We start from the raw sequence: 72089 nt of genomic DNA, 5'->3' as shown, positions 1-72089 counted from the left end.
CTAATTAAGAATTTAATTGTTGTTTTAGTGCAGCAGTTAACAATTTATATTTTTTTATGAGTGTGTAAATATTGCAATGGTAACAAACGAATCCATAATACAGTATTAAAAATGTCATGAGGATCAGTGATTGCTCGTTAATTGTCTTTCATATCCTGTATTTGTTATTTCAGTTCCCTTTTTAAAAACAACCAACATTTTGTTGTTGTTTTAACAGTATTGGTAATTGTCTAGTTAATTGAAGGGTACCCCTTGATTACACATGGGTTGTTTTCTTAAAAAGAAGGCCATATGACATTCCACAAGCTAAGTCATAGTATGGCTTCATCTTTTTCTTATAAATAAACCACCACTCAATTGCTTGATCATAATTATCCTGAATTCAAGATGTCAGTTGGTAAGTAGCAATTTTATTTTTTGGGTGTTTTAGTTTTGTCAAAATTTAGTCAATAACATCACTTAAGCCATAACGCTTCGATAAAATGATTAAACAGATATATATTATGTTAGTATGCAAGTGGAAAGATATTATATGGGATCAGTTACATAGAGACCACACTCCATCCAAGAGAAAAACAGGGAATTTCAAAAAATAGTGGTCTCCACAAGTCATCCAACAAGTCCTTGTGTGAAAAAAACAGCTAAAAGATGCTGTAATATGGTTATGGGTTAACACTGCTTGTAATTTTCCTGCATGAGAGCTTTTGATAATCATAGTCACATGTTGTTGTTTTTTTTTGTAATGGAATCCTAAAGGAATCCTTTGAATGAAAATAGAACCTTGATCAAAATTGCTTTTATACAGTGAGTTTCATGACCTTTAATAGTTGCCAACAATGTTGAAGAAACTTATTCAAATATTATTGACTTTGAAGTTTCTGACAATCCCTTTAATGAAATAAAATAAATTTAAATAGAAAATTCATATTCGTATTAAAAAAAATAAAAACATTTATGCAAAGACAGTGTTTTAACACCCTCGACTACCATCATATGGTATCAGACTCAATTTATAAATGAATTAGTGAAGAATAAACATGATCAATGATAGTTCCATAAAACTTAAGTCAGGAGTAAAGGTAGGAGAAAATTTTTGAGAAGTTTAAGACCCGGGAAATAGCTTAATTTCATATAAATGATCACACATTGGAAGGTATAAGAATATTCCAGGGGGGGGGGACCAATTCAGGAAATTTTGCACATTTTGATAAATTGATGTTAAAATCAAGTTAATACTTGATAGCAAACAAAACTTGAATTTAGGACTAAATCATTTTTTGGAAACGACAATATTGCATCCTTACTTGAGTCAATTTAAAGGTTTCTACAACTCAAATGTATTTTATCTCCAGGATCTCAACTTTTGACAGCAATGTTTTATTTGATTTTTATAGCAATTTATGTTAGAACTGTGATAGGTCCATGCAAGTCCAAAATTTTACAAATATCACAATATTGTAAAATATGTCTTTTATGCTGTACAAGCTGTATGTATTTGTGTACTTCCTTGACCTGTATGGATGTTACTTTGCACTTTTATCTATTAAAGAAAAAACTGGGGAAGGGGGGGGGGGGAGGGAATAGTTAGATGTTCATGTAAAATTTCTGCCTTGCATATTCTCTCAACGTTTTCAGTGAATATTCCTATTTTAAAAACAACTAAGTTTATACAAGAGAAAATATACCTGTGTTGATTTTTGCATTTTGCTTTGAATTTGCCCCTCCATGAAAAATAATTTTGGTATAGGCCTAAAATAAAATTAAGTTTGTTTGCCCTCCTCCGACCTACCCACCAAAATTGCCCCCCTACTCATAAAATTTTATTGCAAAGTTCTTACACAAATTTTATTTCTTTGATTTTTTTCATGTTTTAAACAGTTTTCTTTCAAATTAAAATTAAAAATTGAGACTTTAAAAAAAATATAATAATAAACCTACCTACCTACTCAACTAAAACCTGGTGAGTAGGGGAAGGACAAACAAGGATATTTTTAAGACTGGCCATATATATGTGCCTTTTTTGACAATAATTAGTAAAGATATAGAAAAATACTGCAAAGCTTTAGATACTGTACTAAATGTAAAAAATAATCTTGTTGAATCAGTGATGATGAAAACCATTTCATTTTATATTGCAAAAATAATGACACTGAAGAAAACATTTATCAATTACTATTTTACAGAAAACATGATAATAAAGAGGATTTTCAAATATTAGAAATGATACTGAATCCTTTTTTTTTAACTAATACTGAATCTTAACACAAATCTGCAAATAGGCCTAAAAAAAAATTAGCTGTGTTTAGGGTAACCCGACCCTACCTAGCTTTTCCAGCCCCACCTAACTTTTTTATTGGCTTTTTTGGACAAGCACTGTTAAAGTCAACATCTCTGCTCCATTATGTCTATGTAAAAAAAAAATTAAAAATAAAAAAAATTACCTACCTACCCTACCTAATTTTTTTCAAGGCGTTACCCGAAACACACAATTTTTTTTCTTTGGCCTGAAATTACTTGGCTCCTTCATTAACAGTCTATAGAACTGAGGTCAGGGACCTCTTGATTGCACATATATCTATGCATAGGATTTATTATTTTATATTTGACAATGATCATTTTTGTACATTTTGATCCAGATATGCATGTAATTATGATTGATAAAGTACAGTATTTCATACTGGCAAAATCTGAATTTGATAATTTGGCTAAGAATAGTTTAGCATAAGCACTAGTATAAGGCAAGCCACCAGCTTTGTAACCTGGTAAAACAGGAGCTGGTGAATTTTTTTTACAGAACTGTGCTGCACTCTCAAAATGCTTCGTTGACATAAACTAAAAGCCTTCTGGTATGCTATTTCAGGAATTATAATTTTTCTAGCATTATACTGTTATTCGGTAATTCCAATGCATGTAGTTGTTACGTCATTTGCATGTCCTTTGAATTACAAGTGCCTTTTTTATACGACAGTCTTTAAATGTCCATCCATCCGTTGCAAAGTTATACTCTAATTGAAAAATTCAGCAATTTTCATGAAATTACAGGAATATTTTTTTCAGGGACATAAACTTTTTAATATTGAAATTGAATGTTGACATTCCAATTTATGAAAAAGGGATATTTTCATCCTCTTTGCTGAAAAATGCTTTCAGTATTTTATCAAATTTTTAAGAAGCTTATTGTTTCCCTTGACATAAGACCAAACCAAATTGATTTGTAGTTCCTTGGATTCTCCAGCTCCCATTTTCACAAAGATTTTTGATTCCTTTAGGCAGCTTCTGTTATATTTGTTCCCCCAACATTTTCTTGTCAAATTTAACTTTCAAAATATAAAAAAAATAACCGCACCAAGCATCAATTCAAATGCCTCTACAAAAAGTCTATAAAACAGCCCCAAATGTGACAAAAATAAACTTATCCATAAAGGGTACAGGTTCGACATTGTAGTCAAGACTTTAAAACTGGTTTTTGTGGCTACGGATATTGATACACTTATCGCCACCTTACACAGATATTAATTTGGCATTGGAGCCATCTTGTTTTTTCCTCACGATTAGTGACAACACAGTATTAAATCTTAGGACGTATTGTGTTTGATATATCGCGTGTTGATGCACAAAATATTATGTCTTTAAGGATTGTAATAAATTAAACCCTCAAAAGTATTAAAATAGGAAATATAGAATGTTGCTTACTGTTTTTAATGTTTTTCAGAACACGACCACGATGATGACTTCCAGCCACCAGCACCAAGATTTGATGATATTCTCACTGCTGCCATTGCAGATGTTGGTACATTACATTTAACAGCAGTTCTTTTCATATGACTTTAAGTGTTGTAGATCTATGTGCATTGTATCTGGATCGATTGAGATTTAATTAAGGAAAATCTTCATTTTTATCAATACTTTGTTTAATTTGCAGAGATTCCTAGGTATGACCCAAATGACCCCTTTACTTCACAAGTTATCATTGCATTGTATACAGAGTATGCAATAACATTTTAAGCTCTGGAGATAACAAAGAGAATTTTCAATTTATCAGAAATACAGATATTTTGCAATGGAGATATGAATTAAACCTTAAATCTGTGTTTGAATTTACCTGAATTAGGGTGGTCTCTGTTGTATTCTGCAACAATAGAATGCAAGTCGTCGTCACTAATATCTGTGTATGATGATCTGATCTGCATGTTGTTGGATCTTAATCTGCTATATAGTGTGTTGGGATGAAGGACACCACCTAGTAAACCTTTCTCTGCTATCTCTTTCACTGTATATCCCATATCAATTAGCTGTTGTAGTTTGCTGATGTCAATGTCACATAGATCTCTGCCACGTCCGTGAGGGTTTGGTACTGTGTCCTCTACAAGAGAGAAAAGTTTAAAATAATATTATACAAATAGGCATGTAATTTTAAAGTTTACATATGTAGCTTTTGTAAACTACAGACTCATGCAGTCAGAGGGTTGAGTCACGAGAGGGAAGCAGGAAACACGTCATAAATTGCAACTGAATCAATTTCATGATTTGCAACAGTGTGATTTTTCTTGTGATTCAATAGGAACAATCAACATTAATCAGTCTTAAATACACATAGAAATGTCAAAAACACAAACAAAGATGCTTTCTATCTTTTAGGTATGATGGTATAAAAAGCTGCACTATACATGTTTTTTGAACATGCAGAAAATGAAATTACTCTGACGCACATAAAGTTAGTTCAGTCTGCTCTGTAACTTTACCATGAACTATAGTACTACATGTATGTATTTATTTCCATGTTATCTGATGGTTTGGTTTCGTAAACAAATGAAATTATAGGTACTTTAATGCTATAATAAAACCAGAGGCTCCCCGGAGCATGTAATCACCCACCAGAATTTACTTACAAAATATATCTAAATGCATATGGCTGACAACAGATCTATTAGGCAAAAATTTCCCACAGGATCATAGGATTTTAACAAAGTTTCAAAGTCAAACAAATGCTGGCTGATTTTCCAATCACAAATTTTTTTTTTTAAACTTCTGAAAAGGACCATCAAATGATCATTCACACACACACATAAATTCAATTGGCCTTCAAGTATCTAACAAGATGAATTTTATTTCCCATAGGATTTAATGTTAAACTATGTCCAGCTATGGCAGCCATCTTGTTTTACCGATCATCATCAACACAAAAAACATGGCTTCTGTAGAGGTCCATCCGATGATCATTCATGCATTAAATCAATTCAATTGACCTTGTAGTTTCTGACAAGAAGAATGTTATAAAATTTCCCATAGTGTTCAATGTAAAACTATGTCCAACTGCAGAGGCAATTCTATTTTTCCAATCGCCAAAAAAAAACCATAACTTTTGGGGGTTTTTATGTAGTGCAATAGACACTTTACCAAATCATTTTTACTCGTCCTAATATATGATTATTATTATCCATCTACATTTGTAGTATGGTTTGGTTTCATTAACTAATTTTGGTAGGAATAAAAGAAGAAATTTGGGATGCCGATAACTCCCACTGTCATAAGCATATCTTAATGCATTGATTTTCTGTCATTGTGGCCTAAGCAACTATATTGTCCAAAAAACAGAAAAAAGTAATTTTTTATGTGTCTTTTATTGCACGAATCATAGTTGTATATGATCAGATGATATCATATAAAAAAAATCTGTAATTGATTTTAACATGCCGATAACTACTAATGTTGTTCTATTTAGCTTTTAAAACTTAAGTAATATAAACTTCCAGTGAGTCTAAACTGTGGCTGCAAACGATGAAAAACTTAGAGAAGAATGTGTCCATGGAACACAGATGCCCCCGCTAAATGTTAAATACCCCAAGTCCATCTGTAAACAGGAAGTGGTGACCCGATAAATCTGAAAATGCCATACACATTACAACTTGTCACGATAAAGCTGCATATTAAATTTCAAATGATTTCCTATTGTCACTGCAGAAATATGCTTGACGGAAATATAAGTGTTGTTATTGCTAAAAACAACTTAAGTCCATCGGTCAACAGGAAGTGGTAATCCGATAAATCTGAAAATGCCTTACACCGTCCAACTCATCATGATGAAGCTGGATACTATATTTCAAATGATTCTCTTTAGCCATTGCAGAGTTATGCATGACGGAAATAGTTAGAGACGTACGGACGGACAGACATCAGTGAAACTTAATGCCCCCGTCGTTTTGACGACGGGGGCATAAAAATCCGTAATTTACCAGCGAGTTGAAAAAAAATAGCAAAATGATACAGGTTTATTTGGTCCACATTGAGAAAGCTATTCTGGCTCTATTCTGTTTTACAATTTTTAACAATAAGGCCAAAAAAAAAAATATGTGTGTTTCCGGTTTCATGCCTGAAAAAATAGGGTAGGTAGGTCGGAAAAGTTTTTTTTTTTGTTTTTTTTGAAAATCGGTAAAATCCGGAAATTTTTCGGGGTTTCTCCGAGTCCGGTCCGGTATTACATACTCTCCAAACCGGAAGTTGTGAAATTTTCATGTTGGTTTGCAAAACGTGGTTTTAACTCAAGTTTACCGCGATTCAGACAGATTTTTATCGTGAAACATGCTTAGTAAAAGACAAATCTCGATGTTTGACAACTTTTGGCGCTAAAATAAGGTAGGGTCGGACATGAACACAATTTTTTTTTTGACAAGCTGAAAAAAATGTTAGGGTCGGGGCCAAAAAATAGGGTCGGTCGGGAAACCGGAAACACACATATTTTTTTTTTTTGGCCTAAGAATAATCTGCCAATATTTATCCAATGATGTTTTATCAGTGACAAACAATATCAGAACAAAGAGCCTGTCAGAGGGGTACTATTTGTATGGTAATCTAGACTATTTTATAGAAACATTTTTTTTACAATAAAAAAAATAGTTAAATGATACATTTGGCACTTAATTTGTTTTCAATAAACAAACAGAAGTGGTAAATGAAATAAGAAATGATACCTTTGGCCAACTCTCTAATTTGAAAACAAATTTCCATTTGACATTTTGTTTAACAAACAAACTCCTGATTAGTCAATCATATTTCAATTGACAAAGAAAATTTATTAACATCAAAAGATTATACAATTAAGGAATGAATCCCAATTGTTTTTAAACAATAATCAACACCTTGAATGGAACTCTTTATAAATTTGTTAATTGTCACTGATTAAACATTTGATACTCTTTGCTTGTTGTTGTGAAAACAAAACTTACATGATCATAATTATATTGAGATGTGATTGTTGTGTTAAACATTAACAGAAAATAAAATTCATGTCAATTTTTTTTACATAAATGATAATATAGTAGATATTTTATTAGGCCAAAAAAAATGATTGTTGGTTTCCCCTAACCCGGACGGGTCAATTTTTAGGTGCCTGGTCATAACTTTTTTTTTGCTATTTGAAAAAAAAAAAAAAAAAGTTTACCTGCCTGGTCTTTTCTACACATTGAGGTTGTAATTTATGTTGTTTTCATAAACAAAATTGTGTCATATTAGTTTTAAACTAAGCTTTAAGGGCAAACTGACACTTCAATTCAATATCTTTCACATGTTTAATTTGCATCTTTAGAAAAAAATAAAGCATTACACATTCCATTTAAGAATTAAAAAAAAAAAAAAAAAATTCCTGCCTGCCGGGTCTGATTTTTTTGTCCATGTTAGGCGAAACCAACAATCATTTTTCTTTGGCCTTAGATAAGACAGGAAATGGGGAGGTATAATATTGTGAAATATAGTGGTGCCAGAATAACATTTCAAGTCAGGCTTCATCCGTGACGGGCCACACGTGAATGGGAGTGGATCAACCTGTTTGTACTGATTAAAATACGGGGTTTCTGAGAAACACCTGGTTAAAAATTGTTTTTTTCCAGCTTTAATATATAATACAAGAGGACCCCATGTATTCCTACCTGGACAGCCTTTGAAAACAGACTATACATGAACATGCACGAAAATATCATAAACAGTATATCCATGGCGAGGGGAAGGCTTTTCATGGGGACTCAAGGATGAAGCAATTTTAACTCCGGGATATTGGGAATGTCGTTAAATTTCTTAAGGAATTAAGGAAAAATGTTATCAAGAATCTGGATTCCTATCCAGAATTTGGAAATTTTTTCAAATTTTACATCAGAATTATAAAATAAACACACAAGTTTCTTGTGAGAATTTAAAAACAGAAAATTTGATGTGAATAAAAACTTAAGATCAGTCCCAGCCAAACTCAATTTATTTTTACTGGACAGGAGGTCCTGTAATATCAAAACTTTTACAGGACCTTAAAAATTTTTACTGGACGGTCCTTTATTTATGTTTTGCATCAGAAAATATTATACTGGTCAGGAGGTCCTGTAAGTGTGGTCACCTTACTGGACCTCCAATTTTTTTACCAGTCATGTCCTGAGGTCCTGTGAGTTTGGCTGGGACTGTAAGATATGCATTGCGGTTTAGATCTATTTAAAACAATTTGCCTAACATTTTTTTATACCTTTATCTGGAATTTGGGAATGAATTTAATTTAATCCAGGAAATCGGGAAAGGACTCAAAGGAGCAAAATAATAGGTACAGGATTTCGGGATGGGACTCCCTCCTTACCCCCTTTATGCATGACAGGCCAAAAAGTTTGTTATATTTAGCATTCTACTCACCATAACGATCAACTGAATGACTGCTGTGTTGAGCATGTTGAGTCAAATCAGGGAGACTATCTCTGACTAACACTACTGACTGGATGGTGCTCTTCAGTAAATCATCTGGGACGGTGTGGTCATTCTCAAGTCTCTGCAAGTTTGTAAGAAGACTGGCGATCTGGGTGCGAGCTGCAGAAACGTCAAGGTTGCCGTTCTGTTTGCCTCTCTGTACATCTCTGAGTGTTATTGAAACTCTTTCAAGAACACTGTCAGCTGTAGGTAAATGCGTGCGTTGTAACCGATCCATTGCAAAATTGTAAATGGCGGTAGAAGAAAATCCTTTCCTGTTTACGTTTGTTACGACGTTTCTGATTGGCTTAGGTCTTCCGGATCATTAACTGACCAATCAAAACAATTCGACTTTACAACTTAAGTAAAATTCCTTACTAAAGTTGAATTCGTGTAACTAAAAACATATTTTAAGTAGAAAAACCTATTTTAACGCAACTTAATTGAAAATAGTACAATTGATAGAGAAAATCCTTGTTAAGTTGAATTAATTCAACTTAAGTAAGAAAATTACCATTAAGCACCGTTAATGCATTTTCGGTGTTTTAATTAGCGTTAACGCCGCGGGAACCACAAAAGTAGAGAAAAACCTAGTTTAAGTAACTTAAACTTAGTTTTTCTCATTTTTGTGGTTCAGGCGTGCCATACCGGACTGCAAGACGTGTTTCTGATTTGCGGTTATATAGTCTTTTGGATAAAGCCAATGACCCAACCAGATTAATAATAATAATAACTTTATTTCATTAAGAATTCACATTTAGAAATAATTTCTTTTTTACAATGTGGTCTTCAGTAACAAAACACAAGTATTCATATTGAAACATGCATACGAACATACAAGGGGAAAAAGAAAATTAACTATACAGTTAAATGTTATAATAACTTCCTTATCAATTCCGACGACGTCGATGAAGATGACGACAACGATGATAAAGATGACGATGATGGTTATAATAATACAAAATATGCAAAATCTGATACAAAAATCAATCTTTCAAAAATCATTCTTTCAAAATAAATCACATCAGACACATCACAACAAAGTATTTACATAGAAAAATTTAAAAAATGAGCATATATATATGTGACCGAAATGAAACGCTCGTTTTCCATAATTTGTTTTAAACGGAATAGATGATTTATCAGTGTGTGTGATGGATCTAAGAGCGTACACATTGTTATTTGAGATATGAATAACATTATTGAAATAAGAGGGCATTGCGCCTATAACAAACTTATGAACAATAGACCCAATTAGGAAAGTACATCTGTTATTGAATGTCAACCAACCAAGTTCTTTGAATAAGGGAGTTGAATATGGTTTATTCAGTATTATTTTAGCAGCTCGTTTTTGAATCGAATGTATTTTACGTAAGTGTTACTGTGTTGCTGAACACCATAATGCGCAACAATAATCCATAGTCGTTAATATATATGAGTTGTAAAATAGTTTTTTTGTTTCATAGTTAAAAAAATAGTTTATTCGTTTTAATAAGGCCAGTTTAAAGTTAAGTTTACGACTTACACTGTTTATGTGAGATTGCCATGTAAGATGCCCATCAATCGTAACTCCTAGTAAATTAAATTCTTTGGTTTGTTCAAGGATAATGCCATTAATATTAAGTCTAAGATTGTCAGTAGAACTACAAGCTTTTGATAAAAGAATAAATTTAGTTTTGTTTGGATGAATTGACATGTTATTAAAGGAACACCATGTTGCTATACTGTCCAAATCGTTTTGCAAATGTAATTGTATATTATGAATGTTATAATCCGATACATGTAATGTTGAATCGTCTGCGTAAAGATCAATTGTTGAGTTTTTAACGAAGGATGGGATGTCATTAATGTACATGTAAATAAGAAATAAAATTGCCCCAAGTATAGAGCCTTGTGGTACACCGGTTTTGATATATTGAAACAACGATTTTCTGGAACCTATTTTAATACACTGTCTTTTATTAGAAAGATAAGATTTCATCAAAGCAAGAGCTTTGTCAGAAAAATGGTACATGCTGAGTTTTTTCAAGTAAAATGTAATGATGCTTTCACTTGTGTCTTGAACCTTGACAAATGCATGCAGTTGTGTGTGTGTGTGTGTGTGTGTGTGTGTGTGTGTGTGTGTGTGTGTGTGTGTGTGTGTGTGTGTGTGTGTGTGTGTGTGTGTGTGTGTGTGTGTGTGTGTGTGTGTGTGTGTGTGTGTGTGTGTGTGTGCGTGCGTGCGTGCGTGCGTGCGTGCGTGCGTGCGTGCGTGCGTGCGTGCGTGCGTGCGTGCGTGCGTGCGTGCGTGCGTGTGTGTGTGTTTATCACTTTCTTCGTCTAAATAAATAAATTGTATAATATAGAAGGAACAAATGACTAGTTCTGACATATTTCTGATACTAATCAAATAAAATGGCGGTTCAGTGAACATAAATGCTTGACTGCAATCAGCAAATGCTCGCACTTTTAATCATCATCAACTGCATCATCATCACCATCACTCGTATAGATTAGATAACCTGTATCTTTCTATATTTTTAAAAAAGGCTGACCTTGTAAACATGTTATATTACGATTATTTTATGTTATATTACGATTATTTTAGTATCAAAATGATGTGTCATTTTATGGTGAACAATGTTTTATAATGAATTTGATTAAAAAAACACTATTTATCCTTAATAATAACAGGAAGCTCATCGTATATCAGTGTTATTTATTTCTTCCAACATGTTGACGTTTTACACATATAAAGCTATTTTTATATTGGTAATATTTGGATATTCCAAAGAATTTTGCCCCATATAAAAAGTAACTCTAAATTCTTTGCGCGTCTTATAAATTAGCCAAATATTCATTTTGATCGAGGACGTTGTTGACACATAAATGATGAAATCATTGCTTCATTCATGTACGCGTACCACAATGCGCAAAAACACAATTTACCCATATTTATTTATTTGTCCATTAAAGGATAAAATAATGTTTTATATTAATATAAAGAATTATCTGTACATGTATTTTACTCTTCCATTTACCACCTACATTTGTGTATTCCAAATATATACTGAACTACATGTTTACTTGAACTAATGCGGTTGATTCATTAAAATAATTCTAATGACTGCTCCAATATAAATTCACATAGTTTATAACATTTGGTTTTCAATAAAATAGTTTATTTCTATCACAAAACATTTGACATACTATTGATTTCGCATTATGTCTTCCAAATTGAAGACCAATTCCGATTTCAGGGTTTCGATCATTTACGCTAATTATTACCAAAAAAAAACACAATCTATTCCAATGCCGATGTTGGTGTGGTGTGATATAATAACTATAAAAGTTCTTAATTCATTTATTGTTTTAGTATTCATTTTAGAAGTTCTGACTATTTTTTTTATGAAAACGTGACTAATTGCAAATATTTTCCGTATCAGTAACCAGCGCTTTTGCCAGCCATTGACTGCACATGCGCGAAAAATACTGATTGTAAACAATAACAATCAACTTGTCTCTAAATTACTGGTATCTTTTCTTAATGAAAGCAGCACATCTTCGGTGAAACACAATTGTGTCGGAATATGTTTTTGTGGAATTAAAAAAAAACATTCAGTACAACCAATCCTTTCAGAAATTTAATAAACGAAAACAACTGACACAAGTAAATATTTCAACTTACATATAAATCCGTCATCATCAATCAATTAAAAATTAATTATTTTAAATGATTCAACAAGACACAGTTAGTAACAGTAACAGTTACACTTATAACTAACGCGTTTGAATTAAGATGATCATGACGATCGTCCCACAATTCGCGAAAATAGGTTGCCCTTTTTAAAACAATATTTTTGTTTGTGTTAGAATTATCAATGACTAACATTAATTAATTCTCATGTCATTATAGACTATAATAGTGTTCTTACATACTATATAAACGAACATTACGGCTGTCATTGAATAAAATAAAATAAAAAAACACGACACTTTTGATTTTTCTCTCAATCTGCCACTCTGGATCAGCAGACGATTTATTGCGATGAGTCCGGAGATAGCCTATGTAGCACGATTGAAATCTGCACGCGCTCTGTTTAGGTGTTCTTAAAATATTTCATTTGTGAAATACTGTTTCAATCGACACTTAATTACGACACATTTCTTCGTAATCAAACACGGGAATTAAGTCGGACAATAAAATTGTGAGCGTGTTTCACGTCGATCCCCTCATCTATTATTGAATTATGTTTATCCCACAAACAGTATCCGACAGATATTTGTTTTCAGTATTTTTGTTAGGATTTGCAATAAGAGATGATATTTCTTAAATAACATATATTTTAGTTGCATACACAATAAAATGAAAAAAAAAACGTTCAAACTGAAAATGGATAACACGCGAATAAGCAAGGATCTATAATTTAATATTTTAGGACACACCTACCTCTGTTAGGCTCCGCCCATTCAGCGCTTTTCAGCGGTTCGGACAAATGCGCTTGCGTAGCGATAAATCACGTAAAATCACTTTTAAAAAGTGGTTGTGCAATTCAACGGATGAAAACGCTTCAAACCGATGACATCCGTTTAAAACGCTTAATAACCGTTGAACATTTATTAAGCGGTTAAATCGGTTAAAAACGCTTATTTGTTAGCGATTTTTTTACCGATTAAACGCGGAACACAATCGGTAACGCGACTGTATGTTGCATATCAAGCATTTTCCGTACGATTGTGTCTGTTTTAAAATAAAAGCGGACAATTTTGATCATACTGCTATGTTTTATAATAAATATATAAAAAGATTATTTAAAGGGATTAGAAAACGAAATTTCTCACGCAAAATCCACTGAACAGGTTATTAAGTTAAAACAACTACATGTACTTAAGCGATGCCAATTTCTATCCCATTACTATTTCGGAGGCTTTAGATGTCGAATTCTACACTCACACTGAAAAAAAGAGCGCAAAGCGAGCGTACATTTTCACAACTACGTTGCTAAATAAAGAATAAGGCGGTGCTCAATGACGTCACAGCTCTTAAAATTTAAAATAACGTTCATTTTAAGTACACGTGATTTTGTCGTTTTGAATTTATTGGTCGATATATTTGTACAGGACGTTTTCTGACACATGTCGCAAGTGTTCATAACTTGAAATGTAGACATAAATATACACGAGTGGGCCAAAACACAGGTGGCTAGCGTGTGGCTATGCTATTAATTAGTGAAAACATCATTTTGAATGATAAATAATCATATTATAACGAAAAATTAACTTTTCTGAAAAAAATATTTCACTATCAAATATATATATAACAAGGTATGCAACTCAAAATCAGCCCAAAACGGGGTGCATCGCTTTGAACAGCCATATCTTCATCAATTTTGCAGCGATTTTCACGATCTCGGTCTTATTCAACGCAGAAATGTCTTGCAATATTTTTACAAATGCTGGGTCAACTTTTGAGAAATAACACGATACACAACACGCATGACCCAGTTGACAGTGATCATGCTGTCTTTAAGACTGAAATCTTCACGGAGTAAAGGGCAACTTCCCTATAAAGTTTATGTAGTTCGATACCATAATTCAATAAAACGTATGAAAAAACATTATTACCGTTCTTGTCGTTACATTCTGCATCAAGACTAACTGTCCAGCGCCGTTTGAAACCTTTGTTTACATACATTTCAACTTACTGACATTTTAAACATACGAGTGATTTCATTGGTCCAATGCGGAGGTGTGTCTTTACAACTGGAGTTTCATTCATAAAGAATACATGATCACTGTCAACTGGGTCATGCGTGTTATGTATCGTGTTATTTCTTAAAAGTTGACCCAGCATTTGTAAAAATATTGCAAGACATATACATTTCCAGAAAGGAAATTCATTTCTGCGTTGAATAAGACCGAGATCGTGAAAATCGCTGCAAAATTGATGAAGATATGGCTGTTCAAAGCGATGCACCCCGTTTTGGGCTGATTTTGAGTTGCATACCTTGTTATATATATATTTGATAGTGAAATATTTTTTTTCAGAAAAGTTAATTTTTCGTTATAATATGATTATTTATCATTCAAAATGATGTTTTCACTAATTAATATCATAGCCACACGCTAACCACCTGTGGGCCAAAACATGGAAAAAAAAATCAAAATATTTTGTTTTGATTTTATTTAGATCTATATACATTTTCTAGTAATGATTTATACGTCATATTGAAAACATTTATAACTTCAACGATATACCCGTTTGACGGAGATGAAACCGAAATTGAAAATAGATTAATACGCTAGATTAAAAAATACTTGTATGACCCTTACAACGATAGAATTTCAGCTTTAAAGGGATCTTTCCACGGTTTGGTAAATTGACAAAATTGAAAAAAGTTGTTTCAGATTCGGAAATTTTCGTTTTAGCTATGTTATTTGTGAGGAAACAGTATTACTAAACATTTACCATAGTCTAATATAGCCATTATATGTATCTTTTGACGATTTGAAAACCTAAAAATTATGAAGCGTTGCAACGCGAAACGATTGAATAATTTGGAGAGTTCTGTTGTTGTCGTTTAAATTTACGAAACTACGAAGATTGCTTATATAACGTATAAAATACTTACACCGTGCATACTTGGCGGAATAGCCGAGAGGGCTAATACGTTTTTACTTCAGACTAATTCCAGGACTCCGAGGGTCACTGGTTCGAGCCCTGGTACCGGCTACTTTTTTTTCCTTTTTTTTATTTTATTATTGATTTTTTACTGGAGCGTTTAAGATCCAATGTTTACATTTATCAATATAAAGCATTTAATGATAAACTTCAATATATGCCAAAATCTGTGAAAAGGCCCCTTTAAGATCATTTTGTGTTGTAATTATAAGAATTGAATAGCATTTTTCTGCATTTCATCGGTGTATAAACTGTCGGGGGAAAATACAAAATTAAATTCTTAAATAACTGAAATAATTAAACCAATTTCTTTATGTTTGGGTGGGACAATTCCAATGTTTACCAATTAATACACAGGTGGTAAGCGTGTGGCTATGATATTAATTAGTGAAATCATCAATTTGAATGATAAATAATCATATTCAAACGAAAAATTAACTTTTCTGGAAAAAAAATTCACTATCAAATATATATATAACAAGGTATGCAACTCAAAATCACCCCAAAACGGGGTGCATCGCTTTGAAAAGCCATATCTTCATCAATTGTGCAGCGATTTTCACGATCTTGGTCTTATTCAACGCAGAAATGAATTTCCTTTCTGGAAATGTATATGTCTTGCAATATTTTTACAAATGCTGGGTCAACTTTTAAGAAATAACACGATACACAACTCGCAAGACCCAGTTGACAATGATCATGCAGCCTTTATGAATGAAATCTCCAGTTGTAAAGACACACCTCCGCATTGGACCAATGAAATCACTCGTGTGTTTAAAATGTCAGTTAGTTGAAATGTATGTAAAAAAAGGTTTCAAACGGCGCTGGACAGTTAGTCTTGATGCATAATGTAACGACAAGAACGGTAATAATGTTTTTTCATACGTTTTATTGAATTATGGTATCGAGGTACATGAACTTTGTAGGTAAGATGCCCTTTACTCCGTGAAGATTTCAGTCTTAAAGACTGCATGATCACTGTCAACTGGGTCATGCGAGTTGTGTATCGTGTTATTTCTTAAAAGTTTTTCAAGTTGTCTTTGCATCAGAACCTTCGCGAAACACGAAATGTTCCCATACTTTTGATTTTAATTTTGACGGAGCGTCTTTCAGCGAGGTTGAAGACGCCATTTTACCGGCTGATGTTATAATCAGCATGTTATTCATTCATTCATTGGATGCCATATTTGTTATTGACCAATCACAAGACGTATTACAAATGACAAGAAAGTTTAGACGACGGATTTGGAAAGTAAGGTTAAAAATGCGGATCAATCGGGATAGCAGTGAATCGATCGAAATTATCCGTATTTGTATCGAAATCGAATCGGCGGCGTTGAACCTGTTTTTGTATGCATCGAACCGATTCGTTACAGCTCTATTGATTAAAGGAAATATCTTGTTTTGTTAGACTGAAACTTTATTTTCAATCAAATTATGTACAAGCAAAGTATCAAATAAAAATATACAGAGCGTACAAATATAATACGAATATTGCTCTTAATTAAAAACATATTTAGTGTGTATGCATCCGCATACAGTATAAAAAAAGATGTACAAAGACAAAAAGGAGTAATTAGTTACATAAAATATTTATATTTCGTGCAATGAGAATAAAACATAACTCTTAGTCATTATTTAGACGCTTCTCGGCACACAAATGAACTAGACGAGGTCTTAGCTCTCTGCATGTGTTATGCATAAATTAATGAAGACGACGACTTTTGTTTGTAGCTAGTTAATGATATGCCTTCAATTGAATTTTAACAATTATACACATAACTTGTAAGCGGAGCTTCAATTTCAGAAACAACTTGAAATTATAAGAAGTATCTATATACATCTTTGGTTTTTCAAGGCGATGATTAGAGTATAAAGCATCATAGTTTCATTTGTTTTTATAATTAAAGCGGGTATATACGATTTAGTCAAATATTTATGAATTTATATAAACTGTGTAAAAAACTTATTATATATATATTTCAATATAAATTAAAATAAAAGTTAAGAAGAACATGTGTCGAAAAATGCGAGATAAGCCAGATATTTAATTCTGAAATTGAAAACGGCTGTACAGCCGAATTCGCCAGCATATATACCATACATGTGCGATGTGCATCTAAACTTAGTTTAACGGTTTATTTGAAATTCTGCAACGATATCTATTCATACGACACACGAACACTATCTCCGATCCTAATACAAAGACGAATGCTTCGGTTATTGTAGGAAAATATGTACGTCACTATCGGCTCGGGGCGCTAATTTGTCTTTGCTGCATTTTATGAAATTCGGCTTTAATATATAATTTGTCTTGCCTATTATGTGTTATTGTAACATATTTTATCAATATATTACAATTAAACACATATAAAAAATCGTATATACCCGCTTTAACTAATAGATTTTAACCAAGTCTCTAAAGGTTTTGTTAAAATGTTTACATGCTAGAGACCAACTTTTTGCTTTAATATCTCCGAGAGTTTAAAGCAAGAATTAATTTAACATTACAAATCTAAGCTATACGTGAGGCCGTAAGAACATGGCGCAATGTTATTTCTTCTGCAAATTAAGATATATTTCTTATTAATCTCGACATTGAAGGCAGCCCTTAAGTTGTCTTTGATGAACCACCTTATATAAAATTATGTCGTATTAAATTAAGTTCTAGTATATGTTCCAGAAAAGATGCACGACAGTTTCTTCGATTTGTTGGCAAAAGCTACATAGATAAGTATTTTCATTTTGTACAATACGGAATTTGTGCGTAGTTTAGTGTAGACAAATTGAAATCGTTGTAAGTAACTATATCTTGTTATATTAAATAGCTTTTAAAAAATACATTTCCAGTCTTCGTCAAAAAGAGTAAATACATACCATTTTGTTTTATATATAGGTGTTTTATTTTTTTATTACAACAACTATTAATCAATCTATCTCAACTTTCGTAACAGATAAAAAAAATGCATAACATGATAGAGATGGAACAAAGGTAAGAAGTATTTTTTTTTGCTTCAATGTCGATTCATTTTATTTATAAAGTTTTCACTGATTTTTAAGACCTTCGTAATGCATAAAATTTATGCATGTTTCCGTGATGGTTTTAATCTGTCTTTTTGTTAAAAAAGTGTTTGAATCAACAATTTTACCTATTTATGTTTAGAATATCGCCATTTTAGTTATTATTTACTGTTTAAGTGTATCAATACTGTGTATTATAAGAGAAAATGATATTTGTACATCCAATTTCTCGAACGTCCCGTAAGTAGACAACAGATGTGTTGACGGTTTTCCTTCAATAACTTTTTTCCCGACGTCTACGATCTTGAAACAAAAAAAACAAGGGAGGCATAAAAACCGTAGAGTCGAAAGGGCATATTCATATCAAATAAATATAAATACAAAGTGGCTTACCGGATGAAAATATCCACTAATCCTTCACTAATAACACAAAAACGACGCCATCTTGGAAGTAACTTCCAGCTAACCTCACTTAAAGCCGGTAAGCTCCGTATACGCATGCCCCCCCCCCCCCCCCTGTTTAGGTATTCAAATTAAACCATACAAGCAGTAGCTTATTTTGTTGTTTTTCTTCTGTTATTATGCCTCTTACTCAATTTTTTTTTTATACCAACAATGTATCCGTATTTTATAACGCATATTAGGGGTATAGCGCTTTTTGCGATCTATATTTGCCTCGTAAAGTTCACAACAGTATTCTAAAATAGTTATCTCCCTTTCCTTTATTTAACTTCCTAGTTCTTTGGTAAACAACTTACAAATTTAAATGGATAGTGGCTTTCAGGAATTAGAATTTGTAGGACGAAAGGAAGAGATCAAAACTTTTAGGGATCATTTGCCACATTATAAACTTCTTGGATTATTTGGATTAAGAGCTGTCGGAAAATCAAGTTTCATCCACGAAGTATTAAAACCGAAAGTGAAATATCATCAAATTATAAACCTGAAAACAGTACACCATGTTGAAGATATTTACAGCGTCATTTGTGCTTCATTACATTCTCAACCACTTCCACTCTCTAGTTAAAGATCCCGGATAGTGCATCTCATCGATTTAATAAATAACCTGTCAGAGTGTGTGCTAGTGTTTGATAATGCGAGGATGTGATAGAGGGTCGTCATTGTGACACGTTTCTGCATCTTTGCTCCGAATTAACTCAAAAATGTGACCACACCAAAGTTGTTTTAACATCGACCACGCGGGTTAATTTTCCATCTTTACGCACGTCGTATTTCGCCTATGAGTTAAAGCCACTTTCTCGAGATGATTCAAAAACACTCTTCAAAGCTGTTGCTCCAACCGTTTCATTGGAAATGTTCGAAAATGCCATTCTAGACCTAAGTGAAGGCCTTCCATTACTTATTATCGTCATAGCAGGGGCTCTTGAACAAGAGAAAGATCTTATAACTGTGGAAGATATGGTTGAACTCTTGCTAGAGAGTCGACTTGAGACTTTTTGTAATGAATCTGATACAGGCAGTCTACAAGTAGGTATGTTGACACTCTGCGTACTTAATGTGTAACCGGCAGTCTACAAGTAGGCATATCTGTTTAGTGAATTCTGTACAAGCAGTCTAAACGTAGGTATGTCTGTATACTGAATCCTGTACAGGCAGTCTACAACTAGGCATATTGGGACTCTGTGTACTGAATCTGGTACAGGCAATGTACACGTACATTGTAGGTATGTTGAGACTCTGTGTACTGAATCTGGTACAGGCAATGTGCACGTAGGTATGTTGAAGCTCTGTATACTGAATCTTATACATGCAGTCTACAAGTTGGTATGGTTATACTGTTTGTACTGAATCTGGTGCAGGCCGTCTTCAAGTTGGTGTGTTGAGATTATGTGTGCTGAATCTAGTACAGCAGTTTAGCATTAGATATGTTTAGTCTCTGTGTACTGAATCTGGTACAGGAAGTCAACAAGTTGGTAGCTGTTTGATTGTCCAGTGTATGTTAATGAACTACCCGTCCAAGCGCTTCAAAACGGTAAAGAAGTCGATTTTGTTACAAGAGTTCCATACGTAAAACTACTAATTGAAGATTGTTGTAATATTCAGATCGGATCTACAAGCACTTCGTTCTCCGCTTGAATGAAAAGCTCCGACAGAACCTCGCTGCATTAAACTACATCCCTGGAACGTTCACTGGAGACCAGGCAGCACAGATGTTAGGTAGGGCTGTGTTCTTAATAGAATAAACCTCATTTGCTAGATTTTGTACGTCGCGAAGCAGCTATGAATGTTAACTGCTTGTTATTTTAATATTATTTAACAAAATCAAGATGTTTCAACAGTTTCAGACTATGGTTCCTGTGCAATGGCAAAGTGGAAAGCAATAAGGCCAATCAGAATCAGACATATGCTCAACTTCGATGCAGACCGCAAACGATTTGACATCCAAGGCATTATACGGGAGATTGTGAAAGCGGAAATAATAATCAATGACCTGCCCGGTACAACAAATGCATATAATTATCATGCGATGACGTCCCAATTTATACTCATAAATTAATTGTTATTATAACCGGGTATATCTAAATTCCTACTTTATTTTATTTGTAAAAGTTCTTGATTGCTTATATATTTTTTAAACTACATATTAAACTCCATCTTTGTTTGTAATAACTCTCGTTAACAATATAAATCATCCTAGGCTTTCCGTATTATTTTTAGCTTTAAACACTTTTTTTCTGAGATTTTAATGGTGGATTTATTCGCAAAACGCGTGTATTTGTGGACATTCAATTTGATTATTCAATTATTATTTTTCTCACAAAATGCAGGTGTTCGGACACGATACTGCAAAATTTATTCAGCTGTGATGAAGGAAATATCGAGGAACATGGGAGGCGCCGATTTCGTCAAAGCTTTGGAAGCGTTCTCAGTAGAACAGGTTAACTTGAGCAAGTTGCTACACGAAGTTCACAATACCCAGGAGGACACCTATCATTTCTTTATAGAGATGGCGGAGTCGTGTACTGAACTCATACAGATCTATTTGGCGAGTAAGGTGTTTGTCAAATAGACATATCATGGTGGTTGGGCGCGAATTCGTATTTTATTAAATGCTAAATGATAAATTATTGATTTCTCATTTAATTAATTATGCTGATTGTTTCACTAGCTATCATAGCAGATCACCATCAAGAAGTAAAGATAAATAAGTGTAAATGCTAATAAAACAGTTGCAAGTCAAAATTACTTATTAGCACTCAATTATGAATTCGAAAACATTAAAATCAGTTATTGCCTTTCCTGTTAATTATCACTTATTTTTGGTTTCCTCAGTCGTCGTGGACCATGTTGACTATACTAAATAAATGCCTGGATGGTATTGATAAAGCCCGCCAAAGATTGCAGCTGGTAAAGTTGATAAAACGCAGTTTTTTTTTAATACTAAAAAATTGTAATCCGGTTCTGCGATCAGATCAGCGTTAAATTATCCGACATTGTGTTTCCAGACACCATTTCAAATCAATTACGTTGACATTGCGAAATAAAAAGAGAAGACTAATAAAAATAGAAGACTGTAAGTTACATCACCCTCTCTACGAAAACACATATTAAATTTATACATTTTTACTCGGATAAGCGATTTTCAAGATATTTATTTTGTTAACCTTTTCTTAGGAAATAAGTTCTCGTTAATACCCTGAAAACAAACACATGTCCTCTATACAGTACGCATGATACTGTATAGGATATAGGCTAATTATATTGAGTAAACAGTTTTTACATTTTTTATAAATGTTGAACTCGTTTTTTTCACTACCATTTACAGAAATCTTTTCAAGCCATTATGATAATACTTTTTCAATGCTTCAAATGGATGCGCGATGAAAAAGGCAAGAGGTGTTTGAAATGCAACATTGAGTGTAGTTTATATTGTATTTAGCGCAAATTCATGTTTATTTTTATCCAAAAACGAAAAAAACAATAACGTATGCTATTTCTGTCCTAATTTCTAAGGATTTATTTTCATAAGAATGTGGGGAATTACCGCTTCAGCAATTTCCTTTCCAATCAGTTCGTTATTGTATTGTTTTGTTAGTGGTTTTTTTTTGTTTAATTAAACGCAGTGATAGAAATTTTAATTTGTGTTTTGCATTTTGTGATCAGCATTCGTGTGAAGTTAAGTTGTAAATCAAATACAAATACACTTATGTAGCGCAACAATTGTTTGACAATATCAATTGCGTTGTACACAGTTCTATAACTAAAAAAAGCTCTTTTGTCACAGAACACGCAAAACAAATGCGTTTTAAGTTTAGTTTTAAACTGAAATTCGCTCTGTGTGCATTTCAAGTAATTTGGAAGAGCATTCCACCACTTGGGTCCAATGTTTGCTATTGATCTATCAGCCATTTTTGTTCAAGTTATTGGGATGTTGAAGCTATTATCATCAATTGATCTAAGTCTTAATCGACCTTCACCAGTTGTGAACAGCTCTATGGTGTGCGGTTACACATTTAGTTCTAAAAATGAGCACGAGTTTCTCAAAACATAACACTCTTAAATTAACCCAATCCTTTGTTATGGTTAACAAGGCGTTCAACTTTCCCATTAGGACAAGTATCGGAAACTTCTCAGTATAAAGAAGTGAATGATACTTATTTTTCAATGTTGCAAATGGATGGGCAATGACAAAAAGCAAAAGTCGTTTGAAATGCCACATTGAGTGTAGTTTATATTGCATTTTGTGAAAGATCATGTTTATTTTTATCCAAAAGCGAGACAAAACAACGTAAGTTATTCTTTTCCTAATTTCTATAGATTTATTTTCATAACAATGGTAGGAATTACCACTTAAACAGTTTTTTTTTCCAAGCATTTCTTTATTGTATTGTTTTGTTAGGTTTTTTCTTAAATGAACGCAGTGCTTAAAATTTAAAAAAAAATGCATTTTATGATCACCATTCTTTTGAAGTAAAGTAGTAAATCAACCCAATCCTCTGTGATGGTTAACACGACGTTCAACTATCCCATTTGGACAAGTATGGGAAACTTTTTATTTCAGAGGACAGTCAGCTTTTCTACGACGCATGTTTGAAACTCGCAGATTTGTACAAACGGGACATAGACAAAGCAAGTGTAAATCTTGCGATAGGCAGCATGGAAACGGAGTCAAAGGTGCGTGGATAAATGTGGCTAATTTTTGTGCATGAGTGCATATTAACATCCATTTATTGTTTGTGTTTTGTTTTGTTTTGTTGTTTTTAAACGAAAGAATAACCATTCGAAAATTAAAATAGCGGTTTCTAAACAAATGTTAAGAGTATGGATGTTGTTTTGAAAAGCTTACAGACACTATCTTAAAAATTGATTAAAAAAACTGCCTTTGCGCCTGGAAATGTGTTTACAAGTTATGATGATGTTATCAGGGTGAATTTCAAAAAGGTATGGAGAAGTATGAAGCAGCACTCAGCGTTCTGCAAAAGGAGGGACCGAGCTTAAAACTTGCAACGCTGTATCATAAAATAGGCCGGAACGTGTACAAGCAAGGAAACATTGTGGACAGCATCACGCAAGTTTTGTGTCATATTTAGTAAAACCGTCTTCAAATATGGAGTGCTTAGTTTACATAATGTATTTGTATAATTTGTTGCATCGTAAACTGCATTACTGGTTATTGGTCTCGTTCAATATAAATCGTAGTTGAACATAGTATATATTTTCAGGTATTACAAAAAGTCCCTAGCCATTTCAGCAACACGTGGCAAGAACTATGCCAGTGTGATGCTTTACACATTAAGTCTAACTGGAGCATCATATGTATTTTTGGGTATGTATTGAATAAATAAGAACGCTAACAAAATGTCACATATAGTTTAAACATGCAGCACCATTGCATGTACGTGGAGTACAAAAGAAATGTGATACAATGACACAATTATGTGTAACCACTAAAATCCAGACTTTGCACAAAAATACACAAAGCATTTTTGTTGTTTTCAATTTCGTGTTCCAGTTACTTTATTTCTGGGTTTTTTCTCTAGGACAATTTGACATGGGAGAAAAATACCACAACAGATGCTACAAGCGCATCGAACAACTGCACGGAAAAATCCACCCTACTGTTGGCCACGAACTCGACAAGATAGGTCTACTGCATGACCAGCGAGGCGATACATTGACCGGGCTTGAATACTTCCTAAGAGGTCTCGACGTCAAGAGGCGCTCAAACGCGGCTCATTTTTCGATCGTGTATTCTCTAAGCAACGTAGCGAACAGCTATAACACTCTAAGAAGATTTGATGAGGCTCACGATAACGTGGATGAAGCCTTTGAAATACTTGAGAAACATCCCGTCCCACACATGGATGCATTGTCATTGATGTACAACACGAGAGGAAAGATATACTCAAATCAAGAAAAATGGCAAGATGCCGAAGTGGCGTTCCGGAAATGTGTCGAAATAACGAGGACAGTGGACGATAAAAGTTTCTTCTACATGAAAAGACTAGTGAATCTCGCAGAGGTACAAGAAAAACGCAATCGCTTACAAGCTTGCCTACGAACGGCCAGTCAGGCGCATGCTTTGTCCGAGCGTACCATTAAGACGGCCCCACATGTTTTTATAATAATGGAGTGTTTACAGTGTATGTGTAGGGTGTACAGAATGTTGGACAAAAATGATAAATTCATTGAAACTTTGAAGGAAATGGAAGTGGAATGTATCAGACTAAGGAACGTATACGCCGAACTTGAAAACCAAACTAAACAGAAGCTGATTGTTAAATTAATTGAAGATGTCAAGCAAATGTGGACGGAAGTAAAATATGAAAAATTGGAGTGACAATCTGTATTACAAATTACACATAGTTGTTCTCTGTCCATTTGACAGATCCTTGATCGAAATATTTCAGTTAATGGTATCAATTTAGTTTTGATTACCGTTATGTGTGTGTTTGAAACATTAATTTCCAAACAAAGCTGATGTGAAATATGCAAACGCTTAAGTTTCCAAAGTCAGTGTTTTGAATGATCGAGATTTTAACAAATGGTGTTCATCTGAAGATTTTTTGGTAAATGTTAAAGCGCCAGTTTATGCGTCTGAGAGACGAATTAAACCCTTACGTCTTCCTCTTGGTATTCATATTATCAAGACATAATGGCTAATCGCGAATGTTTCTGACATTTTGTTATAGAAAAACATGCAAAATAGTGTATATCGTTAACGACTTTATCTTTATCTTAAACAGTCATTGTTTAGTGAAAAAAGTGATATGCCAGTCGTATAGAAGGATTGAACACCTGTATCAAAATCAAGTGCTAAATCCTTCACTTAATGCTCAAGACCAAAGGGCAATGCAACACAGTTCCTTGGTAATATATATTCTTGTATATCGATGGGTAAAATGAATGTGGTATTGCTACTTACAATGTCAATATTAGGTACAACATTTCCTTGCTGAACTTTCGATATACATTCATAACATTTTCATGTATTTGCTATCCTAAATATCTATACACCTTAAGCCAACAGTTGATATGTGAAATGTGTTAGTTAACATATCAAGTCCTAAATAGTAGAGAGTGATGGACACGGTGATGACAAATATTAAAAATACTCGAACTCATTTATGTGTACTGTGTTACTTTATTGTTGTTATTTTTCTTGGCATTTTCACATTTTGGTCAATAACACATTCTTAGCAATGAAACCAAACAAAAACTAAAATGCTTGATATGTGCTGCTTTAATTCAGTACTGAATGTACTTCAAACTTGCACAATAAGATAGATGCAAATGCTTATATGACTATAGCAATAATAATAAAAATAAGGGCGTCGGGGTTTCCGTTCCGGTTCCCCTTGTGGCGTGTTTTACCGCCCATTATGTTATTTAAGGAAAAACATGCTTTATGGCATTTTGCAATAAATGCCCCTTTTCACTCAGTAATCTTGAGTTTGTTCTTTCCTATATGACATACGAATCCGTACGGTCTAATACCTTTTCATTACTGATAAGGACAATATATAAATAACTTTTTATGCACACATAAAAAGTTTTATGACATTGTACGCTTTTAATTACTGGGGTGTAACCCAAGCGTAAATAGTTACTATTTTTAATTGTCCAATCATATCCAGATATAAAATCGCGTGAGCTCTTGTACTCTAATGAAAATCTATCCTGGCCATACTGGTTTTGGAATTCCTCCTTCACAGTTGCGTATCAACACTAAATTTTAACACCCACCACCACCCCTTCTCCGCCATATGTTTTTTTTATAGTTCCGTTATATTTTAATACGATTGTGTTACTCTATGACTTTGACTTTTCATCTTATATCAATATTACAACTGTCAAGGCTTTTTGTTATTAAATGTTGTTGTATACATGTTTTATGGCGTGTTTTACCGCCCATTATGTTTGGCGTGTTTTACCGCCCATTGTGTCATTTTAGGGCGTGTTTTACCGCCCATTATGTCATTTTAGGAAAAACATGTAATATTTTCAATAACTTGCTTTATGGCATTTTGCAATAAATGCCCTATTTCACTCAGTCATCTAGTGTGTGTTCTTTCCTATATGACATACGAGTCCGTCCGGTCTAATACCTTTTCATTACTAATTAGGACAATACATAATAATAATTATAATAATCATGATAATAATACTTGTGATTGTTTTCCATAATATAAAACATTGTCTCCGGGACTCTTTATGTATAATATGTACACGAGTATACCGCTATGCGCATGCGCATTGACGATAATGGACTTTTATTTAGTGTAAAGAATAACCATTGAAGCTTGCTTATCATTCATGTATCGTGAACAAATCCTCTTTGAATACAACAAACTTGCTTTATATTGCACAGTGGTCTCTATCAAAGGTGCTTAAGCTTTCCACTAGTGTTCAATGCTATTAATAACAAGGAACCAATGGTCGAACTGTGAGACGCACCTGATGCGCGATAAAATAAAACAACTACGAGTACTATCTGTTTCTCGTTTTGTATGTACAAACACTTCAAGTCGAAAGGATTTTTGTTAAAGGTCCAATGCCGATTTTATAACGAAAATTGCTATTTTAAAACTATGAATACATTGTATTCTAAAACGAGTGGGATCATCAAGAGCAATGGCAAAACATATTATGATACTAACAAATGATGATCTTGATTTCCGTAAACCGCTCGGGTATTTCCGCCACCTATTTTGGTTGTGACGTCACTTTTACACAATGCGCATGACACGGGAACTCGTCAATTGTAATTACGGATCGAAGCGTGAACACTTCGCGCTTTACGCCAACTTTAACACTCAATAGTGTGTTATGTTAGTATAATTCTTTTTATACAAATTTTATTAAAACGTGTGCTTTTTCTGTGTGTTTTGTGCATGACAATTGTTAGTAGTCATGGTTCAGTGTGTTGCTTTCGGGTGCAAAGAACATGCGGAAAAGGGAAACAAGGGACTGTTCGGTTTTGCCAAGGATGATGTTACTCGTCAGAAATGGATATTATGCGCATGTATGTTTTAATGGCTTAGTAAGGCCAGAATTTTTTAATAAAATGATTTTCGGACCCGCCGACTCCAATTTTTGACGAAACCAACAACAAATCTCGATATTTTTCGGATGCCAAGAGGTGGCTTTTTAACACGAAACGCTTGCCGGGTTTTAGAAAAAAGTTCAAATGAGTTATAAATCATCATAATAAACCCAGTTTTAATTACCCGCATTAATACGTGAACATCATGCATCATGTACATGTGCTGGAATTTACCAAAAGCTACGGGGCCATTATTGTTTATTCAAGAACGCTATGTACAACGCTTTCATCAGCAAAGTCTGCTAATTTCCCAATAATTATGCAACCGTAAATTGAAATCCTGAATGGAATCTATTTGTTAGTAAATAGTTTATTATTTCTTTACAAATTTATAAAATTGATAGTATTAAAATGACTAAAAATCATTATGAAAGCAATAAGAAAAGAACTATCAACTTTAAACATTCCATATTTTAAGCACAAATACGGTCATATTTTCGAGAATAAAATTCTATGTGTTGTTTAATGCAGTTGTAGTGAAGAATTTGTGCATATAATATGTGTTTTTCGTTATTTTCAATGGGTACGAAACTTCGGTTTTGTTCCGAACTGGTTCGTACCAAAAGTTCAAAACTCGCAAAATCAATTTTTTTTAAAAACGATTTCAAACCATGAATGTCCACATAAAATAGTCAAGTTTATCGGGGTTATTATCGGATTAACGGCTCATTTATGACATTTAACTATCAATTATGTTATCCTGTGATAAACTGTCACGAAGATATCAATTATTATAACGATTATTAGGGATGCTATTTCTTTAATCAATACCATGACAAAAACACATGTTAACTTGATTCAACAGGCATTTGTGAGCATTTTTGTTTAACAGTTCCATTATTTTAATGTTTTGGGAACGATATATTTTAATTAAGATACCATCTATTTCTGAAATCAAAAGTAGGTCTTTCACTCAATGTACTATATTTCGGATATGTTAAAATTCGGACATATAAAGATAGTGATATTTATGTGTTGATTTGTTGTATATAGTTTGTAAAAATATTTTTTGTGTTATTTCAGACAACAAGAATGGATGGTGGCAATTATCCTGGGCCTTTCTGTCAAGAAATAGATGTGAAAAATATTCATTTAATTGAACCTGGAAATCAACCACAACAGCTAATTAACAGAACACCTTTTTACTATAGGTGTTGTTTTAGAATTTGTGAAATTTGATGATAAACAGAAGTTGATGTATATCATGTCCAAATGGCAAAATGCAACTGTTTAACAATTTGAATTGAGATGCTTTATTTTCTGATGTTCGATTTATTTTCCCTTTCAGATGATGTTTATTTGTGTGATTCTAGGTTTTAATAAATAATTCTGAAACATTTATGCAGCATACTGTTACATTATTGTTAACATTATTATATTATGTTGGTTATCTGGTTTATCGAGTGGAAAAAATGTTATTTATTTAAAAAAATGATTATTAAGACTTATGAAGGTACTTATTGTTATTTTTGTATTAACATACTTCTCAAAGTAATAAAAATATAGTCAATGCCATTATTCATTAATGTAGTAAGGTTCCTTAAATGATTGTCCTTATTCATAAAGTTGGAATTACCGGCGGTTTTGACACCGCGATAAAGTGGCGACAACTTTTTTGGGCCAGTAAAACCCCTGAAAAGCGTTTTATTATGTTATTTATATTTGTCTGCGGTATTGATTTCTACTGGACAATAAACTATTAAATGTTTCTTTTAAACCTCAATAGCTTATTTGTTGTTTGTCGAGATAAAGTATTTTTAATGCAAAATATGGATTTTTTGTGAAAAAAAAACATTGGGATGGCAAGTTTCAACCAAATGAGACAATTCAAACAAAAAAATAAATTCAAATGATAGCAAAATGAAAAAAAAAATTTGTTCCACGCACGAAGTCCGCAAAACGCAAAGGTACTATGACCAAAATGCTCAGCAAAAAAAATACCAAAAACTTTATTATGGATAAGTGAAAAAAATGCATAAATTTTGAACCAGTTAAGATATTTTTAAAATTCAAACTAATTTAAAAACGGCACATCAAGATCTACAGTCTGATTATGATCATTTTGCACATCCACATGTTTAAAAAAAAATCACTGTGGTTGCTTAGTAAAAAGAACTTCATATCATAACATTTTTAAAATGAGTGCATATTTGGTCACCCATCTTTTTTTCCCCCTCCTCCTACCCTTGACTCTAAGAGAAAAAAAAGAAAATCATTTTATTAAAAAAATCTGGCCTAACAAACAATAAATTACAACCCAGGCCTTTTCTTTTTCTCGTTATAAAAAAGGGACAAATACATTCCATTTGATAAACAAATAAGGCTACAGCTAACTAACCAAAAATGTTGAAATTATCAAAAATACCATTTTGGCTTGTTTCAATAATATTCCATAACTTAAGAAAGTATGGGAGAATCAGAGTGTTGGTGAAAAAATAATTATGTAAACTTTCTTATGCTGATAGATCTATTTTAGTCAAATAAATTACTGCCTTTTACACAGATTATTAAAAGACATTTAAAAATGGATTTGAATAGTATTAGTAAAAATATTATTTACTAACACCATTCAGTATGTTGTATTGAAATATTCAGATAAAACTGTAAATTGAGGAGAGTTTTGTGCATTGATTGTAATTATTAGTAAAATTGATTGATTTCATAAAAAATGAACAGCTCGGCATTTCTCTGAAATGGGTATCCGGACAATTGCTCGGGACCACGGACAATCGCTCTTACGCTTATGTTGACAAGGCGGACGTTCGCTTCTACATAATTTGTACAACCAGCACAATCGCCCCTTTATTATTTTTACAAACCAGGTCAGTCGCTCCTACATGATTTTGACAACCCGGAAGGTCGCTCCTACATAATTTTGACACAACGGCATTTGGTTCATACAATAAGATGCGAAACCTTAAAACATAGTATTAGCCGATCAAAAGTTAATACCTATACTTAGCCGAACAATAAATTTACTTTGTGCGTAATATCATAAAAAACATTGTGTCACACCGGTCTTACTGACAATAACGTAGTGACGTCACCATCTATGTATAGAATGCATAAAAAAAGGTCAATAACTACCAATATTTCAACTTCTCAAGCGGTTTTTATGTATAAAGCACCGTAACGTTCTCGAAGATGAGTTCCATTTCTTACTCGAATGTCCAGTTTTTAATAGCCTTAGAAAACAATATATACATAGATATTATGATTGATTTCTTAGTTTCTTATGTTTCAAGAATCTCCATGACTACCAGTCAAATTGACACCAGTTACCAATGTTGTGTATTAGTCCATACAGAGCTGCCATTAGCGTCATGGAGTTTATGGCTATTTAATTATCTGTGGATATATCACAAGTCGATAATTGAAGACACAGTATGGTTTCAGATAAGAGATTAGCCCTAGTCCAATTACATGTATATCAACAATCATATAATATATTACTATCAGGCCAGTGCTACAGCTTAGCTTACCAAGGGGTGCAGTTCCATGCCCAACCTATGTCCAACTCTGCCCACTTGGACCTACACCATGCTATTGTTTTGAATTTATTATGTGCTTATATCGTAAGTTCCATTTATTAATAAATTATTATAAATGTTCACACTTAAACTATTTCATTATTAATAGAAACAGTGTTTTAAATTAAAATTCGTGTAATTAGAAATATTTACATTCCTTCCTAATCAGAATTGGTGCAAGTATCCGTTCTATTTTCATTATTGGCCTGTGGCGTAGCCCCAAGGCCAAAGTAATGATACAAAGTTCTGAGCCTATCCGGATTGGCTGGATGCCAAAAACCAAATTCCAACGAGAGCGCCGATGGCGCTGAAAGCATAGTTGCAAGATACAGGGAGGTTGCTGCTGAAGTAAATGTTTAGGTCAAAATATACTAAATAGTTTCCTTATATGTTTCGATGTAAAAGCGACAACTTTGAGCGAAAATAAATACAACATTTGCACATAGAGACCCCCATAACCATGCCTTTTCTTGACGGGCATTCTTAGCTGAATCGATTTAAGCAATAAAAAAGATTTGTCATGTTCAAACCAAAAACAAATTCGACTCAAATCAAAATCGACTGTTTTTGCGCCTTTTTCGGCCGTTTTCTAGTGGATTGTAACCTTTTGCAGTGCCATTTTTTACTTTAATCTCCAACTTTATCCTATTTCAGGGATTAAGTAGTGAACACCTATGCTTACCCTATCAATATCTCCAAACGATAAAACCAGAACAAAGTGTATAACATGCCTGTGAGGAAAATATGATGATTTGTTTAGAAAGTACATGACTCGATTATTAAGTATATTGTAGCCTTAACGATTGCTGACATCACGAGTCGCCCCCCTTGTTAACAAAATGCTCTATTTTTAGAAACGGGAATTCCAAATAGTGACGAATGTGAATGGTTACAAAATGACATAACTATGAAAATAAATACGTAGAATTACATTATTTCACGCATACCATTATGCAACCATCCGTTTTCTTTTCCGACTTGATACATTTACAGCTTTCCATTTAATATTTTACAGACACAGCACTCGTCCAGAATTCGCGCTAATCCATTAAATCCGATGCCACATTTAAACCGTTACCTCTACTCGTAACGTAAATTTCTGGCTCAAAGTAAATCATTTTCACTTCAATTAACACAACTCTATTACTTTTAAACTCTACTTCATCAAATCCATAGAAAGGCACGTCAGAATCCATGTCATAAATCAGAAAAATTCATCGTACTCCGCCATTTTTTACACATTTTCAAAGAATAAAAGTGATTTATGCCCCACTTCCTGCTGAGAATATGTTTTAATTTCTATTTATAATTAACCGATGAAATGTAACATATACTTTAACCAGGGCCTTATTAATTCAGTTATGTAAACATTTGACCTCTCACAGAACAGTAAACGAAGGAAATCGAAATTGGGATCCCATATAAATTAGGTGTGAGGTCACTATCAACAAGAACAGAATTGTTTTACGAACGAAATTTGTTTTATGTTATAAGAAGATTTTTTGACATAAAACGGTCTTAGAAAAATTCACTAAAAACGGTGTCAGCAATATTCTTGGAAGAAAACGTTAGAAAAACGTTTCCAAAAAAAAAATTGTAAGAATTACCATGTACTAAATTAAATTGATATTTCGTCTGATTTTTGATCAGGTAAGGCTTCATAAAGGGTAACCGACCGATGTGGATTTTCAAAATGTGGTATATACCATAAGCATAGGTGCAAGCACCTATGCTAAAAACTCCGATTTACCACTTAAAGCGGGTATATACGATCTTGTCAAATATTTAGTAATAAATATAAAATGTGTAAAAAAACTTATTATACATATATTTCAATATAAACTAAAATAAAAGTTAAGAAGAACATGTGTCGAAAAATGCTAAATAAGCCAGATATTTAATTCTGAAATCGAAAAAGGCTGTACAGCCGAATTCGCCAGCATGTATATCATGCATGTACGATGTGAATCTAAATTTAGTTTAACGGTTCATTTGAAATTTCTGCAGCGATATCGATTCATACGACACATGAACACTTACAAAAAAGACGAATGCATCGGTTATTGTAGGAAAATAATTACGAATTATCTTCGTCACAATCGGCTCGGGGCGCTAATTTGTATTTGCTGTATTTTATGAAATTCGTCTTAAATGTATCATTTTTCTTGCATAGTGTGTGTTATTATAACATATTTGTATCAATATTTTACAATTCAGCACATATAAAAATCGTATATACCCGCTTTAATTCATATCAAATAAAAGTAGTTCTTCGCAGATCTCAAAAGCCCGCCTTGTAAATACAGAACATCACTATATGACATGACAGTGTTATAAAAAGATTAAGCATCGGCTACGACATAGTTTTTATTGTTTACATATTCATGCGAGAATAAGTTCCTCACTAGACGGTCTAGGCCGAAAAGATACCTTGAGTGTTTACGGAGACAGTAAGAATAATTTTTTCTGAGACATTTTTGGAAGACATTATATTTGGTATTTATAAACATATTTTAAAATAGCGTTTTTTGTTTTATTTTGCGTTAACAAGACATTCCAGAAAAATGAAAATGAAAAACAACAACAAAAAATATTCACGATCATTCTCGGAAATAGACGAAGTAACCGGAAATGGTATTTCACTGCGCAAATCGAGCGCGAAAAAATCTACGTGAGACAAAGTACACAATCTATAATGTATCTGTAAACTGTTCTTTATCAGGATAAGTGGATTTTCTTTTGTATACACATTCAAAGTAAGTTTGCGTGTTTTCCTGATCTGATTAACAAATTATGTAATAAAAAGCTATTTTAGGCTATTGAAGTGATTTATTTGACGCCAACAAAAACAGTTTTTTGCGGCCATGTTGTTGTTGTATATCTTCACCGCCTATGTAGACGAACCTCTCCCAGATCTGTAGAGTTAAACAAAAGGTTATCGTTCCCACCACCAGTATCTGTAGTCCAGTCCTCTACCGTCTATGTACACTGTGGTATATACACAAATATTGTCTTTTCGTACAGTCTCTGAGCTTCTGCACTCAACTACTAGGGTCAATCCGTATAAATTCGGACAAAGGGAGAAATTCGGACAATACTTCTTCCCAAGCACACTAAATCAAGCCCCAGGAATTCAATGCCTACAGCGCTTTGATTAACCAGCTTTTTGGCGAACACTAGTACTTATACTGTAGTGTAACCGAACCGCCGACCGGTGTTAATGTAATAAGATACCTCAAAAAAGATAAACATGAGGGTGATTTCCCAGGCTTCGTTTAAACTCATTTCAAGGACAGGTAAAGTTCTGTCACGTGGCATTTTCACGAACAGAGCTGCAGTGATGGCTCCAATTAAGGTAAATATATTGAATTAGTAATTTCCTTTTTTTTTCGAGTTATTGAGTCTGACAGTTTTCTGACTAGGAAGTGATTTAGTTGACCTTCACAGAACTTCAGAAGTTAACTTCAGTTTGTTCAAAGCATTGGCATTGCAAAGCCAATGTTCCATTAGCTGACTCAGTTTGGCTTTGGCTAACCACTATTAAATGAAATATGATACTTTAATATCGTTTTGTTTTGATGTTATGGTATAATTTGTTATCTATTTTGATCATTGATATATGTTTTTTTAGATTAGTGTCAGCTTTAATAAGAGGTTGCATTGTACTAATTTCGTTTTTATATTGGGTGAAATCTGGTACAGTCAACTCGCCAATAGGGAGTCACACCAACAGGGGGTCACTATAGTGTATTTCATGAAAAAGTATAATCAAATCAAAAACAATTGTTGCATAGTGTTTCCCTTGGATAAATGTACAATTTTACAAAAAAAGTGAAAAGAGGCTCCAACTGTTGATCTAACAGGGGAGATAATGCTGTAAACAGTTATCCATTTTTGCGATAGTGAGTGCTTTTGTGTACATCATTTTATTGGTGATGCAGACTGCCCGAAACTCCGTCGGACCTACAGACATGTCCGACACAAACAGTCAAGGGCCGATCGAAATTCTTAACTCGTCGGCCCAAAATGTCCGACACAAATATTTTCGGGTTTTCCCAATAAATTAAAAGTATTTATAGAACATCGGCGAAATACGCACTTTGCCCATTTTGTGAAATAAGAGATTTTGTTAAATTCTAATGTATTCGTTGGTCAGTTAGCCTGCAGTTGATTGGTCCAAAGTCGTCTTGTCAAAAATCGGAAATAATCTGTCCGTGCTCGGTGAAAAATGTTCTAGAAATACATTTGGTTCTCTGCTTATTGTCGACGAGTAAATAAATGCATGCTTCAAGCCGGGATCGGTACATTTGACCATCATTCGATCAACTTAGTTTAAACAAAAGTGAAAGTTAAACAAAGCAACAGCTTGCAGTTATCAACGATATCGAGGAACATGCACAGAGTTTTACGGGGATTTATAACCAGGTGATTTAGTTTTCATTTTCCTTCTTTTGAATTAAGTAAATTTGTAGTAAATAAGTAAATAAACATAATGTGGAAAATTTTGAAAGTCGCAATGCTTGAAAATTCACAACGGATTGCAGATGCAAACGCCCGAAAGCTAGTGGTAACGAGGATAAGAGCCCCCTTGTAAATTCGTTGTGTCTATGAAGACAGACAGACCATGAATTTAAACAAATTACTTTGTTTCACAAAACAATGTGATTAACTTAAGAATAAACTGATGTTATCGTTTCTTTCCAGAGCAATTGCCCCAAAGGAGCCCGAGCCTGGACACTCGCAGAACTATGAAGAAGACTGGGAACAAGACAACAGTGAAGATGGCATTAAGCTTTTAATTATATACGATACAGATAGTGATTTTATTAGTGAGTTTAATAATGAGGAAGTGGATGTTAACAAACTTTGTTACTTTACTTTGTTACTCAAAGTAATATTATAAAAAATAAAATGATAAAGCAATATTTACGTATTTCTAATTATTAACATTTTTCTCAGTTTTGTTTGAATTTCACATATGTTCTTTGGTCTGACAGAATAACCTAAGGTCTGACAGAAAATTCTGACCAGTCAGACTAAAGGTCTGACTGAAGGATGTTGAGTTTCGGGAAGTCTAGGTAATGTTTATTTATTTTCAATGAAACCTTTTTTTATCTGAAATATAGTTAAATGACAGCTTTATAAACTGTTTATTTTATGGTTTTTGTGATCATATGATATTTTTTCATTGTACTTTCATTGGTCATTTTTGCAAAAAAACAGAAGTGTACTGCGGCAAAATAATAATACAGAAACTAGATATAATAGCATTTATTTTTACATCTTGTCATATATACACAAAAGCCAAAAGGACAAAAATCAAATGGAAATATTTAACGTTATTTGGCATGTGATTTTCTATTGGCAAGTTGATAGTACCTTACCATGTGTATGTGTTGTTCATAGTGAATTAAGTCCTTCTGTGCCCGTGGTAGCATTATTTAAGGATTTGGAGTCTGTCCAGGCACTGCTACCTAATGATGTGACTACAGTCATGAAAAGATGTGGTGAATTTTGAATTATATTTTAGGTTTCCCTTATATTGAGCATAGCCATTGTTTACATTAAGAACGCAGCTCTCTAGACTCGTGATGATATCACACGCATGCGCTCCGAGTATTTTGTTTCACTAACATTGTTATGCTTGAAAATAAATACACACATAACAGAAATGATGAAAAAATGTGTATAATTGCATTTCAAAATCTTACTTCATCTAATATACCGTAATCAAAATTTATCCCTATTCCATTTAATTTGGTTGGTCCTCTTCATTAAATTTCCACATAAATTGCAAAGTGAGGCAGACAACTGCGCTAGAGAAAACACACAACTTTCTTGTATTTGATTTATTTCAAAGACAATTCTTTAACTTTTTCCCAATTCTCAGAAAATTTTGCATGGAACAATCTGGGCATGCACATCGCAAAAATACGTGACATGAACATATACACATGTTCAGTTGGTATACCCTGTCCTGCTTGAATGCTAATTTTAATAATATATATGCCAAAATTTTATTAGAAGAAATTGCAAACATTTGTGTTTTTGCAATTCTTGAGCACTTTTTCATATCAGTGTTGCTCAAAAGAAGTGTGACTGATAAAACAGAAACTTGTTCAATTGTAAATAGAAGTTATAGAAAAGTTATATTACTGTGTAAGTTTGTACAAATACGTTAATTGAATGGAATTATTTAAGTGTTGTTGGTCTAATGCCTATTTCAATCTTGTACTCTCGCTTTTCGGCTGTGACTTCTCAATACCAGGTAAGCAACGCGCGTAGTGGATGTAATTTGCGGGTGTGTATGGAACTGTCCGCTTTGCGTGGTTAAACACGCTGTAAATAAAAAAAATTGGCATGGATATAATATGAATTAAATAAATCTTTAAAGGTAACTTGTTTATTGCAGCATTATTTGCATTAATGCAGAAATTTGTTTACTTGTTTCCTTAATCGCTTGATACACGGTAATCTGAGGATATCTCGGTAGCCTGCAACATGATATTCTTGTGGTTGTAAAGGAATAGTCATTCGTTTCTGAACACCATGTTTCTCCATCATTTTTGGCTATTAATTTAAAAAAATTATGTTATTGGCATCGAGAGATATGTTTTTGCAGATTTAACAAGTAGGTCCCAAATGTGTGTTTGTAAACAAAAGCCATGTGGGGCATGAACATGATACCCGAAAAATAGCCAATCTGCAAGAAAACAGGGTTTGAGTATTATAGTGAATGAACTTTATTCAAGTATTGTAAACATGTTTCATTAAAGTCGTGTCACATGATAGTAACCCTTTACCACTTTTAAAAGATGCATGTTTTGACATAAGACCCTTCTTACAAGATTCAAGTTTTAAAGGCTTCATTTCCAACCCTTAGATACAGATGAGCAGCAAACAACATAAAACCTGAAAAGCCGGAAGTTACTCGAAGGCTGTTATGGTTTTATGCTATTTGCACATAGCCATTTTAATTTGCTTCTGAGTGGTAAAGGGTTAAATGTTTACAAAATATGTACACTGTATTTAAAACTTTCCAGTCATTATGTGTTGGCTTTTGTATTTATCTTATTGGTTCATCATTAGTTTTCTATCATTTCTTTTCATCAAGTTGACAGGGAACACCAGTTATTGTTGTACAATTGCAATTGTTTATTTTCATTTAGGTTGGTGACACTCTTCCCAGTGTAGATCTGTTTGAAGGCAACCCAGGTGGAAAAGTCAACACAAAAGAAGCCTTTGGGAAAGGAAAGCATGTGATCTTTTCTATTGTAGGGGCCTTCACACCAACTTGTCAAGCAGTAAGTGTTAAAGAAATAATAAGAATGCAATAGTAGGTACTACATCAATAAAGTTTTTTAGCTCACCTGATTGCTCAGGTGAGCTTTTGTGACCGGTCTCTGTCCGTCCGTTAACATTTGCTCGTTAACACTCGAGAGGCCACATTTCTTGTCCCATCTTCATGAAACTTGGTCAGAAGCTTTGTCCCAATGAAATCTCGGCCGAGTTCGAAACTGGGTTGTGCCGGGTCAAAAACTAGGTCACTAGGTCAAACACTGTAGAAGTCACATTTCATGCCCAATCTTCATGTAACTTTGTCAAAATGTTTGTCTTAATGATATCTTGGTTGAATTCAAAAGTGGTTCCGATCCGTTGAAAAACATGGCCACCAGTGGGCGGGGCAGTTTTCCTTATTTGGCTAAAGAGAAACCTTATAAACACTAGAAGTCACAATTTTTGCCCAATCATCATGAAAATTGATCAAAACATTGGTTTAATCGATGTCTCGGATGAGTTCGAAAATGGTCGAGATCGGTGAAAAAACATGGTTGCTAGTGGGCCGGGCATTTTTCTCTATATGTATATAGTGGCAGTTTTCCCTATTTCCCTCATGTCGGTCCGTCCGTCCACCAAATGGTTTCCGGATGATAACTCAAGAGCGCTTATGCCAAGGATCATGAAACTTCATAGGTACATTGATCAGTGCTCAAGCTAGGCCTAAATCGAAGGGCGCCGCGCCCTGCCCTCCCGAACCTCCGCCCTGCCTCTCGAACCTCCGCCCCCCCCCCCCCCCCCCCTCAAAAATTTTTTTTTTATGTCCCTCACTATAGTAGTGGGGGACATATTGTTTTTGCCCTGTCTGTTGGTCTGTTGGTTGGTTGGTTGGTTTGCGCCAACTTTAACATTTGCAATAACTTTTGAAATATTGAAGATAGCAACTTGATATTTGGCATGCATATGTATCTCATGGAGCTGCACATTTTGAGTGGTGAAAGGTCAAGGTCATCCTTGAAGGTCAAAGGTTAAATATATGGGTCAAAATCGCTCATTTAATGTACACTTTTGCAGTATTTCAATATTCAAGATAGCAACTTGATATTTGGCATGCATGTGTATCTCATAGAGCTGCACATTTTGAGTGGTGAAAGGTCAAGGTCATCCTTCAAGGTCAGATGTCAAATATATGTGGCCAAAATCGCTCATTTTATTAGTACTTTTTCAATATTGAAGATAGCAACTTGATATTTGGCATGCATATGTATCTCATGGAGCTGCACATTTTGAGTGGTGAAAGGTCAAGGTCATCCTTCAAGGTCAGAGGTCAAATATATGTGGCCCAAATCGCTCATTTTATGAATACTTTTGCAATATTGAAGATAGCAACTTGATATTTGGCATGCATGTGTATCTCATGGAGCTGCACATTTTTAGTGGTGAAAGGTCAAGGTCATCCTTCAAGGTCAAATATATGGGTCAAAAAATTGCTCATGTAATGTCACTTCTGCAATATTGAAGCTAGCAATTTTATATTTGAAATGCATGTGTATCTCATGGAGCTGCACATTTTGAGTGGTGAAGGGTCAAGGTCAAGGTCATTCTACAAGGTCAAACGTCATATAGGGGGACATTGTGTTTCACAAACACATCTTGTTTTACATAATATGATAATTCATAAATCTCTTATTACATTGTAATTAGTTAAATCCTCATTGTTGACATTTTATTTGAATGGTTTAATAATAATGGGAATAATACAATTATTTATAACATATAAATTAACATGCAATAGGAAGCATTCCAGAAACACCCGCGTGCTCAAACATGCCCTTTTGACAAAATACTGCGCGTCGAAAGTGCCCTTTTGACAAAATACTGCGCGTCGAAAGTGCCCTTTTGACAAAATACTGCCCGTCGAAAGTGTCCTTTTGACAAAAAAGCCCCCCTGCCCTTTTCAAATCCTAGCTGGAGCACTGATTGATCATAACTCAATGACTCACAGATGACCCCTTTAGATTTTCAGGTCACTAGGTCAAAGCTCAAGGGCACGATGACCCTAAATAGTAAAATGGTTTCCAGATGATAACTCAAGAACGCTTAGGCCTAGGATCATGAAACTTCATAGGTACATTGATCATGACTCGTAGATGACCCCTATTGATTTTCAGGTCACTAGGTCAAAAGTCAAGGTCATGGTGACCCGAAATAGTAAAATGGTTTCCAGATGTTAACTCAAGAAAGCTTATGCCTAGGATCATGAAACTTCATAGGTACATTGATCATGACTCGAAGATGACCCCTATTGATTTTCAGGTCACTAGGTCAAAGGTCAAGGTCACGGTGACCTGAAATAGTAAAATGGTTTCTGGATGATAACTCAAGATCGCTTATGCCTAGGATCATGAAACTTCATAGGTTTAATGATCATTACTCGCAGATGACCCCTATTGATTTTCAGGTCACTAGATCAATGGTCAAGGTCACGGTGACCTGAAATAGTAAAATGGTTTCTGGATGATAACTGAAGAACGCTTATGCCTAGATTCATGAAACTTCATAGGTATATTGATCATGACTCGCAGATGACCCCTATCGATTATCAGGTCACTAGGTCAAAGGTCAAGGTCACAGTGCCAAAAAACGTATTCACACAATGGCTGTCAAGGTCACGGTGACTCAACTTAGAAAAATGGTTTCCGGATGATAACTCAAGAATGCTTACGCCTAGGATCATGGAACTTCATAGGTACATTGATCATGACTCGCAGATGAAATAATGATGAAACTTGACCAGGATCTTTGTCTGGATAATATCTAGGTCAAGTTTGACATTTGGTAAAGATTGAATGAACCAACTCCTCTCAGGTGAGCGAACTAGGGCCATCTTGGTCACTAGGTCAAATAATAGAAAGACCTCATGTAGACAATAGAGGTCACAGTTTCCATCCAATCTTTATGAAATTTGTTCAGAATGTTCAACTTGATGAAATCTGGATGGTGATTGTATTTGGGTCATCTGAGGTCAAAATCTAGGTCACTAGGTCAAATAATAGAAAAACCTTGTGTAGACAATAGAGGTCACAGTTTTCACCCAATCTTTATGAACTTTGTTCAGAATGTTTGTCTTGATGAAATCTGGATTGGGATTTTATTTGGGTCAGCTTGGGTCAGAAACTAGGTCACTGGGTCAAATCATAGAAAACCTTGTGTAGACTATAGAGGTCACAGTTTTCATCAGGTCTTAATGAAATATGGTTATAAAGTTTGTCTTGTTCAAATCTGGATTGGGATCAAATTTGGGTCATCTAGGGTCGTAAACTAGGTCACTAGGTCAAAGTTAAAAAAAAACTTGTTTAGACAGTAGATGTCACAGTTTTCATCCAATCTTAATAAAAGTTGGCCAGAATATTAATCTTGATGAAATCTGGGTTGGGATTGTATTTGGGTCATCTGGTGTCAAAAACTAGGTCACTAGGTCAAATAATAGAAAAACCTTGTGTAGACAATAGAGGTCACGGTTTCCATCAGTTCTTTATGAAATTTTGTCGGAATGGTTATCTTGATGGCATTGGGATTGTATTTGGGTCATCTGGGGTCAGAAACTAGGTCACTAGGTCAAATCATAGAAAAACCTTGTGTAGACAATAGAGGTCATAGTTTTCATCTGATCTTAATGAGCCAGGTGAGCAATTCAGGGACATCATGGCCCTCTTGTTTTCTTAGAAATATGGTTATGGTAAACATGCAACCTCTCCATAATGCTGCTTCTGCTACAGGTTTTCAATTTAAACTTCAAACGCCTGATTGGAATCATTCTTTAAAAGTCACTCACCAAGTTCCATAACTCTGACCTGCAATTTAGGATAATTATTCCTCATGTATATATACTTAGAACAGTCAGGCTAGCTGTTAAGTGCAACTACTTCAAATCTCTATATTTACAACAGTTATTAAACTAAAATATAACATATGTGTTAGGGTCTTTATGAACATTCACTTATAAATTAGACTTTTAACTGCAACCTGTTATTTAGCAGGATCATTCCCCCTTACCCTTAGTACTTCAAAAATCTGATTGCTGTTTCCATGTAAGTAGAAATTCAGGTTAAAGTTTGAATGCACCAAGTACATAGCTCTGTAATTAGTTAAGATTATCAGTTGGAAATTCACACATCTCTTCTAGGTCATCATGCAAAGAAACAGAACAAGTGCTGTTATTCAGATTTGCAATTAAGCAGAATAATACCCCTACTTGTCCTTCTGTACCAAGGAAATTCAATGTAGCAATTCAGCTTTAGGTGCAACAATATCTCTAGCTGATATATTGCAGACCTAGCTTGAGGTTGTATTTGAGGGGTAAAGGTCATTATAGCTTATGCTATAAATAGATACAAAGTTTGCATTAAATAACTTCAGTAAGAATGGAGAAATTGTGCTGGAATTGTTTATGTATTAGTGGCTAGTTTACTGCCTGATCAAGCATGGGACTTCATTTTGGGCCAGTGAGGTTAAAGTCACTCTTACTAAAAATGAAAAAAAACTCCACTTTTGTGGAGACGGAGTGTACTGTGATGTAATTTTGTTTAGGTAGCCTATATGAAGAACTTTTGCATTGCATTTGGAGCGAGCTGGGTCAAGTTCACAGTTACTTAAAATTTATATAAAAATGGGTAAATGGTTTAATCTCAATTACTGGAGTTTATCATGGAGTTATTGTGCTCTAATTTATATGCAGACCTTGCATTAAATGTTCAGCTTAATTAATTATTACATAGTAAAATATCTATTTTCTTGTCATGTTCATGATATCAGTAAACTAAGAGAAAATGTTAATTATACATGGATATGGTGTCTGACTAGAGTGCATACATGCAGAGTGAGTGGATATGGTGTCTGACTAGAGTGCATACATGCAGAGTGAGTGGATATGGTGTCTGACTAGAGATAAGCAGGTCCAGGGTTCTATCCCCACTCTAGGAATCTGTGCCTGATTATTTCTCAAGTATTTGCCCCTAGCACACAAATTGGAGATAAGCATGTCTAAATAAGCATATGCTTGCAATGCAATCATGTACAATTAACAGGGTTTTATCAAATATGTAATTATTTTTTATTTGTGTTTATGTTTTAAATGTGCTTGATTGAGAAAAAAAAGTATGCACCAATTACCTTGTTTAATTTTGTTGTATCAATATTGATGGCATTAAGTATTGATGAAATCTGTTTTATTTATTTTTCAGGAACAGTTTCCCACCTTTGTTGCAGATATTGAGAAGATGAAAAGCAAAGGGGTGAAATCCGTTAACTGTGTTAGCGTGAACGATCCTTTTGTCATGGATGCTTTTGGCAAGGCACTTTCAGCTGGTGGAAAGGTGCCTTATGATAAGTTTTACTAGCAGCAATGTCAGTGTTCGACACTAACGGGAGTCCGAGACTCCTAAAAATGAGGGTCGGACTGTTTTCGAGTCAAGGCAGTCCGTCGGACTCCTTCAAAATCATGTTTGCATTATAAAAAATACCTCAATTTAATTAGTTGTTTCGTGAAATAAGAATGTCCGCACTGTTGCGTATCCGAAAAATATGTGTGAGACTTATTATTCGTCTCGAACTCATCGACAAATCGAAACAATCTGAAATAATGTATTTGGTTCCCTGTCGCATTTTGTGCATGTAGTAGTAGGGGAACTCCTAGAACATGCACCGAATCAACCCGATCGTTGCCGTTTCTCTCTTGGATATTTCTGCTACAGTAAACAAGCTTTCGCCGAAATTCTCGGAATACTAAGAACTCACGATACAGTGCTTACAAAATTTATTAGGGCTGTAATATCTACTCAAGGTTTTGTCAATAATTGTTTACATTAACAACAAATATGGATCTTTTTCTGGTGGGCTATACGCCTCCAGAAAGAAAGAAAAAGGTAAGCGACAGCGCCGATTTGTCTGACAAAAAAAGGCTTATGAAAGTAAGCGAGAACGATCTTTTCAAATGTTCTGGAAGACCGAACATAAATGGTTAGATTACAATGACGAAAAATGACCATGACTTGTTCATTGTGCTGCATGTATAAACAAAGTTGCAGTTTTGTAAGTTTCTGCAACAATCTGAGACTATTGTTATTTTCGGACTCCCAGAAGTAAGTTCGGACACCTAAATTTTAGAAGTTGGGAGTCCAAAGGACTCCTTGCTCAGATATGTTAGTGTCGAACACTGAGCATATTATTTTATTCTCACTAATTTAAGAGTTGTACAGGCACAAGTTAGATACTAGAACAATAAAAAGCGTTTTCAACTTTTCAGCAGAATTGAAGTTTGTTCACTTCCATTGATTAATTCCAAAAAGACATTTACACATTTACATGTACATGTAAGACTCGACGGTCAATCTTTATTTAAAAAAATTTCTGTTTGGTGGAAAGATTTGATAAAAAAATTCTTTATGTTGAAAAAGTATAAATTCTGATTTCAAATGGAACCTTTTTCTAGTTTATAAAAGGGTGTATAGAGCATATTTAATATATGCTGGTGTAATGAAATGAATAAATTTTGTATGTTAAGTGAAAGAAAAAAATACAAAGATTCCCATCTCAGCAATACCTTAGCCAGATATGGGTCGATTTTGAAATAACTCGGCACAGATGTTCAACATCAAGCGGATGTGCTGTGTGAAATACCTGTCCCCCTACCACAAAGGTCAAGGTCACTTTAAGAAGTAAAGTCAAACTGGTCCATAGAACTAATTGAGCATTCCTGTTTCAGGCATATCTTGCTATGTATTGATTGATTTTGAAATAATTTGGCACAAATGTAAACCATTCATAAGATGACGTGTTGTCGGTCACAATCAATTGTTTCCCAGCCTCAAGGTCATGGTCACAAAAAGAGGTCAAATGTCATCTTTTGCCATAAGATAGCTTTAACATTCTTGTCTCAGCCATTAATTGGCCATTTTTTATCTACCGGTATTTTAAAAGAATGCAATCCATTATAAGATTAGAAGTTTGGGTTCAAAGGTCAATTTGGCAAAAAAATACACACATATACACAAACTATGTTTGAAATAATAAAAAAAAAAGTAGTCCCTATAAGGCTAGTGAAAAACCTATAGGGAATTAATTTCCACAATTATTTCATCACTTAGAATTAAGATAGAGCTTTTTAACCAGGTTTTCCGAAGGAAAAAACTGGTTATTAGATTGGCGAATGCGGGCGGGCTGGCTGGCTGGCGGGCTGGCGGGCGGGCGGAACAAGCTTGTCCGGGCCATAACTATGTTGTTCATTGTCATATTTTAAAATCATTTGGCACATTTGTTCACCATCATTGGACGGTGTGTCGCGCGAAATAATTACGTCGATATCTCCAAGGTCAAGGTCACACTTTGAGTTCAAAGGTCAAAATTGGCAATAAATGAGCTTGTCTGGGCCATAACTATGTCATTCATTGTGAGATTTTACAATTATTTGGCACATTTGTTCACCATCATGGGTCGGTGTGTCGCACGAAAAAATCACGTCAATATCTCCAATGTCAAGGTCACCACAACTTAAAATAGATTTATTTTGAAACAAACTTACAAAGGGGGTTAATTTTGTTTGTTCATTTCAAAAGTTCAGTTTGAGTTGTCTCCCTTAATCAGATTTTTTTCACAATGAAAACCTGGTTTTGTGACAATTTTGTCCCTTGTTATTAAGTCTACCAAAGAAATATGAAAACTCGGAATTGTTTGAAGTATCATGAAGTGTTAATTGATTTATGATTTGAAGTTGTATATGTTTTTTGAAAACTTCAATGGCATTGTCTTGTGTTTCAAGTGTGGACAAACACAACCTTGCACGGTAATATCTCTGCATGAGTACAAAATTATAAGTTAACTAATACATGCAATAAAAAGTATTGTTATGTTTTCAACAATACATGCATACATTTATTGTTGTACATTTACTTCATTCTATTGCTCTATTCAGGTGCGTTGCTTAGCAGACACTTGTGGTGCATTTACAAAGGTAAGACATAAGATCAGTTTGAATGCACTTGATTTTAATAACCTATATTAAAGCTATTTAAAAAAAAAATAATTGGCTTAACTGTGATAGTCGTCTGTTATTATTTAAAAATAAATAACAAGCAAAATAAAGATATTTTATTCAATATTACAAGGTAGCAAATATGGAAATGCACATGATTATTATGAGTGTGTATTTAAATTTAAATATTTTGATTTATTTCATATTCAGGCAATTGAAATGGAACTGGATTTAGCTGCCGTGCTGGGTAATGTGCGGTCCAAAAGGTTGGTGGTGTGTTTACAAAAACTTATCGTTATGTTATAACAAAAAATGTTTTCTTACAGAGCTGAGGTCGCATTAAGCAATCAGTGCAGTCTTGAGCAGCACAGTGCTAAATAGAATTTAACATTACTCATTTTTATGACTGTGTTGATTTTCTGGTTTAAGTTTATACAAAAAATCTCTTTATTTCAGTTTATCGTATGACTTTTTAAGCCCCCAAATATGAAATTTGCCTTCTTACATGAACATTTTGGCTTATTCCATTTTGTATTTATGTCTTTACAAAACTTGATAAAAATATTATATATTAATTTATGTTGTATTAACTTAGCAGAAGGTTCTTCATCAACCAATTTTGTTAACTTATATGTTATATTAACTTAACAGAAGGTTGTTTATAAATCAATTTGGCTAACCAAGTATTAGTTTGGCCCTTTATTTATAGACATTTTTACAAACCATTGCCGCACCATTAGCTAAAATGTTTTCACACTATGTTTAGTCATTTCAAAACTGCTTATTATCCCCGCCAAAAACAATTCGGAGGGGATATAGTAATAGTCTCCGTTCGTCTGTCCGTCCGTCTGTGTGTCTGTGCGTCCGTCTTTCCGTCCGAAACTTTGTCCAGAGCATAACTCCAAATCTATTCAATGGATTTACTTTAAACTTAGAATTTAAACGGATGGCAATTAGGAGAAGTGCAGTGACCAAGAACCATAACTCTATCTACCTGAGTTTTTGAATTATCTCCCTTTATATAATTTCAAACTAAATTCTTGTCCAGAGCATAATTCTAAATCTTTTGAAGGGATTTACTTGAAACTTAAAATATAAACAGATGGCAAGTAGGAAAAATGCAGTGACTAAGAACCATAACTATATCTACCTTAGTTTTTGAAATATCTCTCTTTATTTAATTTCAAAGTAAATTTTTATCTGGAGCATAACTCTAAATCTACTGAAGGGACGTACTTGAAACTTGAAATATAAACAGATGGCAAGTAGGAGAAGTGCAGTGACTAAAAACCATAACTCTATCTTCCTTAGTTTTTTAATTATCTCCCTTTATTTAATTTCAAAGTAAATTTTTGCCTGAAGCATAACTCTAAATCTACTAAAGGGATTTACTTAAAACTAAAAATATAAACAGACGGCAACTAGGAGAAGTGCAGTGAACATGAACCATAACTCTTTCGACCATAGTTTTTGAATTATCTCCCTTTATTTTATTTATTTTTTTATTTATATTTTATTTATTTATAATTTAAGATTATATTTAACTTAATTTCATAGTAAATATTTTTAGCTTTTCAATTTTTAATATCTCCCTTTATTTAATTATGCCCCCCTTCGAAGAAGAGGGTGTATATTGTTTTGCACATGTCGGTTGGTCGGTCTGTCGGTGTGTCGGTCCGTCCACCAGATGGTTTCCAGATGATAACTCAAGAACGCTTAGGCCTAGGATCATGAAACTTCATAGGTACATTGATAATGACTGGCAGATGACCCCTATTGATTTTCAGGTCACTAGGTCAAAGGTCAAGGTCACAGTGACTCCAAATAGTAAAATGGTTTCAGGATGATAACTCAAGAATGCTTATGCCTAGGATCATGAAACTTCATAGGTACATTGATCATGACTTCAAATGCCAGAGTTTTGGTTAAATAATGATGAAACTTGACCAGGATGTTTGTCTGGACAATATCTAGGTCAAGTTTGACGTTTGGTAAAGATTGAATGAACCGACTCCTCTCAGGTGAGCGAACTAGGGCCATCTTGGCCCTCTTGTTGAATTACCTCCCTTTCTTTCATGTCCATATATTTTATTCTCTACAGAATAACTCCAACACTATACAACTAATTGATCCTTGAAATATATAAAGATGACACAGATGTCATGTTTAACAAATACTATTCTATTCTCTAAAACAAATGTTGTCATACAAGCAAACGCATTTCGGCAGGGATTTGGCACTACTGTGACAAGCTCTTGTTTATTTCTTGATTGCTCTACATGTAAACCTTGAGGATGCATCACTGTATTATGAAAATCTTATGAAAATAATTCAACACTACACAACTAATTGATCCTTGAAATATAAGGATCAAGACGTTTCCTTTTATCTGAATATATAGTGCAATATTGTGACAAAAAAAACTTTGGGGAGCATCACCCGTCTCCGACGGTTTCTTGTTTATTAACAATTTTAAGTAGTGCATACAAGACAGTAAAGACAGTTTTTCATAAAAAAAGATTATGGCAATGTAAAATACACCAGAATTACTTTTTTTAATAAGCATGTGTTCTTGGCACAATTTTTGATGTGTAGAGCATTTATGTACATGGATATGCTGCACTTAAGTGAAATTTGGCACCAATATCAGATGTATTGAATTATTTGTTCTAAAATCTTAATTTAACGGCACAAAATGCAAGAAAACTGTCTTTAATGCACTTTAGATTTTTGCAAATGTTTTTCAACAAATTGAGATATTTGCAAAAATAAAGTTCTTAAAAGTGTGTTTAAATTCTGTCCTGCCTGTATGTTAGCACCTGTTAACCCTGTTGATCATGCACCCTGATAATAGCCACATTATTTTTAATGTTTTTATAATATATGTGTATTTTGGTTTGACTTAATGGCCGTGTTTCACAGTATTTAAATAAAGCGATTTATTTTTACACTGACCTTTTCCAAAAAGATTTTCATTTCTGCTTAAAGGACATTATCATGTGAAAAAACGCTCATGTATTCAAAAAGCAAATATTTTTATATTTCCTGAATGTCTCTGATAAATTATGGTTGATTTGAAAGTTCAAATATATATGTATGTTCATTTATCAAAACAGTAAGCATTGGAAGATAGACAATTCGCCAAACAACATTTTGTTATATCTTCCTGGCAATTACTGGTATACAGAGAACAATGATCAACTGATTATGAATGTTGAAAACTTTATCGGTTTACCTCTTAACAATTAAGTGAACGTTTCAGGTACGTGATGGTGGTTGAAGACGGTAAAGTGAAAGCAATCAAGGTCGAGGCTGATAGCACAAAGGCCACATGCAGTCGCAGTACTGATGTTCTCGCGTTGCTATAAGCTTCCTTTAACACAGCATTGTGATAATGTTTTGCTATCCTAGTATTATATCTGAATGTATCATATTAGGACAAGTTGTGTATACAAACAATGTGAAATCTGAGGATTGATAAAAAGTCAGAATCTTGTGTTACAACTCAAATAATTTATATTTGTATACCCTTTTCTTTTATTTTGGGTTGTTTTTTATAAATGCTACCATGTTATACCAAAATTAACACATAACCAGTAGTAGTTGGGTTTAATAATGAGTTTCACAACTTGTTGAACCAAAGTTTTTTGTTAATGTATTTTGCTGTTTTTGCATGTATTTAGTCAAGAATGTCTAAGTCATTGATAGGTGAAAGGAAAAATCTCAGATTGCTGGCGTGTATACAGTCCAGTTTGAGGAAGCAGGTCGTGTGTATCAGTATTATTTGTAACAACTAGGCAACATTTTTGTCATGCTAAGGCTATCTTCCATCGGCAGATTTGCTTACTGTGCATTTAACCACAAAATTAATACGTTTTACAATGGTATGTTTTGGTTATTGCGTATTTCGTCTTTTTTAATATTGTTTTTTTAACATTATAAAGGGTTTCTTGGTTATTTAATTGTTTATTGGTGTTGAATGGTCACTTAGTTATGAATCATTACACTGAGATTGGATCTGCAGATAGAAGTTTTTGTGTGGAATAAAATGTGATATCAAAAGTTGTGTTATGTTGATATTTATGATGTTTTACTTTAAGCTATATCTTTCGGTAAGCACAAGATGCAACTCACCACAACTTAAAAAGATATACAAACGATTTTTCACTATTTTTATTTATTTGTTTTTAGGAAAGATACTTTCTTTACCTCGTCCATAGGTATGTGAAGGTCGAGGCCATCCTGCTCTATAACGTACAGAAGATAATACGTTAGTAGCACTTATATGAGTTCATATTTCCAGAGAGACATACAAACACATTATGTTTACTTTGGATATATAGACATTGTACAAATCATACCACAATAATTCATTGTATTATAATAAAATTATATGCACAAGAAACACATATAATTTTTATTTTAACCATCTGGTAGATTAATAAAGAATACAATTGCTATTGTATAGATGAAATACAAAAATTCAAAAAGGAGATAAAAAAAGTGTGCATGGCGCCAGTGTACTTTAATTGTATGTTTAGTAGCACATATTTTGTAACAATGAATTATATTGGCTTGGGTTCATTGTACGAATATTCAAGTAACTGACCATTATGGGAATTCATTATTTTGGTGAGTGGTCTGGTTTTGGATTTCCCATGATATAAGTAGACTTCGCTTTAGTCCTGGAACATTCGGGATTTTGTTTGTTTGTTTACATATAAAAAAATACTTGTTAATTAAAGGGGGTATATTGATACGATTCGTTTTTCCATAAAAATTCAAAGAATCATGCCCTGGCAAGAGAGTTCAGGCATACTGACATTATTTATATATTTAAATCACACATTTTACATATGCGTTCAGGGTCCGCTACCGATCAAATCTGGCATTTCACGTCAGGAACTGCTAGTATAAGTATTAATATTTCTTATATACTCATGCCGATAACAAAGTGATATAAATTGTGAAGTTGCATATTTGGATACCACAAAGGAATTTGAACCAATAGAGCTATGCATTAATGAATTGTCCGAAAATGTCACAGTACTTGTGGAACGTGTTTAACATATTATTTGTCAAAAATGGATTTTTTCAATGAAATTCATTTAAAACTAGAAATGGCGCATCCCCACGCAGCAACTTTTGACCCAGGGGTCAGATCAACATTCCAAATAGTGCACTGTCGCACATATGCTCATAGCTACCATGTGTTTAAGTTTCAAGGTTGTGCTAATAGTGTAGGAGGAGATAGTTGCCAGGACGGACGGACAGACGGCGGAGATAACCACATAATCCCCCGCTCCAATTCGGAGCATGGGGTTAATAATACAACAAAACAAAATTAAACTTATTTCTGATAAACCAGCTTTTCCAGGACAATTTTTAATTGGTATACTGATCGCCGTGATGTCTAAGAACAATCCAAGAAACAAACTAACATATGTATTTCAAGTTTTGTTTGGCACGATTCCTTATAATCACACATACATTGTTTATTATTAACTTAAAACATACACATACGGAAAAAACATATTCATGCGTATTCGAAAATTGATGATTTGTCGGTACATATTAGCAAAACACATCTTTTCTACACATCATGATCTGACATAATTTGTTCAACTAGAGGAAATGTGCACATAAGGCGCTTACCTGATGCCCGAAGGAACTAAACTTTTCGGACAAAGTGTACTTCAGAAGAATTTAAGTAGTACATGTACCTGACATTTAAATATTTCATTTCTAGGTACTTTATTATGACAAACTTTTGATAATTGAAAACAGAGAATGTATATGTACATATGAAAACCTTAGATTAATTTATGTGGGATATCTCGGGTTATGCTGCATATCCTCCAAAAAGGTTGTTCAATCGGTCACTTGTAAGTAATATGTATTTATAGGTCAAATTGAGAGATGCCAATTACAGCTACTGACATACCATTTAGAGTGGATAAATGGTCAAATAAGATTCGAAGGAAACAGTTCTTCGGATTTAACTGGGTTTATCACTATGTCATTTCTGGAATGTAATGGTTATATTTATTTGGACTAATTCAATACAATTAGAATGTTGGGTTGTTGCCATGTTTCTTATTCCATCACCAATGTCGCGATCACAAAAGCTCGCCATGCGCTCTTTGTGGTCAGGTGAGCTAAAACGATGTTGCCATAAGAGTCATTGCCGACGAATAATACTGAGCGTTACACCTACATATATTGCTAGTTTTTGCTCCAGATTTGATGCCCTCTTTTTTGCTGATTCGATGGCTGTTTTTAATATTAATTTCCATTTTGGTTCCCTATTCGATTGTCATAATACAAATGAGCGATATGAAGTATCTACACGCAAGCAGAATTTCACGAAAAGAACAAATTTCTGTTAAACAGCAGGTCAGACTGTGGCTTATGTGACTTGGACAGTGACCTCACACAAAACGCTTGAACAAAAGTATCACATTAATATATGTGGTATAAACAGTGATATAAAGCCGTTGCACGTTTAGCTTAACAAGTTTTCGAGGTACGAAAAAGTCACTAATTAATTCTAAATTAGAGTTAAGTTACTTTTTAAGTTAAATCACACCGTTACCCCTGATCACATGTTGGAAATTTAAATTGATTACCTGTAGTATAAACAGTTTTTTGAGATGTTTCATCGTTACCTTAATCTTATTTCTAGGTATTAAATGTTTCAATGATATATTAAAGGGCAGGTCAGTTATGGACCTTGGTCAGTGACCTCACTCAATGACCCCTAACACATGTGTGGAGTTAGAATTGCCAAACTGTAGTAGACTCAGTGACATTTAAGAAGTTTTACGTTTACCTTAACATAAACATTACGCAGAGGCCGAGGGAAAAGATGATGCGAAAATGTGGAGGAGTAGAGTAGCTCAAATTATTTCGTTGATATTCAAGCTAAAAACCTTATTTTTATACACAACATTTGGCAAGAATTATAACGTTAATTCCAATTTAATTCTGTTTAAATAATAATAAGATGTTATTGATTTTTTTATACAAAGTTTCCAAATAATATAATTTCAAAGTCCTAAACAACAATTGTCAGTTTCAATTTTATGAAGTCAGCAGTAAGTCCAAATGTTCTGATACAAGCTTTTAAAATGAGCTGAACTAAAGTACATAAAATCCGTCTTTTTTATAGTCAGAACCACAAATCTACGTTGCTACTAAATATAATACTTTGTGATATCCACTACAGATGTATAAAATCCTGTAATAAATATTCTTATAGTATTACATACAAACTATCATTTTCGCGTTCGAAGTCAAAACTTATCTACACAACCAATGTCGATTTCCCAATCATTTATATATTATTACATGAAAACTGTCGTCATATTGATCATTATTATGATTATTGAATACATTTTTGGTGACTTTAACAAGTGGTTTTAACATTTTATCAATAAATTTCATTCTGTTATTTAATTCAAGTTTGTAATATTTCATAATTATTATCTTAACTATTCATTAATAAATGTAAATAACCCATACTTTCGATGATTATATCCACCATGAAAGGCTTATTTATGCAACATTGACGGGTTGCTAAGTTAAGTCTAATGGGACTAAGAATAAGCGTGATGAAGTATTAAGCTGGCTAAATCAAAAGGCATTTTCTGTTGTTTTATTACAAGAAATTCACTATAATGCTCAGAATGATAATACAAATTGGGGAGCTTCTTGGACAGGGCAATATTTTTTAAGTGGCGGTAGCTCCAATAGCAATGGCGTAGGAATTCTTATTAATAAATCATGCAATTGTGACATTATTGAATATAAAGAAATCATAGTTGGAAGAATGCAACTTATAAAACTACATATATCAGATAGCAACGTAATTTTGATTAATCTATATGCACCAAATAATGATGACGTCAATTTCTATAACACATTAGAGAATACTATTAAAGACTACGAAGACGAAACATTAATAATTGGAGGTGACTTTAATGCCGTTTTAGACTATAACTTCGACAAATTAAATGGAAGGGACAATTCTAACCATAAAACATCAAATAAAATAAATAATATCATAGAAAATTACGATCTCAGTGATATATTCAGAACAAAAAACCCAACTGCAAAGGTTTATACATGGCATTCCAACACGCACCCACCAATTTTTTGCAGACTAGATTATTTCTTAATCTCAAACAACATTTTAAATGCCGTGTCGGACTGCCAAATACACCCAGGTTATCGCTCCGATCATTCTATTGTTAAAATGATATTAAATACCAACAAGCAAGAAAGAGGACCCGGGTATTTTAAATTAAACAATTCGTTATTACTAGACACTGAATATCAGTCAAAAATTAAAAATGAAATAAATTTAGTTGTTGAGTTTAATCAAGAAGCTAACCCGAACACCTTATGGGAATTAATTAAAGGAAGAATAAGGGATGAAACCATTAAATATTCAAGCCATAAAAATAAAATTAAAAATAAACAAGAAAATGAGCTACTTCAACATATTATAAACATTGAAAATAAGTTATTATCAAATTCAAACGATAATTTACTTTTAGAACAATTAAATAATGCAAAACAATTATTACATGAATTTAATAATACTAAAATAAAAGGTTATATGTTAAGGAGTAAAGCTGAATGGATTGAGGGAGCCGAAAAAAATACAAAATATTTCGCTAATCTGGAAAAATATCATTCTGAAAAGAAAACGATAAAACAAATAAAAATTGACGAAAACAAAATAGAAGAAAATCCTGAGAAAATCATACACCATATAAAAGACTTTTATCAAAAATTGTATAAAAAAGATAATAATATCGAGGAGAGCAGCCATTCGAAATTTTTTAACAACAATGTAAATATAATAAATAATCCGGATAATATAGAGCATCTTACAGAATACGAATGTGCAGAAGCCTTAAAAGATATGAAAAACAACAAAAGTCCGGGTTCCGATGGTATAACTGCGGATTTCTATAAAATATTTTGGAGAGATATAAAGAAATACCTAGTAAATTCACTAAATTATTCTTATGATAATGGCAACTTAACAGAAATTCAAAAACAAAGTATCATAACTTTACTTCCAAAAGGAGACAAAGATCTATTAACATTAAATAATTGGAGACCAATATCACTACTTAACTGTGATTACAAAATAGCATCAAAAGCAATTGCAAATAGAATAAAAAAACACCTCCCAACCATTATAGGCACAGAGCAAACTGGCTTTGTGAAAGGAAGGTATATAGGAGAAAATGTAAGATGCCTGTCAGAAGCTATTGAAAAAGTGAATATTTACAATGAAAATGGGCTAATTTTTTTTCTCAGATTTTAATAAGGCATTCGACAGTCTGGATCATGCTTTCATGAGGAATAGTTTAGCTAAATTTGGTTTCAACTCCGCAATTATAAATTGGATTAATTTGTTTTACAAAGACGCTAAGTCATGCATAACAAACAATGGTCACTTTTCTGAATACTTTAACATACAAAAAGGTGTTAGACAAGGCTGCCCGCTGTCTCCCTACATATTTATAATTTGTATAGAATTATTGGCAAATGAAATAAATACAAATGAAAATATTTCCGGTATAAGAGTGAAAAATACAGAAATTAAACAAACGCTCTTCGCAGATGACGCATGCTTCCTTCTGGATGGATCAAGATTATCATTTGAGACCCTTATTGCAACCCTTGACAATTTTTCAAAAATATCAGGCCTAAGATTAAATAAAAATAAATGCACTGTTCTGCGCATAGGACGTATGAAATTTTCAAACATTATTTTCTGTAAAAAACACAATTTTTCATGGACATCGGAAAGTGCAAAAACGTTAGGTATAACATTTTTGAATAACACGGACGAAATGACCGAGTATAACATCAAACCAAAGATTAAAGAGTTTAAAAATTGTCTCGCAAAATGGCAAAAATGGAAACTAAGTTTAATGGGAAAAATTACTGTTTTAAAAACATTCGCCTTTCCGAAACTTATATATCCTTTAACAGTTTTAAATAACCCAGGCAATGAAATTATAAAAGACATAAAGAACTCAATGTTTTCATTTTTGTGGGATAATAAACCAGATAAAATCGCGAGAAACAAAATTGTTCAAAACTACAAAAATGGAGGACTCAAAATGATTGATCTCGAAAATTTTATAGACGCGCTAAAATCAAGCTGGGTGAAAAGGATGTTATATCAACCAACAACAAAATGGGCAAAAATTTACAGTGACATGCTTGAAAATAATGGCAATCTCTTTATCTTTAAATGCAACCTAAAATCATCAAATATAGACTCTTTGGAATTGAAATCTAAATTTCTAACTGAATGCTTAAAAGGATGGTGCCGCGCGAACTATAAAGAAAAACAGACAATCATAGGGAAAGAAATACTCTGGAACAATTCAAATATATTTCTATTGAATAAAACATTGTTTTACAAAACATGGTTCGATCGAGGTATTACACAAATAGAACATATCTTTAACTACAGGAACAAACATTTTCATACCTTCACAGAACTTCAAGAATTATATGATTTGCCCCGTTCTGATTTTTTAAAATACCACACGTTAGTTGGTTGTATACCAAAATGCTGGAAAGAAAAAATTAACAATGAAGAAAGGTCATACGTGCCACCTAGTTACCTTATTAATAGAATCACCCCGACAACAAAAATATGCAAATTTATAAACGAACTGTTAATAGAGAATACACATATAAAAAACAACAAACAAGAACACAAATGGGAAATGCTTTTTAATAAACAGTTACATTGGGAATCAATATTCACAAATTATATTCAAATCACAATAGATTCCTCCTTAAGAACGTTCCAGTATAAATATATGATGAACATTGTTCCCAACAACGAAAACCTGTTTAAATATGGCATTGTAGAATCTAGTCTCTGTGATTTATGTTCAATGTCTGTTGAAACTAATATGCATTTGTTTTGGAATTGTCCTAATGTTCATATTTTTTGGAACAACATTGAGACATATATAAAATCCCAACTTAGCATTTGTACTGATTTCAAATTGTCTTATGAATGTATTTCACTTTGTAATACTTTTATCAACAATAGAAACTGCTCAAACTGTATCAATTTTATTGTATTACTAGGAAAATATTTTATATTTAAATGCAAATATCAACGATGTCCACCAATTTTTCAAAGATTTTTGGAATATTTTAAATACAAAATAAAAATCGAAGAGATTATCGCAAGCTGGAAGGGTAAAACTGAAAAACATACTCAAAAATGGAATAATTTTTGTGATTTAAATCTGTTTTCTTAAATTTAAGGGAAAAAAGAAAATAAATATGTTAATATATCTACTTCATATGCTTTTCTACTTGTATTCGTTTGTGTCCTTCATTATTTAAAACATCACATCCTTTTTCATTTTCATGTATTCCATATGTTTATATATATATGTACTTTTCCCTGTGTAAAATGATGGTATGTGCATATATTATGTAGTGAATAAAGTACTAAAAACGGAAAAAAAAAAAAGAAAAAAAAAAGAAAAAGTTAAGTCTCATGTTCCATTAATAGCGATCTGCTGACTTTCACATAGGTTTACTTTCGTTATTCGATACTGTCTTACTTATCTTAAATTCTTATGATAGACATTTACCTACTATGACCTATGTTATAGTTATAAGACGTGTGCTGCTGGGCCTATAGGGTAAAAGCTGGTTATTGGCGCTGATGACATAATAAAAGTTTATCAGACAATGTTTAAACAAGTTGAGCATTGGCAAATAAAAAACTCTTGACAATTTATATAATGCCTCTATGGATTGATTACACTCAATATAGAAGCAAGTGTATCTGCCCGTCAAGACAACCGACCACACACGTTGTTTTATCTATGAAAATGGCAAACTTACCGGACAGGTCATTTATTTCAATGATGTATCATCTCTGGAAAAGCTTTGATTAGATACATAGACCTTTTGATCAATATAAGACAAGGTTTCAATTTTTAGTTAATACTCGTTTACTCGTTATTACATAGAAATTTAAAGGATGTTATATTTGCTTCTTATTGCCCTTCGTCAGCATAAAGTATAGGATTATTCTCGTCAGCATAAAGCATAGGATTATTCTCGTCAGCATAAAGCATAGGATTATTCTCGTCAGCATAAAGTATAGGATTATTCTCGTCAGCATAAAGTATAGGATTATTCATTGCCCTTCGTCAGCATTAAGTATAGGATTATTCACAAATTAGTTTAAGCGTAATTACTGAACATTTTGTTAGCATTGGGTGATGCCTGTTATATGTTTGCGTCAAACAAGTAAATATTCCTGATCTTTCTGCAACTGTGTAATTATCTAAGGTCATTCAATTTTTATCTGGTTGGTCTGTACAAACAACTGTCCATATCTCTTGTGTAGATGAATTGATTTCATGTTTGAGTTGAAATCCTCAAATATTGGTTTATTTAAATAACAGCATGATAATGTAAAAATATGATACATGTTAAAAGAACAATTTTCACCGTTCAGTTTAAGGTCTATGTGACCCAGTTGATATGGTGTCCGCCTAGCGACCGGGAGGTCACGGGTTCAATCCTAAATGTGGGAGCGTTCTTAAGATGTTAAAAGAACAATTTTCACCGTTCAGTTTAAGGTCAATGTGGCGCAGTTGATATGGTGTCCGCCTAGCGACCGGGAGGTCACGGGTTCAATCCTAAATGTGGGAGCGTTCTTAAGATCTCCCCTATAGACACTACGTACTGTTTCTACACAGGAAACAGACAAGATAGCGTTTCAAATAAGTAGTAAGTACTTTATATGAAATCCAGATAAAATGAATGTGTTGAAGCTGACAGTTCCCACCTCTAATACAATTAGTCGATGTGAAGGTTTTGGTTAATTCCGTAAATTAAAGATAATTCAAGGTCTATGGCCAAGAAGTGCTTCAAAACATCTGCTGATTATTGGTTTTTGAGATTTTATGCCAACAAACATCAGTAGTGGAACATTTCCAAAAAAGGGATTGAACATTCGGATATTTTTTTTTAATTTACGCGCCGGTCGGGACATAAATCAGTGTTTTTAATAGTGTTTCTAAAATTTGCTGGTGCATATTAAATTGAGAACGCATAAAATAAAAGTGCATGTTTGTGTAAAAAAAGCATTAAACTACTTTTTTTCTTTTAGCATTTAAACAAAAATATTTAATTCCTTCATTCAGACTCAAATTTTCCTTTTCTTAAATAAGACAAGCTATATAACTTCACTAGTTTCCCGATTGAGAAATGAAAATTTCCTAATAAGGAAACTGCAGCACAAGTGAAATTTACAATATAATATGAATGTAAAACGCTTCAAATTAAAAACAAAAACAGGACAAGCGAAGACAGACATGTGCTGCCTGTATTGTGTTTTGTAAATTCACTTTTTAGTTTGCAATTCCATGGTTTGAAAATTTAATGTTTAATGACCGATTTAAAAAATGGAACCCTTATTTGTTGCAATTATATTAACATTTAATTTTGTGCGATATTTAATTTCACGGATATAAATCAGAATACGTTGTTTTTAAAGGCTATGAATTGAATGAGAGGCGCATAGCAGTAGACGAAAATTATCCTGATAAGTATAATCTAGCTAAAGTAAAATAGTTAGGTTTGATAATTTAAACTTTACGTGGTACCAATCTTTTGTGAATTTAAATATTGCATTTAAAAAGCACAGTCATATTTAGAATAAAAATTGACTTTTAAACAACATAAAACAAATTATTCTAATTGATAATATGAAAGTATGAAATATTTCATAAACAATGCTGAAGGAACAATGTCAGTGATTTCCAGAACAGCAATCAACGTTGAGAGATATTTCTGTTATCATAAGACCTTTTTTCATGTATTTGTTTAAATTAAATATAATACTCGGTTAATATCACTTCTCATGACATAATTATGCGATATTGCAATACTTATCCTTAATTAATAAATTGTAAGTTACCGGGTAACAGCAGTTTGTTTCAAAAACAGTATAATTAATTTTATAAAAAGATATGGAATGTTAGTTTTTATGTCGGAAAATTGTGGATACATTTCAATACTGTCTCAGTTATTTCCTCCGTGTTTTTAGAAATTTACAGTGTAATTGAATGCGTGATTGGCAAATAGTCTTTAGCAAAGTTTGAAAGACATATTAGTCAATTTGTATGAATATCTATACTAACGATGAGACTTGAAAAATGATGTCTTTGGACTTTCAATATCCGTGTGTTTTCCTATCTATTTGTACACGTTAGCGACATTAATGCACTGATCTATCGTTCCATTTAAAAATACACCAACACAAAACCAATTTTATTTAAACTATTCGGTTGTTTAGAAATATGTAGAATACTCAAACAAATTCAAATGTGAAGACTTTTATAGTAATAATATAAATGCAGAGCAGCGTTAATTGCGAGATACACAATAACAAAATCATAGTAAAGCGTGCACAATTAAGAGTCACTCAAGTTACTTTGAAAACAATAATTTCATTTTGAAATTGTCCTACAATTATACAAGCTTTTTGTTTACTGTACAACACACAACTTGGGCTTTTCACGCCATTTTCATGGTCGACAACATATCTTACCATACCGCCGTCTGATATTTGTAGAATGTTGTGAGAGCCCATACCACAAACGTGCACTATGCCGGAGGTAGCAACGTGCAAGCCTGTGGGGTAAATCAGTTCAGGGTGAGTGATCGTTGCCAGCACTGCACCGTCCATTGCCAGCACGAGAAGTTTGTGCTGCGCGAAATTTGTTACGTACAATTTGGTCCCATCCGGATGCGCTGCACACTTGAACACTGTTTCAACATGAAATGAACATTTGTAATTCAAATAATTGTGTACAATTGTAAGTGATTGTATGATGTCAATGTTATTAATATTGTTTCAATAAATATAAATTGGGACAGTGTTCATTGAAAGTTCATGTTATACCAATAATAATTTTCATCAATGTTAATATACCAGTTGCTGCATCCTATTAAAACACCGAATAGTTTGCAATAATATAAATTAACTCGCAGAGTCAGCAAATAATTTCCAAACCAAAACAGCCATACAGAGAGACAATATGGCCAAGTGCCCTAGGTCACTAAACTGAAACCCAAAACGAACTGTAACATCTTCAGTGTTAACATGGTGTCTTATCAGTTGTCATGATAATTGGACAAAAATGTGAATTGTGTGTTAACTAGGATTCACTTTAGTCATATAAGAAAAATCGTCACCCTTCCATGTTGGCAATTTTGTTCATTGAACTGGAACCAATACCAAACTCGGCCGAGATATCATTAGAACAAATGTTTGAACTGGAACCAATACCAAACTCGGCCGAGATAATATTAGAACAAATGTTTGAACTGGAGCCAATACCAAACTCGGCCGAGATATCATTAGAACAAATGTTCTGAGCAAGTGTAATAAAGATTGAACTAGAGATTGTGAACAAGCATTTTCTTTTATTTGACCTAATTTCCTCTGTTTTACCTCGAGTGACCCAGTTTCGAACTCCAACGAGACAATATTGTCGGAAATATTCAAACACGGTTTAATGAAATTGGAAATAAAAGTGGCCAATAAGTGTTTATAAAATTATTATTGACGCCCTACGAACGAAAGACGAAAGAGATCATAGAAGCTTACCGTGAGCAATTTTTGCTCAGGTTGGCTAAAATCGGGCCAAGCACAAATTATATTACCTAGTAATACAGCTTAATGTAGCACCTTTACAAACATAATACAGTACATATATGACGTGGGTCAAGCTGTTTACTGAAACTGGAACATCATTCTTTGCCCATGAATCAAAGTCATGTCAGGATGAAATAAACTCAACATCGCAGCAAGTTAATTGATAACGACCAGTTTGAATATCTGAATATAAATACCATTTTGTTCAGCAGATTCATCTTTGTATAATAATCTCTCCAATTTGCAGTCCAGGTTATAAACATATAAAGCAGTGTCAGAGGTAACCAACAGATTGCCTTGCGAGAAGCAAATCCCAAAACAAAGATGTTGTACGTAGCGAGTCTTGGTTATAATTAATTTGTCTTCGCCTTTCACATTGACGAAATGGATTCCCGAACTGTCATCGCCTTTGAATACCACAGCCACTCCACTTTGAGATATACGACATACATCGGCTGGTGTTTCGTGAAGATCGGTGTATGATATTATTTCAAAATCTTTGTTCAGAAACTTCAGTTTTTTGTTACTTTCGTCCACAATAATAAAAGTTCCATCGGGCATTTCACTTATGCCAGATACACGGCAATCAAATCTATCATTATCAACTTTGATATTAGGTTTTTCGCGTGATTGTAGAGTTTTGGGCAGTTTTAAATAATTTGTCGATACACTGGCGTAAATTGGAACAGGCTTAAAATTACCTAAACACGTTATGCTGGAGATCTGTTTATCAATTTCTAAATCGGAATCAAATGTTATTATCTTGTCTTTCTCAGAAGAATACTGTTTAACCATCTTGTCAAATTCAGACAACATGTGTTTAGATTTAAAATATGCAATACACGACAAGTCTTCTCGTTCTTTACTTAAATCAACAACCGTTTCTTGAAATCGTTTTAGGTCTTCATTTGACTTCCTAAACCGTTGAATATCAGATTGAAGATCTGTTTTCATCTTGCTCAACATGGAGTTCAACAGTTCGATTGTTTGCTCTTCGAGTGAATGCAAACGATAAAGCAGACGGTTATAATAATCCTTTATTGTATCCATAGAGTTGTCGTAAGCCTCCTCCAATAGCTTAATATATGCTTCTTTGTTTTCCACCTGTTGCGCGAAATCGAGTTGTTGCATGATAAGATCAGAGCGCACATGTTCCAATTCTTCCTCAAATCGCATGTCATGTGCTTTTTCAGTAAGACCCAACATATGTACGCAGCTACTGCAATGAAGAAAAAAATACATATGAAATGTGTTTAATATGATTATGACTAAACAATAGTATATAGCTCCCATATTTTAGTATTAAAGCCCAAACGCAGCATAGAAACTTTTAAAAATAATGTTACCTTTTTCATTCGCAATATTATTTTGATTATGAATAAAACCCTGCTAACCTGTGATTTTTATCTACACAGTTATAATAACATAACTGGTTGTGGTTTTCACAAAACATTTGTAATTTGTGACCAGGATGTTCTAAGCATTCTTCTAAAATGTCTTCTTTTGTCTTGACCACCGGCCACTTTTCCATGTATTCTCTGCCAAAAACCGGATGTTTTATGTTCCGTACATTGTGCAATTTAAGGCACTTTTCACAATAACATTTCAAGCAGCGTTGACAATAAAACGTGGCTTCTATCAAATTAAAACCATCCGAACAAATACTGCACGTGTAATCAGGACTTGAATCCGATCCTGTATCAATAGTCCTCTAAAAGTTAGAGGCCATTTTATTTATTTAATTTCGGCAATATCGGTCCTTTTCACACAACCAGATTGATGTCCGTATTATTATCATTTAAAAGTATATTGTATTTACAATTAATAACACTAGTTTACAGTTATAAGTAAGTTATATTTCACTATAGGATCTAAAAGCAGTGACCGTAAGGAATGAACAAGAATAGTTCATTAAAAAAAAATAAAAAGTCAATAAAACACACATTAAAAGATATCCTTCTTATAAAGAGTTTACATTTGTATAGCACCGAGATAAGAATGGGCACGATCAGTGAACGGTCGCTTTTTATATTGCTTTTCAGCGAATAAATGTGTCGCTTGCAAGTGGATTTTTATCTTTTTGATAATGATCATATGATTATAAAATCAGGTCCTAAATCGTAAACATATACATACACAATAAACGGTTTTGTGTATATTCAGAAGCGTGCATTTATTAAAGTTTATCAATGATAGGTTTAAGCAATAAATAATTAAGATAACTCTATCCATGTTGTTATTTATCCCCGCCGAAATTTTAGAAAAGGGTATAGTCTCTGTCCGTCTGTCCGTCCGTCCGTCTGTCCTTCCGTCCGAAACTTTGTCCAGAGCATAACTCCAAATCTATTCAATGGATTTACTTTAAACTTAGAATATAAACAGATGGTAACTAGGAGAAGTACAGTGACCAAGAACCATAACTCTATCTACCTTAGTTTTTTAATTATCTCCCTTTATATAATTTCAAAGTATTTTTTTGTACGGAGCATAACTCTTAATCTACTGAAGGGATTTACTTGAAACTTGAAATATAAACAGATGGCAATTAAGAGAAGGATTAAAAACCATAACTCTATCTTCCTTAGTTTTTTAATTATCTCCCTTTATTTAATTTCAAAGCATAACTCTAAATCTACTGAAGAGATTAACTTGAAACTTAAAATATAAACAGATGAAAACTAGGAAGAGTGCAGTGACCAAATACCATAACTCTATCTACCTTAGCTGTTGATTTATCTCCCTTTAATTAATTTCAAAGTAAATGTTTGTCAGAAGAATAACTCTAATTCTACATAAGAGATTCACTTGTAAAACGAATAGATGAGTTTAAGGAAAAATACAGTGATCAAGAACAGTTACTGTTTATAGTCTTCTTTTTTAATTACCTCCGTTTTTTTCATTTCCATATATTTTATTCTCTACAGCGTTACTCCAACACTATATAACGAATTGATCCTTGAAATATAAAAAGATGACACAGGTGCCATGTTTTACAAATATTATTCTACTTTCTTAAACAAATTTTCTCATACAAGCAAACACATTTTGACCGGGGATGGCCATGTTAACATGGCTCTTGTTAAAATACAAACATACACATATATTATGCATGTTCGTTATGTATAAACAGGAGATAGCAAGCAACTATAATTGCAAATAACAAACATGTTTTGTTAGATCGGTTTTTGCGAAAAAGTTAAAATTAAAGTTGAAACAGTGCATGTCAGAAAAACTGTAAGCATTTGCTTCAAAGCACCACTGAACGCTTTCGATTCGACGACTTTGTGTGCGGAGCGAGTCTGTTCCCTTCATTCATCTTTTCGTCTAATTTGTACTCAGTGCGTCTCACTACAATGGCGACATTAAATGCCTTTCTCTTTGGCATACATGTATTAAATACAACCTATTCATTTAGTTATATAGTGTCGGACGCCTAAGGCTTACATACACGTTCGAACCCATTTTTTCCCGGAAAATCTAAGAGTGGTGTTGTTGTTTTTTGTTTCACTTATTTCGTAACAGCTTGTCAATTGTGTTTGTTGCCGTATAAAAAAATGTATAAGCTATCAGCTACCAAACCGAAACAATTTTTATTTTCGTAAACAAAATATGAAATTGTTAATTAAAGCAACTTTTATCACAAATGTGTTTACGGTTATACTTGCGTAAATTATTATGATAAATTAATGATGTATTTATATGTGTTAAAGCTTTGTTACATTTGGGTACTATGATTATGAAAAACGCTTACTTGCAAATGCTATTTTTCAACTGCGTATACTATAATTCGATACTCCACATTCCCCGTTTGGTTATAGTTTAACTTCTCTTAGTAAGGACACTTAAATATCCATATCTCAAATCTAATTAAAAATCCAACCAGTCTCCGATTTGCTGGTTTACAAATTATACAAAATATAGTTCCCAGGTTGCATGGTTCAAAATTCAAACACTCCCTTCAGATACTTTTTTGAAAAACAACAGGGCCTAAAAGGCCCATAGTCGCTTACCTGGGATACAAAGGAACTGACATGTTCTAAGCAGCCCAAGATGTAATTAGAACAAATGTTATGACCAAGTGTCATGAATAGTGAACTATAAATTTAACGTTTAGAGTGCTAACAAGGTTTTGCAATAGCCATGAAATGATAACTTTCCCGCCCCCTGGTTGCCATGTTTTTCAACCAACCGGAACTCATCCAAGATATCTTTGAGATAATTTCTTCTAACCAAGTTCCATGAAGATCGGAAAATAAATGCGGCCTTTAGAGTGTAAACAAGGTTTAACTAAAGCCATATAAGGAAACATGCCCCGCCCCCTGGCGGCCATGTTTTTCAAGCAACTGGAACCATTCTCGAATTCATCCAAGATATCATTGGGGCAAATCTTCTAAATTTCATTATGATCGGACAATAAATGTAGCCTATAGAGTGTTAACAAGGTTTTATTATAGCCACAATTAGTCATATAAGGGAAAAAGGTCCCGACCCCTAGGTGGTCATGTTTTTCAAGCAACCGGAACCATTCTTGAACTCATCCATGATATTATTGGGGAAAATCTTCTAACCAAGTTGCGTGATTATCGGGCGATAAATGTAGTCTCAAGAGTGTTAATAAGGTTTTACCTAAGCCATATAATAAAAATGCCCCCCCCTCCCTCTGGCGTCCATGTTTTTCAACCAACCGTAACCATTTTTGAACTCGTCCAAGAAATAATTGGCACAAATCTTCTGAACGAATTTCATGAAGATCGGATAATAAATGTAACCTTTAGAGTGTTAACAAGGCAGATGTTGACGCCGCACGACGCACAACGCACGACGGACAAAAAGCGATCACAAAGCTAATCATAAGCACATTATACTCATGTGAAATAAAAAATATCTATGCAAGATATACAACCCCAATCGTATTGTATAGTAAAGGACCAAACTGATTCGTAGTTAAGCCACTCGTGAAATATTATTTTCTGCGGTAGCTCGATAATTGAAATAGATATTCCACCGATTCCAACAAATATCTTCTATATTTTAAGAAGAATTTGTATTGTCAGTCATGTCATGGCTGAAATGCTGGACTTTATTCTAATATGTCTGAACTTTAGTGATAATGTTATCATAAGATATGTTTTTGCCACAAATGCATCGTCGTTCTTTAAATATTAAAATGTGTTTTTATCGCGTTCAGGATTAAACACACGCAATTTGTAAAAAAGCCTTTAGCGTGAATGCGATATTTTAATCCAATACGAGAGTGAAAGCATTTGACATATAATTTAGATTAAAATCATGTCCCTTACCTGTTACTGCTTATTAAGTAAATTCGAAATAATTCGAAATAATTATGTTCTCAATTTATTTTTAAATTACGGATTGACCAACGTGAAGCTCCCCGCTTTAAAAATAAATCACATTGCACCTGAAAGTCATATCCATATTGACAGTTAAGAAACGCGCCATTTAAATCAAATTGGAAGCCATTTAACATTTAATGACATAATGTTCATTGCATGCGCATGTAATGTCCTCTTGACAAAACGCCGCTAGGTCTTTTATACACAAAGGGCGGCTCTCAGTCAATTACAACAACGAGACTCGGCTAATTCAACATATCTTCAACACGTATTCAACATATATTAAAATGGTGGCTTCTTCTTTAATAATTACTTGATTACTCGCCTGCGTTTATTATCTGCGCAGACAAACCCGCTGTTTTTATTGTATATTTAAACCAAATTTAGATTATGAAAACTATTGAGATATTGTTGAAAATGTAAGGGATACAATTTGCTAGACTAGACTTCGCTGTTCTGCACACTCACTATTCATGGAATAATTGTTTCTATACGAAATGAATTTGTAGGTAAAGCTACATAAACATTAAAGTCACATGATGATATTATATGTTTTAACATTTGGGCACCAACAAAAAATGTATGTGATGATTTGTATAAAGATTTAAGTGGTTCCAGAAAGACATTTTGGCCAAACTATATGGAAAGCCATACAATGAATGATACATCATTATTATTAATTGTTGATACTGAAATCTAAAGTCGGAAGAGCTTACTTTAATTGTGTTCGGTGACTTTAACTCTCATACTTTACAAAAACTCAGACTAGATCCGGACGTATGCATTCCGCGCTACTCACATACATCTTGTTACGTAGTGCCGGATGGACGCTTTTTACCTGGCACATATTTTTGGGTAAATATGATTTTGTTGGGAGTGCTGATGGCCGTCACCCGGAGTCAGCACTCATATACAATTTAGTTGTGCAGTTAGTTATTTGCAGTTAGTTTGGGCTTGCCATGATCGCAGGTGGCCCGTGCTGCTTGGAGTCGAGACATTATATGCCAGAACCATTTTTTTTTTTTATTTTATGTTATAAGGTCCTTTAATAAAAAGTAAAAATTTAGTTGAGTTTATATTTACTGTGTGAAAAGGGTTATTCATCGGAGTTTTCATATAGGCTTGTCCATGTAATGCTAGGAGGCAGTTTGGGTTTAGTTCTTAGCCTCTACAATAAATCTTGTTACGTGTGTAAACATTCACTTTGCGTATACTGAATGGTCGAATTGATCGAGATGAGCCCAGTAAATATACATATGTTGGTAACTCTGAATCAAGCCATATGTTATCTCATCCGTATTTATTTAAGTATCTAAATCAGTGTGTGTAATCCAACTATGTAATCTGCTTATTGTTTGGTAGATTTTTCATTTTCTTTAAATAAGTCTGGTAATAAATTTGTCAAAGGTGATCAGAATTTGGCATATATATCATTCTTAAACGCGACGGTAAAGGTGTTGATATACCTCATCCATCTAGTGCGTATCACTGGCTGAAGCTACTTGTCTTGTTAGACGCCGATGACACTATAATTAGGTCAGACGAGGAAAAAGATTTTCAAAGATGTTTAAATGCTTTTAATGAATACTGCACACAATGGAAACTCAACGCAAACACTAACAAAACAAAAACAAGAGCACCGCATAGCTGATGCCACGCTCGGCTGCGAAAGCTTGTCAGAATATATTTTTTTAGAGGTCACAGTGACCTAGACTAGTGACCCAAAATGGGTGTGGCGTGTAGAACTCATCAAGGTGCATCAACATATGACGTTTCAAAGTTGTAGGTGGAAGCACTTTGATTTTAGAGGCAATGTAAAGGTTTTAGCACGACGCCGGCGGACGGCGGACGACGAGCAGGCTATGACAATAGCTCGGGTTTTTCCGAAAACAGCCTCGCTAATAATCATATTTGGGGCTAGAAACATCGCGCGGTATAAATTTTACATCGTCAGAAGTGAAATTGAAATTGTTAAGCAATACAAATACCTTAATGTTACATTTTCAGTAAACGGTTCATTTCTAAGCGCACGTCAAAACAATGTTGAACAAGCTAAAAAGCAATGCATTTACTTAATATCCGTGCAAATAATTCCGATCTACCACTGGATTTTACGCTAAAACTTGTTGATCACACTATTGTACCGATACTTACTTACGGAATCGAAATATGGGGCTTTAAAAACATAGACATTATCGAACGCGTACATAGGGAATTCCTTCGAAAAATTACAATGTCTCGTAAAAGTACTCCGTCATATATGCTATATGGCGAACTTGGGAGATACCCGCTATCTGTCACTATTTACAGCAAAATGATAGGCTTCTGGGCTAAAATTCTTTCAGGTAATGACAACAAATATTATTTTTAAAAATGTATAGTAACCTTGCCAATAACAATTTGCATAACTTTAAATGGATATCGAAAATTAAACAAATATTAGATATGACAGGAAAATCGATCGTGTGGCAAGAACAAAACTCGTTTAGTATGAAATCACTATCATTACAAGTAAAACGTACACTTATTGATCAATACATTCAGCAGTGGCATGTAGACATGAACCAATCAAATAAAGGTAAATTGTATAATTCCTTTAAAAGCAATCTTGAATTTGAGAATTAACTTAAGCTGCTCCAAAAAACTAAGTATCTACCTATATTGAAGCTCCGCACTGCAAATCATCATTTCCCAATCGAAACTGGCAGATGGAACGGCACACCCGAAATAAATAGAATGTGCACTTTATGTAACGAAGTCTACATTGGCAATGAAGAACATTACATTTTAAAATGCACTTACTTTACTACCGATAGAATCGATATAACCATGTTTTCAAGACATGTTTGCAATGTTAATAAACTTAAGTATATAATGTCTATAGAAAACGTGGAATCTCTACATAAATTTAGTAAATTTGCTAATAGCCTTTTGAGAAATATCAAATAACTCGACTTTACCTAGTTATGTTTATGACCATAGATACATAAAATTGAAAACAATGAGTCTCTTAGATTCAAATTGTTCCAGAAAATACAACTTTTTGTCACTGTCCGCTTTTATTTTATGATTATTTGTGTGTGTCTTTTTACTGTTGTTGTTGTTGTTACTTGCATATGAGTGTACCACTTTAATCGTGAAGCACATGTCTATTTAAATATTGTATAACTAAATATATATAGTTCTTCTCCCTACTACATAAATTGAGTACATTTGGTAAAACCCTTTGAGAAAAATCCAATAACTGGATTTTACCTAGTTATGTTTATGACCATAGATACACACAATTGAAAACAATGAGTCTCTTAGATTCAAATTGTTCCAGAAAATATAACTTTTTTGTCATTATCCGCTTTTATTTTCTGATCATTTTTTGTCTTTTTGATGTTGTTGTTACTTGCATATGAGTGTATCACTTTAATCGTGAAGCACATGTCTATTTAAATATTGTATAACTAAATATATATGCTTCTTCTCCCTACTACATGAATTTATTATTTGCTAAAAACCCTTTGGGAAATATCTAGTAACTGGATTTTACCTAGCTATGTTTATGACCATAGATACATAACATTGAAAACAATGAGTGTCTTGAATTCAAATTGTTTCAGAAAATATAACTTTTTTGTCTTTGTCTGCGTTTGTTTTCTGATTAATATTTTGTCTTTTTGCTGTTGTTGTTGTTACTTGTATACCACGTTAATCGTGAAGCACATGTCTATTTAAATATTGGATAACTAAATATATATTGTTCCTCTTACTGCATACCTGTATGCCTGAGATGTAAATAAAGTTGTGTTCTGTTCTGTTCATATAGATATGTTCGGAATAGTGAAAAAAGGATAGTTACATAGAAGTACTATAATCCGCTTATGTAATTGATCAAACGACTGCATGACAAAATACTATTAGTAGCTGCATTTCTCCCAATAATATGCATGTATGTATTTCACAATTTAGTGATAGAATTGACGAAGTTGCTTACCCTCTATTTAAGTGCAAACTGAAATTACACAATGCAAATAATGTCACCTCAAGTCGTAGCATTAGATGATTTACCTCCGAGTGTTCAGAAAAAAGATCTAATATTAATAAGCATCTAAATTTATACAGGAAATATATAACAAATGAATTTCGGTTGATTAACAGTAAATCTGAAAATATGACATGTGTATTAAACAAGCTAAACGT

General features: G+C 33.4%; 4 protein-coding genes across 4 annotated transcripts; 2 read left to right on the top strand and 2 right to left on the bottom strand.

The window, feature by feature from the left end:
* Nucleotides 1-3939: 3939 nt before the first annotated feature.
* LOC127875333 (uncharacterized) lies at nucleotides 3940-9269 on the bottom strand. Its single transcript, XM_052420324.1, has 2 exons — nucleotides 8662-9269; nucleotides 3940-4363 (listed from the first exon to the last, which is right to left on the bottom strand). Exons 1-2 carry the CDS (start codon nucleotides 8948-8950, stop codon nucleotides 4074-4076), a joined length of 579 nt encoding a protein of 192 aa, XP_052276284.1. The 5' UTR covers nucleotides 8951-9269; the 3' UTR covers nucleotides 3940-4073.
* A 9837-nt stretch (nucleotides 9270-19106) lies between these two features.
* On the top strand, nucleotides 19107-25980 carry LOC127873501 (uncharacterized). The gene is made up of 8 exons (XM_052417385.1): nucleotides 19107-19886; nucleotides 20459-20572; nucleotides 20695-20853; nucleotides 21184-21405; nucleotides 23418-23530; nucleotides 23782-23924; nucleotides 24079-24182; nucleotides 24397-25980. The coding sequence occupies exons 1-8, from the start codon at nucleotides 19709-19711 to the stop codon at nucleotides 25194-25196; spliced, it is 1833 nt and encodes a 610-aa protein (XP_052273345.1). The 5' UTR covers nucleotides 19107-19708; the 3' UTR covers nucleotides 25197-25980.
* Nucleotides 25981-34679: 8699 nt separating this feature from the next.
* LOC127873273 (peroxiredoxin-5, mitochondrial-like) lies at nucleotides 34680-50861 on the top strand. The gene is made up of 6 exons (XM_052417052.1): nucleotides 34680-34847; nucleotides 38662-38796; nucleotides 44014-44145; nucleotides 46740-46778; nucleotides 47010-47065; nucleotides 50062-50861. Exons 1-6 carry the CDS (start codon nucleotides 34743-34745, stop codon nucleotides 50165-50167), a joined length of 573 nt encoding a protein of 190 aa, XP_052273012.1. The 5' UTR covers nucleotides 34680-34742; the 3' UTR covers nucleotides 50168-50861.
* Nucleotides 50862-61207: 10346 nt separating this feature from the next.
* LOC127873543 (uncharacterized) lies at nucleotides 61208-64429 on the bottom strand. The gene is made up of 2 exons (XM_052417425.1): nucleotides 62742-64429; nucleotides 61208-61652 (listed from the first exon to the last, which is right to left on the bottom strand). The coding sequence occupies exons 1-2, from the start codon at nucleotides 63835-63837 to the stop codon at nucleotides 61309-61311; spliced, it is 1440 nt and encodes a 479-aa protein (XP_052273385.1). The 5' UTR covers nucleotides 63838-64429; the 3' UTR covers nucleotides 61208-61308.
* Between the last annotated feature and the right edge of the window lie 7660 nt (nucleotides 64430-72089).

The sequence above is a fragment of the Dreissena polymorpha genome, chromosome 3, assembly GCF_020536995.1.
Source record: "Dreissena polymorpha isolate Duluth1 chromosome 3, UMN_Dpol_1.0, whole genome shotgun sequence".
NCBI lineage: Eukaryota > Metazoa > Mollusca > Bivalvia > Myida > Dreissenidae > Dreissena > Dreissena polymorpha.
Note: the sequence above shows the minus strand (reverse complement) of the source record. Positions and strands in the feature narration are given on the sequence as shown.

Coding starts and splice junctions, on each gene's coding strand:
- LOC127873273 (XM_052417052.1), top strand. CDS start 34,743: ATGAGGGTGATTTCCCAGGCTTCGTTTAAACTCATTTCAAGGACAGGT. Junction 44,146..46,739: donor CACTTTCAGCTGGTGGAAAG/GTGCCTTATGAT, acceptor TGCTCTATTCAG/GTGCGTTGCTTAGCAGACAC. Junction 46,779..47,009: donor CTTGTGGTGCATTTACAAAG/GTAAGACATAAG, acceptor TTTCATATTCAG/GCAATTGAAATGGAACTGGA.
- LOC127873501 (XM_052417385.1), top strand. CDS start 19,709: ATGTTCGAAAATGCCATTCTAGACCTAAGTGAAGGCCTTCCATTACTT. Junction 20,854..21,183: donor AATAATCAATGACCTGCCCG/GTACAACAAATG, acceptor CACAAAATGCAG/GTGTTCGGACACGATACTGC. Junction 21,406..23,417: donor CATACAGATCTATTTGGCGA/GTAAGGTGTTTG, acceptor TTTTTATTTCAG/AGGACAGTCAGCTTTTCTAC.
- LOC127875333 (XM_052420324.1), bottom strand. CDS start 8,950: ATGGATCGGTTACAACGCACGCATTTACCTACAGCTGACAGTGTTCTT. Junction 4,364..8,661: donor TCATTCAGTTGATCGTTATG/GTGAGTAGAATG, acceptor TCTCTCTTGTAG/AGGACACAGTACCAAACCCT.
- LOC127873543 (XM_052417425.1), bottom strand. CDS start 63,837: ATGGGAGCTATATACTATTGTTTAGTCATAATCATATTAAACACATTT. Junction 61,653..62,741: donor TGAATCTGCTGAACAAAATG/GTATTTATATTC, acceptor ATGTTGAAACAG/TGTTCAAGTGTGCAGCGCAT.